Here is a 72,089-nt window from a genome sequence, read left to right on the forward strand (position 1 = left end):
CGTTCTCTCTCAAAGCCATAAAATGTCTCTTAGTTTTCTTTCTCACCTTACACCCACCCTTTTAACAATCGACCTACTCTCATAGTCGTCTCTCTTTCTCTACTACTCTTGCAGCTTCGACTATGAATGGTGAGGCCAATTATAAGAAATCTCCCAACCACACAATGATCGCATTGATCTCTTTCAACAATCATTTTCACCATAGATAGATCATGCTTTTTATGGCGATGGTGATATCAAGTTGCTCCCTTCGCTACTGTTTTCAATATTTAATTTCTTGATATTTTTGTGGAAGTTTCTAAAATGAACAATGTATCAATTGTTTTTAATTTTAGAAGATTTGTGTTAGTTTTTGTGATGTGATTTCTTCAATTTCTTTAATTTTTTATAATTTTACTTCTATAATTTTATTTTTTTAGTTATTTTTCAAAGCATGGGTGTGCACTGGATCTGTCGACCCGACACACCCGCCCGACCCTACCTGAGGCATAATGGATGGATACGTGCCACCTGGCGAGCGGGTGCGGGTGCGGGTGCGTTTAATCCGTCAAATCTATTGAATCACCCGACCCGCCCGCCCACCCACCCACCCACCCACCCTAATTTCCCCTCATTTTCCTCCAGTGTTGCCCCCTTTTTTTTTTCATTTCAGGTTTGTTTGTAGCCGTAGGTTTTGCTTGAGTTCGAAGAAAGAAAGTGTCTGCCTCTCTCAAAACTCCGTCTCTCTCTCTCTCACACTTGAACAGAGGCAACGAGAAGTGATCGGCATTGGCGACAGTGGTGGCTACTAGCTAGCGACGATCGGCGATCGACGACGGTGGCAGCAAGCGATCAAAGCATCAATTAGGAGGTAATCTTCTCTTCTCTTCTGTTCTTCTGTTCTATTTTTGTCTTTGATCGACGATCGGCGACTGTGTTATGTGTTTTTATTTTTTTATTTTTTCAGTAATTAGGGCTAGGGCTTCGACTTCTTCTTTTTTCTTCTCTTCTTGTCTTCTCTTCTTGTCTTTGTACAGATCTTCTTATTTTTTCAAGGCTTCGGCTGTGTTCTGAATCTGACAGGGCTTTGACTATGCTCTTAATTAATTAGGGCTTTGAGTGTGTTAAATTAATCATAAATTTGGGCTATCATTGATCAAATACTCATGTTTAATCATGTTTCTGAGTATTAATCATGTTTAATAATGTTTCTGAGTTTTCTGAGTATTTGACTGTGTTAAATTTATGACCTAGACTCCATGTTTAAGGTTGCCTTGGAGCAACTTATCCTGTCTCTCGGTTCATCACATGTTGAAATTGTTTAAAGTTCATGTTTAAAGTTAATTGATTGTTCAAAGATTGTGAGCAACCTATTCTGTTAATTAATTGTTTAAAGATTGTGAGCAACCTATTATAACCTAGACTCCATGTTTAAAGTTCCACCAGTTGAATCCTTCGCTTCTGATGTCAAATCACTATTGATCTTGTTGTGGTACAATAAATATTATCCAATCTGTAGAGACTTGGGCAAGTAAGAACTTTTTAATTTTTATTTTTTATTTTTTCAATCTGCATTATAAGATAAGATTGACCAATATTGTAACAATTAGGTCTCAAGCTTTGCCAAGAAAGCATTCCCTAGGGTCATAGATGTGAATGGATAAATATTGCATTACCTAGGGTTTCTTTTTCTTTTTTTTTCTTTTTTTTTTTGTATATTGAAAATTTGTAAAATTTCAAACCGCCAAACCGATTCGTATCCATTCGCCAATTCGCCGGATTGGTGGACGGATACGGATTGGTTTTCTCTAATCTGTCAATCTGGCGGACGGATGGCAGATTGGAGGTTCCGTGGTCGCAACCGATCCACGTCCACCCCTATTTCAAAGAGATTTTTTTTTGTGTGTGTGTGTGTTTTTTTTTTATTTAAGAAAAGATGATAGGAGTGGAAATTGGTTTTTTTTTTTTTTAGATTTGATATTGCCATTTTTGGCATGATGTTTGGCTATTGGAGTGGATTTATTAGAGAGATCTAATAATTTAGCTTTGCAACTACTATAGCATATCAATGAAGATTTTTTTTTTTTTAATCAGTAAAAAGAAACCTTTATTGATGATAAAACCATATATCAAATGAGATTATATCAAATAAAGGAGTGGATGAGCAGAAAGCATCATAACTAACTAATCCAATCTCAATTAGGTTGGCATCGAGAGTCCAATCATTTGCAAGCTCAACCACAAAGGGTTGATGAGAGACCAAACCTCGCAGGAGGGAAAACTCACAAGAAGCACTAAACCCATGTAACATTATCAAACAGAACAACATATCAATGAATATGCCTTTATAATGTCTAAATGCTATAATTTGACAATCCTATTATAATAGTTCAAATTTCATATCATATTTTTTTTCTATTTTCTCACGAAGTACCAAATGGAATACTATGCATGTCCACATCTAGAGAGAGAATTTTGTCAAATTATAGGAACAATATAATTTGGCAACAAAAATGACATATCATTGGAGATGGATTTTGCAAAACTCTTGCTAATCTTTGTACATAATTTATGTTTTAGCACATGATTAGATGATCTTACAATGCAAATGTAAGTTTAGTTGTAAAGAAAGTGTAATCAATCACAAGATTATGCAAGTTTAGTTGTAAAGAAAGTGTAATCAAACACTAGATTGGCACCTTTGCTTACCCTAACATTATAATTACTATGCAACCATGTACCCCTATTAAATACCTAATTGTGGGGACATATTTTTTGAATACCAACACGTGGCATGGTGACGCCGACGTGTCAGCCGAGGTGCCACGTGTCCTGGTAGTTAAGCCGAGGTAATCGCGGAGAGGCCGAGGTCATCTCCTAAGATGTCGGAATCCGAAGATAAGGGACAAGAGTCCTGGAGCAAAAAGGGGACTTAATTAAGATAAGGATAAATCTCTTAGGGAGTTTATCTCTATCTCCTAAAGAGTCCAGAGTAAGCACTAAGATTGGAGTTCACAGAAGTCATACTTCTAGTTGGACTTGGATTGAGTACATTATAAAAGAAAGGCACCCCCGTGGGTCTAAGGTATGTAATTCATACTTTGAGTATTCAGTTTAATACTTGATTATCCTTGAGAATCATACTGACTTGATCGTCGGAGTGCCCCCGGGTGGAAGAACCACCGCCGGAGCTTTTCTTTTCTGTTACAGGTTGCTGGAGCCATCTATTCTGCCGGTGCTTAGCTGCTGATCACTAAACGGGCAGTGTGGTCAGATTTTTACCCACACAATTTGGCGCCGTCTGTGGGAACGAAGGAAGAATAGATGGCCAGTAACGGACAACAAGGAAACGCTGGGGACGATGCTCCTTCTGGAAGCAGCAGACCGATTAACCTTGACACCGAAGGAGACAATCGCAATACAGAAGCCCGTGACCAGGGTCACAGGGAGAACGACGATATCCAGGAAGGTGACACAACAAAAAGATCAAACCAAGGAAAATACTACAATGAAGACAACCTCCAGGTATGGAGGGACAGGTGCCTACGCAGAGACGAGGAAGTAAAGGAATTAGCAAACAAGTTGGCGGACCTCCAGTCGGTCGTCAACTTCATGATGCAGAACAATATTATGCAACCACCATACCCGCTGCAAGATACGCCAATGCCAGCAACCAACACCCAGAAGGGTGGAGGAAAAACAATCCCCGAGGTCCCTCAACATACCAGGAGCGGAAGGCATTCTCACCGGCCTTCCAGGGAAGTCGGACGAGAAAGACCGAGGCAAGAAGAGTCCCGAAGGACGCAACACATGAAGAATCCAGACCCCAAAGAACATCGACATGTTCAGGGGCAAGTACTCCACTTTGACACAACCCATGAAGAGAGACCCAAACGGACCCACCTCGAGGCCGAGAGCAGTATACCAAAAAGACTAAAATCAAAAGACAGCCGAGCTCCAGGGAGGAGCAAAGAAGACTTAAGGGACTACCTCAAGAGGAGGCAGCAAAATGCAGAGGCCGAGGTAAACTCCCCAGTAAAACCGAAGACAGCCTTCTCGGTGGAACTGGACAAATTCGAACCACCCAAGAGGTTCAGTATGCCGAGGTTCCAAATCTATGATGGTAAGTCAGATCCAAACTTTCATGTTGGGCTATACCTAAATTCAATGGCACTATATAGCGGGAACGAACCATTGCTCTGCAAGGTATTCCCCTCATCCTTTGGGGAAATTGCATCTGATTGGTTCCACAAGTTACCGAAAGGAAGTATAAAGACATGGGAAGGCCTGGCCGAGATGTTTGTGGCCAGGTTCGTGACCAACAAGCTGCAACCCCTGAGGGTTGATGCTTTGATGGCTCTAAGAATAACAAAGGAAGAAGGCCTTAGGGCCTATGCGAAGAGATACTACGAGGTGTTCAACCGAATACCTGAATGCAACCAGGAAGTAGCAGTCGTGTCTTTCAAGAACGGCCTGAAAGATGACTGCCCACTACGGAAGTCTTTGGCAAAAACATTGCCAAAGAGCATGGAAGAACTCATGGCACGAATTGAGAAATACGCCAGGGCCGAGGAAGATACGTCGGGAAACAAAGAGGTGAAGCAAGAAAAGGGAAACGGCTCGCCAAAGCGAGGCCGAGTCAACAATGGACCCACCAGACAAGAAATAGAATTAAGAAATAAACAGGCGGTAACCACGGTATTCCGGATCCCAATCCATAAAATCTTGGATCGGATTCGGAATCAACCATACTTCAGGGCTCCGGAAAGAGCACCAGGGGAATTCATGGGAAAAAACGTCGGCAGACGTTGTGCCTACCACAATGAAGGAGGGCATCCAACTCAAGGTTGCAGAGCCTTAAAAGCACACTTGGAAGACCTAGTAAGGCAAGGCCTTCTAAGGGACCTGGTCGATGAGGCCAGAACAAGGGAAGAACAGGCAAGGTTGCCTCAAGCACCAGCAGCACCCCCTCCCCCAGCACAGCTACCACAGACAAGAGAACCAAGGGTGGTCAATGTGATCCACTCAAGGGTCAACGAAAACGAGGTCAGAGGTGAAACCCAGAGGGTAAGACATTTACAGCATATCCACCAAGTTGGGGACAAGAGACATCGGCCAGAAGAATGCCAAGGGCCAACGATAGCCTTTACCGAAGCCGACCTAGAACTGGTCCAACATCCGCATAATGATGCCTTGGTAGTATCCCTCCAGGTTGGGGAATGCCAAGTAAAACGCATCCTAATAGACCAAGGCAGCTCCTGTGATATCATGTACGTCAGATGTTACAGAGAGCTAGGCCTTCACCCCGATGACCTAGAGCAATCCAGCGGCCCGATGGTCGGCTTTAATGGGACGCCAACATGGCCACTGGGCGCAACAAGCTTGGAGGTACAAGCCGGAACTAAAAAGATCAGGACAGAATTCCTGGTTATTGACACACCCTCACCATACAACATCATCCTTGGAAGACCGTGGTTGCATACAATGGGGGCAGTTCCCTCGACGTTGCACCAACTACTCCGATTCCCAACAGAGAATGGGATTGAAGAAGTCAGAGGGGATCAACTACAAGCCAAAAATTGCTCAATGGCAGCGATAAAGTCCACCTGTAGTATACAGGAGCCAAAGAAAGCAGAAGTTGAAGAGGGAGACATGGAAGTCCTGGAAGACGTCGGGAAAGAACCGACCGAAAAAAGCGAAGAAGCGCTAAAGAAAATCCTCGTCCAGGAGGGCGACGAAGAACGATTTTTTCTTCTCGGCTCTGGCTTAGCTAAAGAAGAAGAAAAGGAACTAGAAGATTTTTTAAGGGCAAACATAGAGGCATTCGCCTGGACACCCTATGAAATGCCTGGCATTGACCCCGAGGTCACTTGCCACAGTCTGAATGTCGACAGATCGGCAAAACCAGTGATTCAACGAGCCCGAAGGCCGACGTTATTACACGTCGAAGCGGTCGAGGAAGAGGTAGACAGACTCCTTGAAGCCAGGGCAATCCGAGAAGTTCAGTACCCAACGTGGCTGTCCAACACAGTAGTGGTAAAAAAGAAGAATGGTAAGTGGAGGGTTTGTGTGGATTTTACCAGCCTCAACAAAGCTTGCCCCAAGGACAGCTTCCCTCTGCCCAAAATCGACCAACTGGTAGACGCCACTTCGGGACACGAAAGAATGAGTTTTTTAGACGCATACAGAGGGTACCACCAGATTGCTATGTACCCTCCAGATGAGGAGAAGACCGCGTTCATCACCCCGAAAGGCCTGTACTGTTATAAGGTAATGCCTTTTGGGCTGAAAAACGCAGGAGCAACCTATCAGAGGTTAGTAACAAAGATGTTTAAACATCTGATCGGCAAAACAGTAGAAGTTTACATTGACGACATGGTCGTAAAGACCAAGGAGTCAAAAGGTCATCTTGCCGACCTAAAAGAGGTCTTTGACATACTCAAAAGGTATCGGCTCCGACTCAACGCCGCAAAGTGCGCCTTCGGAGTTGGGTCAGGTAAATTCCTAGGCTATCTCGTAACAAGAAAGGGCATAGAGGCCAGCCCAGACCAAATCAAAGCCATCCTGGAGCTACAGAGCCCAACATCGGCAAAGCAAGTCCAAATGCTCACCGGAAGGGCCGCAGCCCTGAACCGATTCATCAGCAGAAGCTCAGACAAGTGCAGACCCTTCTTTAACCTGGTGAAAAAAAACACTGACTTCCTATGGACAGAAGAATGTGAAGCTGCCTTAGCCGACCTAAAAAAGTACCTGACCTCAACCCCGGTCCTTTCTAACCCAGTCCCAGGAGAGGAATTATTTTTGTACTTAGCAGTCTCTGAACACGCAGTCAGTGCTGTGCTAATCCGAGAGGAAAAAGGAGAACAAAAGGCTGTCTATTATGTAAGCAAGACTTTGGCAAGTGCAGAAACAAGGTACCTACCATTGGAAAAACTAATGCTAGCCCTGGTAATGGCTTCAAAGAAATTAAGCCATTACTTTCAGGCACACAAGATCGTGGTTCTAACGGAGCACCCACTGAAGTCCTTATTGCATCAAGGAGACTTAACAGGAAGGATAGCAAGATGGGCAGTGACACTGGGTCAGTTTGACCTGGAATTTAGACCAAGAACAGCAATAAAGGGCCAAGTTTTGGCCGACTTCGTCGCAGAACTCACACCTGAAGCCATCACACCTCGGGCCCCGTCGAGCCAAGATGAGGACCATCCCAATAAGCAGAAAGAATCCCAGTCAAAAACCAAAAACCAAGAGAAAGAAAAACTCAGACCATGCAGCATCTACATCGGCGATTCGTTCAGACTATTTGTCGATGGAAGTTCAAACCGCCAGGGAGCAGGAGCAGGAGTACTGCTGATATCTCCAGATGGAGAGATTGTAGAACAGTCCATCCGACTGGGGTTCAAAGCCTCCAATAATGAAGCAGAATATGAGGCGTTAATTGCAGGACTAAAGCTAGCAGCAGCAGCAGAGGCAGACGAGGTAATTGTTTTTTGTGATTCGCAATTAATTGTTAACCAGTCGACAGGAGAATTTGCAGCCAGAGACGAAAGAATGTCGGCATATGCAAAGGAAGTCATCCGACTGGCGGCCCTATTCCACAACTGCAGATTACTCCAAGTCAGCCGAGATGACAACACCCACGCCGACGCGTTAGCCAACCTGGCCAGCTCAATTCAAACTAGAAAAACAAGGACAATTATGATCGACTACATGTCGGCCCCGAGTATAGATAAACAGAGCACCGAACATGAAACAATGTGCGTGGGCCTTGGACCAAGCTGGATGGATGCAATCATTGCATTCCTAAAAGAGGGGAAGCTGCCAGAAGACCACAAAGAAGCACATAAAATTAGACTGAAATCGGCCAGATTCAGCCTAACAGCGGAAGGCCATCTCTACAGGAGGTCCTTCACTGGACCACTTTTAAGGTGCGTACACCCCCTGCAGGTTGAAGATTTTCTTTATGAGATTCATGAAGGCATTTGTGGAAGCCATGCTGGGGGCAGATCGTTAGCCCATAGGGCCATTACCCAAGGGTATTGGTGGCCCTACATGCAAAAGGATGCCGAAGCCTATGTAAAGAGGTGTGAGCAATGTCAAAGGTTTGCACCTTTGATACATCAGCCAGCTGCTGACCTAAACCCAGTATCCAGCCCTTGGCCGTTTGCCCAATGGGGCATGGATCTGATTGGACAACTCCCCCAGGCAACTGGGCAAAGAAAATATTTACTGGTAGCAACGGACTACTTCACAAAATGGATAGAGGCAGAACCTCTTGCCAAAATCCGAGATGTGGAAGTCAAGAATTTTATTTGGAGAAACATAATCACCAGATTTGGGATTCCAAGAGCAATAGTTGCCGACAACGGAACACAGTTCGACAGCAAACTTATCAAAAACTTCTGTGCGAAATTCAAGATCAAAAACTATTTCTCAACTCCAAGTTTTCCTCAAAGTAATGGGCAAGCAGAGGCATCCAACAAAGTAATCCTGGATGGAATAAAGAAGAGGCTCCAAGCAGCAAAGGAAAAGTGGGTGGACGAGCTGCCCAACGTACTTTGGGCATACCAAACCACGCCGAGAAGATCAACGGGAGAATCCCCTTTTGCCATGGCCTATGGCACAGAAGCAGTCATCCCATTGGAGATCGGCATCCCAGGGATCAGAACCCAGGGAGTAGAGAATGGCACCAACGACATACTCTTAGCCCGAGACCTAGATTTACTGGAAGAACGAAGAGAGAAGGCTGCAATTCAGCTTGCAGTATACCAGCAACAACTTGCCAGAGCTTACAACAAGAAGGTTAATCCAAGGGATTTTCAAGTCGGCGACTTAGTCCTAAGAAAAGTCGTCGGAAACAAAAAGGATCCCAGGGAGGGCAAGCTTGGCCCAAACTGGGAAGGACCCTACAGAATTACTTCAGTACTAGGCAATGGAGCATATCGGCTTGAAGACAATGAGGGCAAAGCATTGCCCAGACCTTGGAATACTTGTAACTTGAAATTCTTCTATCATTAGATAAACATCATTGTTTGGCCGATATTATCAATAAAGTCTTTTCAGAATTCTTTCAACGTGTATGATTAATGGTTTATTGAAGACATATCAAACTCAGGCAAGATAAGCCGATGTTTTTCCTTGATCCACTTGTTGAAATTTGTAGCAATTTACAAGTTGGAATCAAGCTGATTCCTTATCTTCACTTGTTGAAATTTGCAGCAATTTACAAGTCGAAGTTAAGCCGATGTTTTTCCTTGATCCACTTGTTGAAATTTGTAGCAATTTACAAGTTGGAATCAAGCTGATTCCTTATCTTCACTTGTTGAAATTTGTAGCAATTTACAAGTTGAAGTTAAGCCGATGTTTTTCCTTGATCCACTTGTTGAAATTTGTAGCAATTTACAAGTTGGAATCAAGCTGATTCCTTATCTTCACTTGTTGAAATTTGCAGCAATTTACAAGCCGAAGTTAAGCCGATGTTTTTCCTTGATCCACTTGTTGAAATTTGTAGCAATTTACAAGTTGGAATCAAGCTGATTCCTTATCTTCACTTGTTGAAATTTGTAGCAATTTACAAGCTGAAGTTAAGCCGATGTTATTCCTTGATCCACTTGTTGAAATTTGTAGCAATTTACAAGTTGGAATCAAGCTGATTCCCTATCTTCACTTGTTGAAATTTGTAACAATTTACAAGTCGAAGATAGGCCGAGGTTATTGCTTAAGTTCTCATAGCAATATCTGGGTTGTATAAACCCAAGAAAAGATGCTTAACACTTGTTGAAATTTGCAGCAATTTACAAGGTTATGTTAAACCGACGTATGATCACCCGCTGAGGTATACAGAAAATTAACGGGTCGAAGCAAAGGTTAAGTATATTGTTTAAACACTTGTTGAAATTTGTAGCAATTTACAAGTAGGTTAGAACGAAATCATTGTTTAAATACTTATTGAAAACTTTAAAAAAAAAAAAAGATGGCAAAAGTATACATTGAGTAGTATATGTTTAGTTCTTGACAAAATTTATACAAGGTTTGCAGGTCAGTATCTTGCCGAAGTAAAAGCCTTGCAGTTATACCCAGGGTAGGTAACCCCGAGAAGATTGCACAAAGAAAGCATGCAAAAATTTATAAGTATAGAACTATGCAGAAGCAAGCAACAGAACATCACAAGATCAAAAATATCCATTACAAGAACAGTTGCAATTACATACTGAAAAAGGCACATCGGCCATAAGAAGGAATGTACATTGTTCAGGAATTAAAAGAAAGAACAAAGTCCAAAATCCAGAAAAGAAAGAAGGGAAAATCAAGACTCTTGAACATCAGCAGCAGCAGAAACTGGAACCTCGGATGATTCAGCTGGAATATCCTCGGCCACCTTCTCCGCTAGTATTTCGGCATCTATCTCTGCTAAAGTTGTGTCAAGACTTCTGTCAGTCAGAAGAAGGTCAGATGATGGACACCCCTGAACAGGTTCCCTGGGCACTTCCTCAGCCTCATCACCCACTTCATCTTGAGTTAAGTCTAAAATTTGCTCAGCTGGAAGAAAGGACTTGGCCTCAGTAGCGCCCTTGGGTTTTCTCACCAAGGCTTCACCTTCATCTTTCTCTTCGTCTTCACCCTCAACTTCTACCTCGGTCTCTGATTCATCCTCAGCTTGACTTGGAGGAAGAAATGGTAGAAGATTAGCATCAACTTGGCGCAATGGCGAGTCAGCAGGGAGATCAAGCTTCTTTATCAGAGACATCCAACCAAGGGAAAATCCCCTGTTGCATGCCTGCCTGACTTGAAGTTTGTATTCTTCTGCAACGTCGGCCATGCCTTGAGCATAGGCCTTTTCATCGGCCTCCTTGACTTCGGCCTCCTTGGTGGCCAGAGCTTGTTGAAGTTCTTTTTGCGCTTGGACCTTCTGAGCCTCGGCCTCCCTTTTCTCGGCTTCAGCTACTTTTTTAACGGCCTCAGCAGCTTCGGCCTTCTCAAGAGCTAAGGTTTGGTTCTTCGTCGCAGCCTCGGCTTGATCCTCTAGTTTCTTCATTTTTACTTCAAGAGCCCTTAATTCTCTCTTCATTGAGGTCGCTTCCCTCTTCATATCAACCAATCTTTGACGATTCTCAAAGGATTGCATTGAAAATGAGTGGGCATGTTGGATAGCCTGAATGCAAACAGAAGTATCAGAAAATTTTCTCAGAAAGAAAAAGAAGGAAGAAACATAAATACAAATAGAAATACTTACTTGAGCAGAGTGTTGGAGCATCAGAGCGTAATTTTCATACTCACTGAACTTGGCATTTCGCTCCAAGTCATTCGGTAGAAGAAGAGCGGTGCTAAGGGCAACAGCAACGTTGATATCATCAGCACTTTCACTAGCCATGATAGGCCTGTCCTCCAGAGAAAGATCAGGGGCCCATGGGACGTCGGGCTTCTTTGAAGCCGAGGTCGTCGCAGACGATGACCTTGGCCTCTTTGTTTGTGTAGATCCTGAGGGTTGGCCCTCAGCAGACCTTTTGGTTGAAGTAGAGGTTGATTTTTTGCTTTCAGCTAGCTTCGAAATCGGCAGAGCATCCTCAGCCTCGGCGTCTGTAGCCTTGGCCTTAGGCTGAGCCTTTTTTACTCTCTTTTGTTTGGGAGGGAGCGTTGATTGCGCCGGTGCGGCTTCGGCATCAGTTGGAATATCGGCGAGAAGGTCTTGGACGACAGGCCTCGGACGAACCATCTCGGCAGTCTTTACTAGCCTTCGTCGGCGTTTACGTTCAGGAATTGGTATTAAGAAGGGGGCCGAAGTTGATGGAAGATCGGCTGGGTCAGATGTGGACTCTTGATCTGTCCGAGATGTAGAAGCAGTTAAGGTTGTTGCTGTTGGTGGAGAGAGACTCTTCTTCCTTTTTCGAGGGACGTCGGGTAAAATGGATTTGTGTGTGGGGACAAAGTTTAATAATACTGGGGCTTTTCGTTTAAGGATTGGAAGACCAAGAAGTGTTCTCAGATCTGGTCCTGGGAAGAAGGATTGACGAAAATTTTTCGGTGGTTGATGAAGATCTGCAAAGAATCAGACGTCAGAAACAACAAAAGTATTTAAGTGTTGAATGAAAACAACTAAGTGTTGACTCAGGGCTCTTACTCTTGCCCTCTGTAAGTGTTCGAGGAAGAGGGTAAAGGTGGACATCTTCATCTGGGCCAAATTCCCAATTTCCAGAGGCAATAAGATAGTCATCTCCAGCCCCCTTGTTGGAGTCTGGAAGGTCGGCTATAATCTTGTACTGAGTGGATCTCGGCTTAAGGTAATATACAAAACCCCTATCCTTCAGATCAAGAGGGCACATGGTATAACAATATTGAAGGTCGGCGAGGGTGATTCTGAGGTTTTCTTGCCTAGCTAAGGCTATAATACCATTAATTATCCTATAGGAATTGATAGTAAGTTGCATGGGGTTTAGCTTATAGAAATAGAGAACTTGACGAAAAAGGGGATCAAGTGGAAGCCGAAGTCCACATTCGATAAAAGCAACTACTGGAAAAGGCATTGTGTGGTCTGTAGGCACGATAGTGTCATTATCCCCAGCCAGCTTAAGATGAACGTCGGCTGGGATAGAGAATTCTTGCCTAAAGTATTCAAGACTTGTTGGGGTATTTACCCTGTGCCTCCACATACCCATTGTGTCGGCCTAAATTAAGAGGAATATGTTTCAGAAGACGGGCGTTTTTCAGGTTTCCCTAAAGATTAAGGGTTCTACAGACAAATCCCAAATCTACGAACTATTAAGCTAAAGATCGAAGGCACAGATCTGGGGCAGATACAAAAAAGAGAAAACAAAAACGAGGTTTCAGATTCAAGAACAGAGGTATAATTTTCAGAAACAATAGAGGTACAGGAAAAAATCAAGAACAGCGGCGAAAAGAATGATGGAAAAGCATAGAGGTTCAAAATATAGCCACAAAATTCAAAATACAAATAAATCCCAGACCTCGAGTAAGATCAGTAATGGCAACAGACTGACAATAGCGCATAAAGAGAATGAAAGAAATTAAAGGAAGGGGACTTACCAGGAGAAGTGAAGCCAAGGCAATACTCGTCGAACCCAGAAACCAGTTGCGACAGCAAAAAAGGCTTTGCAAGAAATACGGGACTAAGAACAGTTCCAGAGAAGAAATTGAAGCAATGGTAGATTTGAAGAGGAAGAACGAGCTTTCGGAAGAGAAAGAGTAAAGAAGATGGAAAAAAAAAAGTGAAGAAAAGATAGAGGCAAAAGAAGTTTTGTCAAAAATTTGAAACGGCGGCAAAAATAGGGCAATTATTGCGCCTAGGGTAACGCACGCGTCAGACGGCGCAGACGAACGAACAGACAGCTTCCAGGCGCGTCACTAACACGCTCCAATAAAGACGAAACACGTGGAAGGAACAGTTAGACATGAATGACAGCTCATGTGCATAGGGGAGTACGACCGAAGCCACGTTCTCCGAAGAGAATACGTCGGCTGAAAAAAGATAATCTTGGCAAAGCAGTCTTCTTGAGCCATTATTCAGAAAGGAAGTAACAAAAAATTCGGAATAGGTTCCATCACCTCAGAATGCCGAGGTAATAGAACCTAGGGGGCAGTTGTGGGGACATATTTTTTGAATACCAACACGTGGCATGGTGACGCCGACGTGTCAGCCGAGGTGCCACGTGTCCTGGTAGTTAAGCCGAGGTAATCGCGGAGAGGCCGAGGTCATCTCCTAAGATGTCGGAATCCGAAGATAAGGGACAAGAGTCCTGGAGCAAAAAGGGGACTTAATTAAGATAAGGATAAATCTCTTAGGGAGTTTATCTCTATCTCCTAAAGAGTCCAGAGTAAGCACTAAGATTGGAGTTCACAGAAGTCATACTTCTAGTTGGACTTGGATTGAGTACATTATAAAAGAAAGGCACCCCCGTGGGTCTAAGGTATGTAATTCATACTTTGAGTATTCAGTTTAATACTTGATTATCCTTGAGAATCATACTGACTTGATCGTCGGAGTGCCCCCGGGTGGAAGAACCACCGCCGGAGCTTTTCTTTTCTGTTACAGGTTGCTGGAGCCATCTATTCTGCCGGTGCTTAGCTGCTGATCACTAAACGGGCAGTGTGGTCAGATTTTTACCCACACACTAATAATGTAACAACCAACAAAAAAAAAGAATAAGTATATCATACGTAGTGATTCCAAAGACACGTCCAACATGAAAATATATACTACTCCTAGACTTTAAAAATAAAAAATAAAAATATAATAATACGTTGCTTTAATACTAATAATAAGCAACCAAAAAAGTGAGTTTGCATTGTTAAAGGTGAGAAAGCAGATTGGCAGAAAAACCGGCGGGAGTGTGTTTGCATTTAATTTATCTTTCTTTTTATTTCTTTATCTTTACAATACGAAAAGGTAATTATTTAAAGTAAGACACACATAAATAATTATTACGTGTATATATAATTGATTGCCATATAGTAATAAATAAAGCAAATTTGTCTGTCTTTCTTAATTGAAAGGCCTCATTTTTTTGTCAACAGTCAAACTATGTTTAAAGTAATGGTGTTTCTGGTCAGAGAACGAATCATTCCTCACGCTTGGCACTTCATTTTTTATTATTACTCCATGATCACTTCTCACATGGATTTCAATATTGTAGACATAGATATATACATAGAGAGAAAGCTTATTTTCAATTTTTAATTGGTAATTTTTATTCATCCTAAGCAATTAAATAAAAAATCATATTAATAATTATCTTTAGGGTTAAGCACCATACCAAGTTGAAAAAATTATAATCTCAATATATTTTTCACATATTTCAAAATATTTTTAGACATTTCAATATACTTTTTACCTATTTTTTCAATACAAACAACAACCCTTGAAGCTGATTTTAGTATTTTTCTTAAATAAATGTAAATTTATAATTCATTTATACAGAAAATTCCAATTTTGCCCTTAATAAAATGGGTTAGCCACTTGTTCCCTCCCCTTTCCTTTTTTTACATTCTCTCTATCTCCTAGGTCTTCTCTATCTCCTCTTTCTCTTTCTTTCATCTCTATTTTGTAGCCGCATTATACCCACCGATCTCCATCTCCATTGAAAACATACTATCTTTTAAATATATATATAAAAATAAATAAATAAAAAGGAATCAAATCACACCATCTAAAAGATAAATACCTCTTTTTCTCTTGAAGTTGTCAAAGTTATGCATAATAAGCTACGTCCCTCTTTCATCTCTCATTTCTCCAAACACCGTGACCACTACTAGTTACCCACTTCTATTTTGTTATCTATTTTTCAAATTTTGCAAGGGTGGTGGTGCTATAGAGGGGAACAAATGGTATAGGCAAGGCAATGTTGAGCGGTGGTAGAGAGGAAAGAGACGATCGTAGTATGCAATGCTTAGGTGGCACAAGAGTGGTGGTAAGCAAGTAATGGTAAGAATAAAAAGAGAGTAAGGGTAGTTAAGTAATTTATTATATAAAATGAAGGTTGAAAAACAAAAGAAGTGAGTTTCCATCGAAATTGACTCCATAATTAATCTTTGTAATTAGAGAAATGTCATTTATCACTGGATAAATCGGTGATAAATCACACAATCAAATTATATATATTATAATAAATAAACAATTTATTCTTAAATATATATATATATATATATAATTTACATAAAAATTAATTGATGACATGACAATTACAATTAGTATTAAATCAATTTAATTTTTTAGATGAATAGTTTTTACAATCGGATGTTATATGGAGAGAGATAGAGAAAGAGTTCAAGAATTTTGAAAGTTGTCTAAGTGGTTGGTGGATATACTTTATACATAATTATTTAGGGTTCGGGTTACTAGAAAGAAAAAAAAAATTAAAATTTTCTAGTCCCAATATAGATGACCTGCCTTTAACTAGATCAAGAAAAGAATTAACTGAGGTGTCTGTAAGCTGACGTGGATATCTCTTATTGTTGAATAAAAAAATAATAAATAAATGTCAAGATTTAACGCTGGGTGCACGTGCCATTCATTTGGTTCTTGTGTGTGTCTAATACATGTCGGGTGGGTTGAGGAGTCCCATGGGAGGTGACTATGCTACACATCACGTGACCTCGCTTTACTCTTCTGTTTCAGTTTACACGTGTTACCTACCGTTGCACATGTTCATGCAGCTTGCTTATTTTCTACTGTTACTATTTATTATTATTGTGTTTGGCGTTTAGTGTTAGTGATTATTATTAGATTAACTTAACACCCACAACATAATTAAACAAGTGTATAAAATTCATTCGTTATAAGGTTTAACCAAAAATAATGATACGATTTTTCATATTTTTTTTTATCACATTTTACTTATCATATTATGTGTTAATACTGCATTGACACAATCAGTCTTGTTATTTCTAATCATTCAATAAACAATAATATTACAATGAACACATTTATACACTTTAACATATTTCATAATTGAGAACGCACAAAATTGTTTATACCATTAATTATAAATATTTAGGTTTAATTCAGGGGCACCTTTTTAATTATTATTAAATATTACTTTACTCCTCTCAATTTCAAAATTGTACATTTAGACTTCTTTAAAATAAAATTAGATTCCTTTCACTCCCCTAAATTAAAAATAAAAAATTGTGCATTTCTTCTAGTACATTTTTGCACCTTAACAATAAGGTGAGAAAGCCAAATACATGCCAACTCAACTATAAGGCAAGGAAGGCGGTTGCTTTCAAGCCTCTGTAAAACTATTAACCCATAAGAATTAAGGCGAAAAAACAAACCAAAAAAAAAAAAAAAAAAAGAAGAAGAAAACAATCATATGATAACTATATTTTAGTACCAGTTAATGTGACATTTTACATGACATTATTCGTATAATGAATTTCACCTTTTATTTTAAAACTATTAATATTGAGGGAAATTGATTGAAAAGTCATATTAGTAAGATAAGTGCACCAATAAGTCCTCTTAACTTTTGGTGTATCAAAAATTCTTGTTCACTTTTAATTAACACAAAATTCTATTTTTTTTTATATTCTTAGTGGCGTTTTCATAGAAAGTATCATTTTTAGGGACAGTTTGAAAAAATCGTCATAAAAAGTCATTAATTATTATTTTTTAGTGTCAGATTTTAAAAATAAAATTAAAAAATTACTAATTATCAATTATTAGCAACAGATTCATAAAATCGTCGCAAAACTATTAGGAATTTTTTATCTGTACGTGAACTTAATGATGCACAAATCTTTATAATATGACCTGTGAGTAATTAATTCTAATATTAGTATTATGTGAGACCCATCAAATGATGTGATTAATGTCATATAAAGTATATATCAAATGAGATATTGAATATTAAAATAAATAAATAAATACTCAAAGGAAAGCCCATAATAAAATAACTCAAGTTACAATAAATTTTTATTGACAAAAATAACTTAAGATTCACAATTCACTTTTCAAGTTTTATTGATTTGTTAAATTTTTAAGCAGTTTAGACACAAGGATCACAATTTTCTTAAAAAGCAAAATAATTATGAAAAAATATAAAATATAAAAATAATAAAATAAAATGAAAACCTCCTATTGAGATTTTTCCTTAACCCTCATCATCAAGGGTTGGGCCTGCCCTTATCCAAACATACCATGCACATCACGTCCTATATATATATATATATATATCTTATAGGCCAAGCAATACTCATTATATGATTGTTTTATTATATTATCGTAACCATCTCATTTAATTGCTTAAGCATATGTCTATTAACATATAATGTAAACATGATCGCCTCATACTAGAAGTAAACAAAAGATTCTGAACATCTACATATTTAATATATGACAGAAAAATGGAAAGATCTAAAAGCATAATCTAATTAGAACTTCAAAGAGCTATTTTCAAGTCTGGTTTCACTATGTAGATGTGCAAGATATTATTAACCATTGCCAGTGGACTTGAAGTGATATTCATCAATTGTCGAGTAAACCAGCCCTTCCTCTTCCAGAGCCTTGATCGATATTCTGTCAAATTCCCAAAGAAATTAGTGGGTTGGGGGAACAAATGAAAACATAAAAACTGCATTCAAATAAACATTTGCATATATGACAGAGAGAGAGAGAGAGAGAGAGAGATACGTGATTTTGTCCACCGGCATGTTTAATTGTTGGGAAATTTCAGTCACGTGCACCCCCTTTTCCCGTGTACTGAAACAGTGGAAGATTTCAAGGGTTAACAGCAACAATCTAACTCCATGATAGAAATAGTAAAGAATGAATCATCAACACAAGATTGAGAAACAGATGAATCATTGAGGAACATAACATAAAGACCACGTGTTGACTACAACAAACAGAATACAGAATGATTCATGCACATATATTGTATTCCTTTTTTTACACGAAATGAAGCCCTAATCAAGTAGACCAGTTCACTGAATCATATGGATAAACCCAAAATCCATCTTTTGAAAGAGAATTCCTATTGCCACAATCACTTTGGCTACTACTACTGCCACCTCAAAAGCCTATCCTCCATTTATAAGGCTGTGTATGAGGCTGTACGTAGCTAAATTGGCTGTGGATATAGGTTCCAAAATTCTAAAATTGAATATAAAATAAAATGGAGAAGCAATCAGTAAATATGCTGGAATGCTTTGAGCTGAAGGAGCTTTTATGGTGGTCAGAAGTGTTTTATTGTGTATTTGGATACCACTTTAAATTGGTTTGACCTTTTAGTGATTTATTACCCAAGTGCGCTTATCAGCGAAACAACAATAGAGGTGTTTTAACAGGAAAGAGGAACTGAGATTCTTTAGCCTTGGCCAAAAACAGGAAGTAAAAGTTTTTCCCATGCCACAATCTCCAAACAATACCAAACCTCTTTACAACCTCTTCTCTACAAAACTCTTAATTAAAAAGCACTTTATTAAAAGCTACTACACCAAACATGGCCTAGGTATCAGGAACCAATTAGATGCTTCCATCAAGAACCTCGCCTCCCACATCTCCTCAAATGTGTTAGCCTCACCCATGGTCTGTATGGTAGGAGGGAAGGGGGAAAAAGAAAGGGGTGGAATGGATAGTCTCCATTCTAGAAGAAAGGAGTGGAGCAAGAAAAGGAAGAAAGGAGAGAAGCACTATCCCTCCAAGCCAAACGAAATCCTTTCCTCCCAAAAGTGAGCCAAAAGTATTAGAGAAAGGGCTTTCTTCTCTTTCGAAACTTTTTTCCTTCCAAATATATGATTTCTTTTTTCTATAATGACACATAGAACCCCAACTCTTCATCCTTTCCTTCATCCTCAAGCGAACGAAAGGAGATTTAGGTACTATCCTTAGGGAAACTTTGTCTTCATATATTAGCCTTATTGTTGGTATGTTTGGTAGGAGAGAAGAATAGGAGCAATAGAAGGGGAAAAGGGCAAAGGGCATAAAAGATATCTCCATGTTTTAGGAAAAAGGAAAAGGGCAGGAAAGGGAAGAAAGAGGAGCACTATCACTCTATGTCAACCAAATTCTTTCTGCCCAAAAGTGGGCTGAAAGAATTTTTGGGCAGAAAGAATGAGAGAAAGCGCTTTCCTTTGTTTTTGATGTTTTACTTACTTCGTGTTATGTAAAACAAATTACTGGTCAAGTTTAACAAAATCCATTAAATCTTTTCTTCCTTTTCAACCACAATAGCAGAAAATGGACTTTCTTTTCTTCGGTTCACATTATCTATCCCTTCTACCTTCCCTTTTTACATCAATCATATCATACCAAACAGATCATAAAGGATGATGTAGCCAATCTAGGCAGTCGATTGAACTTGAACTATATTTGGCAACATAATAAGTTACCTCTACATATTGTGTAATGATCTATCTCAAGAAGGGAGGAGCATTTATGCCACACAAGGACAATTACCTTAATAAAAATTGTAGCATAAGATGGTAATGTGAAACAACGAGATCAATCCACAAAAGTCACCTCAGATTCCGCACACTAGCAAAGTGTTAAAATGTGAATGCTCAACACAAGGTAAAAAAATTCTAAAATTAAATCTAAAGGTGTAAAGACTTTCCACTGAAAACGTCAAACATTTCATTGAAGAGAAGGAAGCTTGCCCTCATCGAATGTGAAACCAACATTCTAAACTTCAGTTACAAAAGAGGGTTTTTTTATTTATTTTTTTAAAACCATGTATTAGACTAAGTTTAATAACTCAAGACAAGCTCTCTACATGCATACTCATATGCTTATGAGCAAAGGCATACAAGGCACACTTGAAGCATGCACCTTAGATTGTGCTGTGCAAACTGTAAGAGTGTTGCCTAAAAATCAAAAACTTGATGCATTAACAACACATTTTACTTTGCATACCAGAAAACTCGCCCTTCTAGAACACTTCACAAAGCATTCACATTAACTGTTTTTCTTCATTGTATGTCTGCTTGAATGATATGCACAACAATTATTTACAAGCGAAGGACAAAGACTAGCTGTACGGGAAAAGGATAGTAACTCACAGGCATGCAGGTTGCTGCAGATAGTCCATGACTACTTGATCAATGCCCTTGAGTCCATCTATGCCATAATTGCCAACATACTGAAAAGCATAAAATATATAGGAACAGTATAAATATCAACTACAAGTTCACAGAATATTGGATTCCCAATATTGATTAGCTTACTTGATTCGGCGGGGCAGCTTGATATCCCTTTGAAGGGGTGCTAACTGCTGAACTTGTCATATTGACAGTAGAGGCACCACCGTGTTGTTTCTATCAAGATAAATACAAAATCCATCATGAATACAAAGTAGACCATATATAAAATAATTCACATCAATGCATAACAGCATTTCAAATTTGAGTTGGCAAATTTGAAACAGTTAGATCCATACCTGTAATTTGGTGTTGTACGAATGGACATACATACACTCAACAAAGTGGTATGGAATCTCATTATAGTCAGTCAGAGGCCTGAAAAGCACAGCCAAGATAAAGATTTAATATCTTGACACAGAAGAAGAATGTGCACATAAAAACATAATCCATTATCCTTTTCTATTTGTAAGAATATGGCAGTGTCAAAGCCTCCATTGCAGACAAACTTGCAACAATGGAATATACCACTTCAATAACTCTACTAAGAAAACCAATGACTAAAGATAAATAAATTAATTAATTAATTACGTAATTATTATTTAAAAAAAAAAAAAAAAAACTTTAAGAGTGAGGTTAAATATACAACACATCACATACACCTAAATTCCTGTCCAATTTCGTTATTTATGAATCCATATCATCAAGCTACGTAGAAAGTAACTCTAATCCGTATGGTATGAAAATTAAGTTATTGTTAGTTGCACTAGGTTACTGAAGTCAAATAAAGGTAAAGCGAAAGAGAAGAAATTAGTAATATCTTTGTTAGTTAGTTACACAAACACAATCATCAGAAGGGGGGAAAAAAAGTGAAAATCGAATTCTAAATAGTTCAAAATAAATTCACCCATAAATTAGCATCAATCATGAACCCTAAGATTCTGACAAATAAACTCCGAAAATCCTCATAAGAATTGATGACAAAAAAAATTATTGCTTGAACCTAAAAGCATCATCTAAAAGTTCAACTAAAAGTTCTACAAGATAAATCTCACTATACAAAAAGTAGTTGAACCTGTAAATGGCATCTGTTATTGTCATAACCTAGAAATCACTTTACACTGCATTTATGTTATTCTTGCATTTGAGTGCATTTGTTCAACCAAGCCATATTCTTTACTTGATAAGATTATATGATACTACTTTGAAGTCTTGAATTTTAGCATGAAATTGTCTAACTAGCGTAATTGTTGTAGTGATCTACTTGAAATTGCCTTAACTTTGCCCTACCCTATGAAGCATGGGTACTTCGAAAAATATGTCGTACCCGTACCGAGTACTTACTGGCGTACCTATTAAAACCTATCACCTACTTCACCCACTTAAACCTACTCCACTAAACCTAACCCACTACACCACTACCACCTCACCTACTCCACTAAACCTAACCCACTACACCACTACCACCTCCACTTCACCTACTCCTTACCTACTACACACTCACCCTCTTCTATATATAGGAATCATGAATCATTGTAATAAATAGACAACAATACATCAATCAATAATACATTTCTCTATTTCTCTTTATACATTGAATTTTTTACATGGTATCAGAGCAGGTTTAGAACCTAGTATTTTCGCTTCCCCGGCGGGCGGCAACCTCACCTTAGCCGCCCGCCGGACCTCAATCTAATCCGCTAAGAATTTTCTACACATACCTTGAAATTTGTTCGAGTCCACCACCACTGTTGACCTTAACCCGTCGCTGCAGTTTAGGTTGAAGTGCCTTGAGTGGTCCTTTGGGCTTCTCTCCACCTTGCTTCCCCAGAGCCCAATCAGCAGAGTCAAAGTAAGCACGTTCATGGTCCTTAGAAATAAGTGGTGGTTTCTTGGGCATTATTCCTCCATACTTGCTCTTAACAAGCTTCCTCCTCTTGTTGGGGTGATGGCATGGCCTTTTCAGAGTCCTCTGGGACATCTTCATCCACACCTTCATGCTCTCTGACATCTTCCTCCTTGCCTGACATAGTGTTCTTGCAGCAATCCAATGTACAGCCGCGGTTAAAAAAAAAAAAAAAAAAAAAAAGGCTCTCGAGTTCGCGATTCTTCTAGCTTCGATCGAAATGAAACCAGAACCTTGAAGCTGGTTCAACCTTCCTTCCTACACCTGCATAAGGGAAGGTCCAGACCACGCGCCGCGCTTCAAGGCCATCGTCAATTTCAACGGCGAGTCCTCCACCCCTCGGTGCTACCACCAACGGCTGCAATTCCACTGGACCTCCTTTTAATCCATGAACCCAGAAGGGCAAATCATCATAGTACATTTCAAAGTAGTAGTCCTTTGAGACAGCATTTCGGAACTGAGCAACTTCTTCCTTCGACAGAAAGGGAGATCAAAATAGTGGTCTGTTTCACTTGGATTGTGAAAGGGACCGACCGTGTTGGCGTAAAGAGGAACCAGACCTCCAAGTTTGTACCTGTGATCAGATCCATCCGATCTCACTTGCGATACACAGCAAGTTAAGAGCAAAGCGACGATGGCCACGACGACGATCTCCATATCTATCTAGAGAGAGCACAGATCTGGATTGCGCTGAGAGAAGGTAGTGGTAGTGCAAGGTCTCTCTCTCTACCTCACTTCCCGTGGTCTCCCACATGCATTTTATAATCAAAACTTTTTCCTATCCGCCAGATCCCCTTTAATCATATCCACCACTATTCTTTTTTTTTTTATCACCTATCTTTATATTATTATTATTATTATTATTATTATTATTCTTAAAATAAAAAAATTAAAAAAATAAAAAAAAAACATTCCAAACACCATTACTGTTTTTTCACAAATCCGTGTGATAAAGATTTGCACACCAAACCTTACCTTCTTTTATTCATCTCAGGGATCAACCCCGATCACACTTAAAAAAAAAAAAAAAAAAAAAAAAAAAAAAAAAAAAGAGCAAAGACCACCATCACAACAACCAAAGGATTTTTTTTTCTTATTTCTTCTCTACTTTGCCGCCGGTCTCTTTTTTTTGCCTCCGTCCTGGACGGCCCTTGACGGTGTTGCCTCCGTGTTTCCCACTACTCCGGGCACGATCACTACTCCCTGCTCCTCCACAGCAGCATATGGCGGCCCTCCAAATCGGAACATCACGGTGGCCTTCCGCTTCAGCTCCTTGTTTTCCGCCTTTAGCACACTTATCTCTGCTCGCGCATCCTTATACATGCGCTGGAGCAGAGCCAGTTGGGCGTTTAACTGCTGCACTCATTTGTCCTACTCTGCAGCCAGTGCGACAGGTTTGTGACCGCAGTCATGGTTTCCACACATGACTTCAGAGTATACTGATTGGCCTCAATATCAGTTTGCACCGCCATTTTTTGCTCCACCGACCGCATCGGAAAGTTCAACGGAGCAAAACCAGAGGTGTTTGGTTGAGATTCACTAGCCACCGCACCAGTTATTTCTCTTGTGGACTCGTTCAATTCTGGAAAGAGCGTGAGCAGACCACGGGAAGAGGAGGCCATGTTCTGGGTAGCTGGACGGGAAGAAGAGGCCATGTTTCAGAGACGGGTTGGTTACAGAGTATTCCAGAGTTTCTCTCTCAGCAAAGGAAGAGTTTTTTCAGAGGATTTTCAGAAGTTTTTTGTCTGCCTCAGCCTCAGCATCAACCTTGGTTAAATAGCCGAGGCAGCCACGCGTATCGCGCGCCACTTGACGCCAGACGACAAACGGGCGCGCCAGCCAAGGCACTCACGTGCCTCGCCATCATGTCCGGCACACCTTTTTATGACTTGGGCTCGCCTTTTGATGGCACGCCTTTTTATGGATTGGGCACGCCTTTTGATGGCACGCCTTTTGATAGATTGGGCACACCTTTTGAGGGTACGGCTTTTTAGGGGTCCGACAAGACTCTGTAAACTGTCCCGACATTGATTTCGGTTAGTTTCTACAAGGGTCCGACAAGACTCTGTAAACTGTCCCGACATTGATTCCGGTTAGTTTCTACACGGGTCCGACAAGACTCTGTAAACTGTCCCGACATTGATTCCGGTTAGCTCCTTTATGGATCCGACAAGACTCTGTAAACTGTCCCGACATTGATTCCGGTTAGTTTCTACAAGGGTCCAGCAAGACTCTGTAAACTGTCACAACATTGTCTGCTACAACGGTCCGACATGACCCCATAAACTGTCTTCTACATCAGTCTGACACCGCCATCCAGTGTCCTCTACACCGTTATGACACCACCATACAGTGTCCTCTACAACGTTATGACACCACCATCCAGTGTCTTCACCAATGGTCTGACACGACCATACAGTGTCTCCTATCCTCTTTTATTTTTATGTCTTTTCTTGTTTTGTTACTCTCTCCAAACTCAAGTTGGCTAGTTCCTATCCCCCTTGAGTTTGCGGGGGGCTATTAAAACCTATCACCTACTTCACCCACTTAAACCTACTCCACTAAACCTAACCCACTACACCACTACCACCTCACCTACTCCACTAAACCTAACCCACTACACCACTACCACCTCCACTTCACCTACTCCTTACCTACTACACACTCACCCTCTTCTATATATAGGAATCATGAATCATTGTAATAAATAGACAACAATACATCAATCAATAATACATTTCTCTATTTCTCTTTATACATTGAATTTTTTACAGTACCGTACCTCGTATGGTACTTCTGCATACGTACCAGGTACACGAAACACGTACCCAAGTTTTTTCTTCTTAATTTTTAACGTACCCAGACGTACCTAGTATATATCCAAGCCGTACCGTACCTCAGTTGAAACAATATTTTCCTTCTACTACAGAGATAAAACTCATTTCACTAGATTTCTTTTTCAGTTTTTGTTTTATACTTAGCATGATTTTAAAATTAAACTATGGTTTGTAAGTTATTTAATATATTGATATTTAATTTTGATTTATACTTTTCCTTTTGACATTAAATGTTAATTATAGGTTGGACCTTAACAAATTAAACCATTTAATTATTTTTTGCATTACTCTAAATTAAAAATAAATATTTTTTTACAAGCGTACCAAGCCCAAGCCGTACCCATACCCTATTTTTTTTTAATTTTACCATATCGTACCAGTACCAGTACTCGTACCCGTACCTGTGCTTCATAGGCCCTACCCAATTACTTTTGGATGAATGTTGTTTGAAACTTAAATTGAGCTTGGGTTAACTAGGAATATGTCATAATTCTTAAATGAAATATGTTCATGGTATGGAAATACCTCATGCTATTAGATGCAAATAACTTAGAATGTCTTCTACTTTTATGACTTATACTGGTGCATCATCCGTTATGTTGAAATAAGTTATGAGTGTGAGTATGAAAATGTGGTCTGAGACTATGTCACTTGTGTACTTAAGTAGATACATTTAGCTAGGGATACTTAATGATGCTTGCTTAAATGGCTAATCAAGATAATTATTGCTTAATCGACTTGGATTAATGACTATTGTATTCTCAAACCTTATGTGGAAACTAATCATGATTGGTCAAGGTTTAGTGTGATTAATTAAGGTAAACACAATCAAATAGCCAGGTAAGACTGATTAGTCAAACCTAACCATGATTAATTAAATATAATTAATTAAGCTAATGATCTAGATTAATTAAAGAAGATAGTCAATGGTGGATTGAGGAGGAAGACACGTGGTTAATTCTATACGAAGTGTGTGTGCTTGCCATATGGCTCAATATATTCTTGTTTCGTATTATGTATATTCACGAAAAATACAAATAAACAAAAAGGAGAAAAAGGATGCGCTTGTGCTGGAATTCTTGTTTTTCTAGAGAATAAGTGAGAAAAGAAAAGGAAGAAAGAAGAAATCGAGGGAAGACTAGTTTGAGCTTGAAATTCATGGCAATAATCAGTATCTAATACTTGATTTCTTCACTTCAATTGGAAAAGAACCCTATTAACATGAATTGTAAGAGAAGAATTGACGGGAAGAAAAAGAAAAAAGAAAAAAGATTTGGGCTGTGTTTGGTAAGGCTCGCGAACTATATTTCCACCCTCCTATTTGTACTAGACGTTTAGATACAGATTTGAAAATACAATTCTACCACAGAGTTCAAAATGATATTCGAATTCCCGTTTGGCACATTTCTCCCTCTGTTCAATCTCCACTGTAAAAAGCTTCCAAACGCACATATTCTCTCTCTTCAGTCTTCGCCATTTCTGAAAAGCTTCACGTGCAAAGAAAATAAAAACTGAAGATCAAAGCTCAAGATTCTTCACGGGTCTCGTCTTCTCTCTTTGAACTGAACTGTGAGCTTCAAATCGTTACCATGCCTGTGAACCCCCTTCCTATCCATAAATTCATTTGGAAATTATGTATGGGTTATATATATATATATATATATATCATTGATTTGCACCTTCATCCCTAAATTCATCCCCAAATTAATTTTTCTCAGGCTAAATACGGTTCAATCTCCTTCCATTGTTGTTGTTGTTGGCATGGTGGCCTCGAATTAGAGGTTTCACCATGTTCAGATCTCGCTCTTTTTATTCTAGGCATGATTACAGTGTGAATGGTGGGTTTTGGAGGTAGGAAATTTCTAATGTGAGAAGTAAGGAAATGGAGTGAAAATGAAAGCAATAGGGAAACGGAATGGAAGAAGCTTCAACTGAGGCTTGAACTGAACTGAAACTGGTTGACCGGCCGGATAACTCACCGATTGACCTACCAGTTGACCGATGGCAGTGGGGTTCTGTGAGTGATTTGTTTGGCTGATCTATGATGGCTCTGTTGGCTTCTCCTCGCCAACCTTCAAATGTGAAAGCCTTGTAATTTACAACTCACTGAATTTTTAAACGATTTTTCCTCTGTGTTTGTCTTCAAAATGGCTTTGGTATAGGCTTTCTTATAGACTCAATTTCAGTTGAAGAAATTCTTGACAGTAGGTGTAGGTGGTGGACGGTTGTAAGATTCATCTATCAATAATGGAGGTGGTTGAACATGTGCATGGGTTTGGTTGTTTTGCATAATGGTAATGAATGTTGATCAGCTCACTTCGTAAAGCTTCACCAAGCCTCGGACTCATCTTCATCAATGAAGATGAGTTTCATCAATGGCGGGCACTGTGCAAAAATTAATAAATCAAATAAAATTGAATTGTGTGAGATAAATTGAGTAAATGTTACAAAAATGATATTTGAATTTTTTTTTCACTCCTATATCATTTGTGTTAAAACCTATCACCTACTTTACCCACTAAACCTAACCCACTACACCACTACCACCTCACCTACTCCACTAAACCTAACCCACTACACCACTACCACCTCCACTTCACCTACTCCACCTACCACCTCCACTTTACCTACTCCATCTACCACCTACTACCACCTACTCTTCTATATATAGGAATCATTGTAACATTCAATAAATACATCAATCAATAATACAATTCTTTATTTCTCTATACATCAATTTCAACATGGTATCAGAGCAGGTTTAGAACCTAATATTTTCGCTTCACCGGCGGGCGGCAACCTCACCTTAGCCGTCCGCCGGACCTCAACCTAGTCTGCTAAAATTTTCTACACGTACCTTGAAATTTCCTTTCTTCAACCTGCTGAGTGCACAAACCACAGACAGCACACTGTATTTTGCTTTTTCTGACTTGGTTGGGTTCAGCATTTGGTACCTGGTTGAGGAGGGAGGTTGCGCCGCCGTCAATTGAAGGGGGCGATGGCATCCTGTCAGTGTCGCTGTGTGTGTCTAATAGTAATACCAGCTGCAGCTACAAATACGCCTCCGATATTTCCATTGTCGTCGATTCTCGATCTGAGAGGAAGTACAGGAAGAAGAAGGAGATTTTCGGGCATTTCTTCCACAAGCCCTAGCTTTAGCTTCAGGGGAAGACAAAGACAATGCCTCCTCTTCAACAGAAATTCTGAGTCCACTTGTACTACTAGTGGTCCCTTTCATCGATGCAACACTCAACTGGGCGGAGACCTTGCCCCTGCTACCTCTGCAGCCTACGAAGTGCTTCTCCTTGTTGGTGGTTTTTTTGCCTATACAAGAACAGGAAGCAAAGGATCGCTTCTAGGAGGCCTTACTGGTGGATCTCTAATGGCTGCAGCTTACTTTCTTATGCAAGCATCAGAGATGAAGGAAATAGGGGATGCCCTTGCGTTTGGATCCACCTTCCTCTTTGCGTCTGTATTTGGTATAAGATTGGCAGCTACTCGCAAAATAATGCCCGCATGGCCTTTGTTAGGTCTTTCCATCTGTGCGTTGGATGTGTCTCTTAAGGAGCATAAAGAAGAAAAGAGAAAACCAAACAGGGGGGCTCTCTCTATCGTTCTGATTTTTGGTGAGACCAAACCCACGGTCTCTCTCTCTCAAACAACAAAGTCACACGCTGTTCTTTCTTTTCTTTTCTTTATTTTCCACTTTCACACCCATAATCTTTTTTTTTAATCAACCCACTCAACTTTCTTTTATTTTAATATATATCTATATATATATATATATGTTTCTTATAATATATTGCACAGACTCCGTCTACTTTTGCACAAACCCATTTTCTTTTCTTCTTTTCTTTCTTTATTTATTTCTTTCTTTTCATTCCTTTATTACATCTATACCCATATCCATCATCACACTCTTTCTTTATTATCACCTTTTGCACCTCCCTCACCGACTCCCTCACCACAAAATAGAATTTTTTATTTATTTATCTTATCTTTTTTTTTATGTTCCATTTTTCACAAAAAAAAAATAAAAATAAAAATAAAAATAATAATATAACTTTGCACACCAAACCATATTTTTATTCATCTCAGGGATCAACCCCGATCACAATTTTACACAAAAAAAAAAAAAAAAAAAACCCAAACACAACACCCAAAGATTTGTTTTCTTTTCTGCCGACGGCCACCCACCGACCTCACTTTTTCGCCTATTTCGCCGGTCTTTTCTTCTTGCCTCTGTCCTGGGCGGCCCTTGACGGTGTTGCCTCCGTGTTTCCCACTCCACTGGGCACGATCACTATTCCCTGCTCCTCCACTGCAGCATATGGCGGACCTCCGAATCGGAACATCACGGTGGCCTTCCGCTTCAGCTCCTTGTTTTCTGCCTTTAGCACACTTATCTCTGCTCGCGCATCCTTATACATGCGTTGGAGCAGAGCCAGCTGGGAGTTTAACTGTTGCACCTCATTTGTCCTGCTCTGCAGCCGGTGCGACAAGTTTGTGACCGCAGTCATGGTTTCCACACATGACTTCAGAGTATACTGATTGGCCTCAATATCAGTTTGCACCGCCATTTTTTGCTCCACCGACCGCATCGGAAAGTTCAACGGAGCAAACACAGAGGTGTTTGGTTGAGGTTCACTGGCCACCGCACCAGTTCTCTCTCTTGTTGACTCATTGAGGTCGGGAAAGAGAGTGAGCAGCCCACGGGAAGACGAAGCCATTTTCTGGGCAACAGAGTGTTACAGCGTATTACAGAGTTTCTCTCTCAGCAAAGGAAGAATTTTTCAGAGGTTTCTCTCAGTTTTTTTGTCTCAGCTTCTGCCTCAGCCTCAGCCTCAGCCTCCGTCTTGGTTAAATAGCCGAGGCAGCCACGCGTATCGCGGGCCACTTGACGCCAGACGACAAACAGGCGCGCCAGCCAAGGCACTCACGTGCCTCGCCATCATATCTGGCACGCCTTTTTATGGATTGGGCACGCCTTTTGATGGCACGCCTTTTGATAGATTGGGCACACCTTTTGAGGGTGCGACTTTTTAAGGGTCCGACAAGACTCTGTAAACTGTCCCGACATTGATTCCGGTTAGCTCCTTTATGGGTCCGACAAGACTCTGTAAACTGTCCCGACATTGATTCCGGTTAGTTTCTACAAGGGTCCAGCAAGACTCTGTAAACTGTCACAACAACTGTCACAACATTGTCTGCTACAACGGTCCGACATGACCCCATAAACTGTCTTCTACATCGGTCTGACACCGCCATCCAGTGTCCTCTACACCGTTATGACACCACCATACAGTGTCCTCTACAACGTTATGACACCCCCATACAGTGTCCTCTACAACGTTATGACACCACCATCCAGTGTCTTCACCAATGGTCTGACACGACCATACAGTGTCTCCTATCCTCTTTTAGTTTTATGTATTTTCTTGTTTTGTTACTCTCTCCAAACTCAAGTTGGTTAGTTCCTATCCCCCTTGAGTTTGCGGGGGGCTGTTAAAACCTATCACCTACTTTACCCACTAAACCTAACCCACTACACCACTACCACCTCACCTATTCCACTAAACATAACCCACTACACCACTACCACCTCCACTTCACCTACTCCACCTACCACCTCCACTTTACCTACTCCATCTACCACCTACTACCACCTACTCTTCTATATATAGGAATCATTGTAACATTCAATAAATACATCAATCAATAATACAATTCTCTATTTCTCTATACATCAATTTCAACAATTTGTTAATATTTTTTGGCCATTTATTTGAACATAACAAAACAATAAACAACAAATTATTTGTGCCAATAATTATTAAAAATAAAAAAGTATTTTATCTGAAAAATATGAAAAGAAAAATAATTCAAACCAAATACCCAAATCAAAATTTGTTTGACATCAGTAATTGAATATTTATTTCAATTATAAAAATAATAATTTCCTTTGTAATTTTTTCAATTAAAAAAAATGATTAATGTAATTTTTTTTTAATAATTAACTTTTTCATTGAATTTTAAAAAGAGTTTGCTTATGAGTTTTTATCAGAATTTTCAATAGAGTATTGAGTAGTATGTTTGGTTATGAGTTATAACAATTTGAAATAAGTTTTGAAAACTATTTCCAAAACCCATAACCAAACAAATTTTCTTATTTCACATATCACATCAAACATTCAAAACTCAATTCTACAGTCAACTCAAAACTCAATTCAAAACTCTTTTCAAAACTCATAATCAAACAAATTTTTCATACTCAAATTATAATTCCAAAACTCACAAACTCAAAATACAATTCAATTCTCAAATCATATTTAGAAAACTCTACCAAACACTACCTTGAGTTGTGTCTTTTTTGTATGAGGAAGAATATGTGATGTTTGGTTTTGTAAGAAAGTATTAATTTGGGTAGTTGTTGAGAATTGAGGAGGGATAAGGCCTTGCCCACTGTTCCTCAAAGTAGATTTGAAGGCTTCATGAGGGAACAAGTGCTAGATCAAGCAATAAATTTAGGGATCAAGCACTGAATTCAGGAATCAAGTGCTGAACACTACTCAAAGTTTCACTTCTTTTTCGATTGTAAACTTGAGAGTTCTAAGTAGGACCCTAATGGAAATATTTAGACATTATAAGTACAATTTGACTATAAGGAAGACCTAATGACCATATTGTGGACTAATATTACTCTATGGACAAGAGATAGATATGTAGAGAGCATAGTTGTCAAATCGGGATTCAAATCGTGAATCAAAATGGTATTGTGCCAAATCGTGAATCGAATCGAATCGTGAATAGTAAAGATTCGGTCACCTTTTTTTAATTACATAGAAAATATATCTACACACTTAAATATTAAATATATGTAATAATTATGAAATATTTAGATTTAAATCAATAAAAATATTGTTTTAAATGATGATCATGTGATCTGTATAAGAAGTTAACATTGATTCCCATGTTTAGCACTTCACATTTTCCCTTTTAGATACTATTTCTTATCAACCGTTCTTAATAAAGAAAGAAAACAAAGACAAACTTTCAATTTCCAAATAACAATAACTCAATAATAATATTTTTAACTTTTTACAAGGTTAAATACCAAAATCTTCAAACTTTTTCAAAAATCTCACTTCATAACCAAACCAAACGAAGCCTTAAGTCCCATCAAATGGGGTCGGCTACATGAATCCTTCTTCTCCACGCGGCCCTATCAAAGGTCATTTCATTAGTCAAATTAAGTAGATTCATATCTCTATTTATAACGCTAGTCAACGTTAATCTAGGCCTACCCCGTCCCCTAACACTTCTATCTACCGTTACAGCATCGCATCTCTTCACTACTGCCTCTGTTGGTCTCCGTTGAATATGACCAAACCATCTCAAACGATTCTCTCTCAACTTATCTTCTATCGGTGCTACTCCTACCCATTCCCGAATACACTCATTCCTAATCCTGTCCTGTCTAGTCTTACCACACATCCACCTTAGCATCCTCATCTCAGCCACACTCATCTTATCTACATGTTGTTTCTTAGTTGCCCAACACTCCGTCCCATACAACATAGCTGGTCTAATAGCCGTTCTATAAAACTTACCTTTTAGTCTAGTGGGTATTCGTTTATCGCACAATACCCCAGACGCACTTCTCCACTTACACCATCCCGCCTTAATCCTATGGGCCACATCTGCATCAATCTCTCCCGCTGTTGTGATAATCGACCCTAAATAACGAAAATGTTCACTCTTAGGCAGTTCTTGGTTCTCAATCTTCACTTCTCCTCTGCTTTCATTGTTACTGTTACTAAATTTACACTCCATGTACTCTGTCTTAGTTCTGCTTATTCGAAACCCTTTAGATTCAAGAGCTTTTCTCCAGATCTCCAACTTTGTGTTAACTCCTTCTCTAGTCTCATCCACTAACACAATATCGTCTGCAAAAAGCATACACCATGGCACGTCATCCTGAATATTTATCGTCAACTCGTCCATAACTAAAGCAAAAAGATAAGGACTTAAGGTAGATCCTTGGTGTAACCCTACAGTGATAGGAAATTCATTTGTTTCTCCAGCTGGCGATCTAATAGTGGTCACCACCCCTTCATACATGTCCCTAATCACGTCAATGTAGCCTTTTGTCACCCCTTTCTTCTCTAACGCCCACCATATTATATCTCGGGGCACTCTGTCATATGCTTTCTCAAGGTCGATAAACACCATATGAATGTCTCTTTTCTTTTCTTTATACTTTTCTATTACTCTCCTCAAAAGATAGATCGCTTCCATTGTTGACCTACCAGGCATAAACCCAAATTGATTCTCTGACACCTCTGTTATGTCTCGCAATCGATGTTCCATCACCCTCTCCCACACTTTCATTATATGACACATTAGCTTAATTCCTCTATAGTTGTTACAATTCTGGACATCACCTTTATTCTTATAGATTGGTACTAAAATACTCTTCCTCCACTCATCTGGCATGTTCCTAGTCAACAAAATTTTGCTAAACAACCTAGTCAACCAAGCAACTCCCTTTTTACCCAAACACTTCCAAGCTTCAATAGGGATATCATCAGGTCCTAAAGCCTTATTTGATTTCATCTTCTTAAGTGCAATCTCCACTTCAAAATTTCTAATCCTGCGATAGAACCTATAGTCTTGGTTTATCGTATTACTGATTATTTCTTCCCCTATTGTCGTACTTCCATGTTCCTCATTTAACAGTTTCTCAAAATAATTCTTCCATCTTTCCTTAATCTCATCGTCCTTCACCAATACCTTAGAATCCTCACTCTTGATGCACTTTACTTGATTAAAATCTCTTGTTTTCCTCTCCCGTATCTTAGCAAGTTGGTATACCCTCTTCTCTCCCTCCTTACTATCTAGTCTAGTGTATAGGTCATCATAAACTTTCAACTTAATCTCTCTCACTACTTTCTTGACCTCCTTATTAGCCAATCTATAGCTCTTAAGGTTTTCCTCAGTTCTATCCTTCTGCCACTTTTTAAAGCACTCTTTTTTTGCCTTAACTACCGCTTGGACCTCTTCCCTCCACCACCAAGTTTCCCTAGAGCTGGGTCCCGTTCCTTTCGACTCTCCAAGCACTTCCCTTGAGATTCTCCTCATACAATTGGCCATCGAATTCCACATAGTGTTAGCATCACCTTCTAAATCCCAAGTACCTTCCTTATCCATTCGATTCTTAAATATTTCTAGTTTATCCCCTTTTAAGTCCCACCATCTCGTCCTACGACGCCCACCATCCTTCCTAGCTTGGTATTGCCCTCTAAAACATAAATCTAGTATCAAAATCCTATGTTGAGAGACCAGACTCTCTCCAGGAATCACCTTACAATCATTGCATTTTAGGCAGTCTACTTTTCTCACTAAGAAATAATCTATTTGGCTCTTAACTAATCCACTCTTAAAGGTTATCAAATGCTCCTCCCTCTTCTTATACATAGTATTGGCCACCACCAGGTTAGAAGCCAACGCAAAATCTAAGATTCTCTCTCCAGCCTCATTTTTGTCACCAAAACCGTATCCACCATGCACCATTTCATAACCTACTTTATCTATGCCCACATGGCCATTAAAATCTCCACCTATAACCAGGTTCTCTCCTATGGGTATCTCCTGTAAGATCTCATCCATGTGCTCCCAAAAATCCCTCTTAGTCTGATCATCTAACCCTACTTGAGGGGCATAAGCGCTAATAATGTTCACTATATTCCCTCCAATAACTAATTTAACTAGCATAATCCTATCTCCTTTCCTAATGACCGCCACCACACTTTCCACAAGACCCTTGGCAATTATGATTCCTACCCCATTCCTGCGTCTATCCTTACCACTATAATAAAGTTTAAAACCAGTATCCTCAATTTCCCTAGCTTTCTCTCCCGTCCACTTAGTTTCTTGTATGCAAGCTATACTAACTCTCCTCCTAATCATAACATCTACCAATTCCATCGTCTTACCAGTTAAGGTTCCTATGTTCCAAGTGGCTATCCTAAACCTATAGTCTTGGACTAGCTTCTTTACCCGCGCTCGTCCAGATAAACGCGGAAACCTTTGCCCATTTTTCACCGCACCCAGGCGTCGATGCGGCGCCCCTTGCTCACTTTTCGAAACACCCGGAGGCAGGCGCAACGCGTCACTTGAGGGGAACGACCTAGCATTTAAACGATTCAAAGTAGGATTCATTTTCATAAGGGATCCGAGCGGCTTTTTTTTACGTGTTGGCTGTCGGCTACCTAACACACAACCCTCCTCCTTAACCCGGGCTTGGGACCGGCGGAGTTGTTAACAACCCCGGCGGAGTTAAAATCTCACTTCATACCTTTAAAAAATTCATTTTGTAAATGCAAGTACTTAGATAAATTTGAATATGTAAACCTAGAATATTATAGAGAGAGTTCATTTTTTTTTTTTACTAAGGTTTGAGTATTTGAGAGTAAATAGGGAGGGAGAAAGTCAAAAGATGGCATATAATAATCCTTAAAAAAGTTGTGTGAACCCTTTTCCAACAATAAATAATAAATAAAAAAAACATTGATTTTAGCAAATCAAATCGATTCACGATTCATCGATTCAGTTCACTGATTCACCTACAATTCATAGCTATTTGCAATTCACACAACCTATTCGAATCGATTACCTACTAAATCGAATCGAATCGTACAATTCGAATAACAAAGGTAGAGAGAATAATAACAAATTAAATTGTGTAGTTGTCTTATGACAAATTCATGTGTTATCTTAATGTAGAATCATTTTATCAAATTTTGATTGGCATTAGGGTGTCTGGATCAAAACTCGACTAATCCCCAAGGGTGCACAAGCCTTCGGCAAGAAGTTTTCTCCAAGTGCACCACAGTTAATTCAAGAGTTTTCCTCAACTCCGATAACTCCAAGGAATTGTTAGCACCTAAAAGGTTTCGATCCCTGAACCTTTGAGGGAGCACACCCCCAAAACCCAAGGCCTTGCCATCAGGCCAACCCCTTGGGGTTATCATTTTATCAAGTTTTGAATCCATATACATGCCATTCATGGATTAGTCCCAGCTACCAGGGCAGAGAATAAGCAAGCTAGTAGCCCAATAACCAAGACGTCTATATGTGCCACTAATGTGGCTTAAATGTACAGGTGCCAGATATTGTCCCAGTTGTTCTATATGTATAGTTCCATTTGGATGGGCATTACATGATACTTTTTATATGGTACTCTCCGTACAATGTAATATAATTCCAAAGCATTGACAAGCTTATTGTTAAACACTCAATTTTGATACAAGTATATGGTTTGGTTCAAATCTATGATGCACGGACACGGACACGACACCGACACGAGAAAACGTAAATTTTCAAAAAATAGGGGACACGACACGATAGGGACACGTTCAATATATATAATTTTATTTAGTTATTATAAGTAAAATTAAAAAATATAAATATTATTTATTTATTTTAATATCAAATATTATTCACAAATTAAAATTTTCTTATAAATAAAAATAATTTATTTAAACAAATGATAATATCTAAAAAATAGAAAAAAGGTAAAGAAAAAAAAAAGAAAAAAAAGATGTTTGAATATATATCCAGTATATAATATATATACTATTATTATTAGTATATAAATATATATATATATATATATATGCATATATTATTAGTATATAATGTATACAGCGATCGATGGTCAAACCAGGGCACCGAAACACCATAGCGAGAGAGAGAGAGAGAGAGAGAGAGCAGAGAGGGAGACGACACAGACGAGGAAGACGATAAAGACGACACAGACGAGGAAGACGATAAAGACGACACAGACGAGGAAGACGACACAGACGACGCAGACGAAATGAAGAAAGAAGAAGAAAAATGAAGAAAAACAAAAGAAAAGAAGAAGATCGAAGAAGAGATTTGAAGAATCGAAGAACATACCTGATCTAGGGCTCCATTTCAACAGGTTCTTCACCCTCTCTCTCTCTCTCTCTCTCTCTGTGCAACAGGTTAGGGTTTCTCTCCCTCTCTGTCCATAACGTGTCCATAGCATGTCCAACAGTGTCCAAACGAGTGTCCGGTTGCAAAAATTCAAAAAAAAAAGGGACACGTTGGGTAGAGTGTCGGACACGTGTCCACCGCGTGTCCGACGTGTGTCCGTGTCCGACACGTGTCCATGTCCGACACGTGTCCGACACCCAAACGTTGCCTTAGGAGACGTGTCCGTGCTACATAGGTTCAAATCTTTTGATAACCCTGTATGTTGAGATATTTCATGACAAATGAATGGCTTTGGTATTGACTGGTCTTGTTAGTTCATCCCTATTCCATTACATGATTTCAGGTGATACGGCTTAGAAGGTGATCAAGTGTTCTGTATCTGTTAATGTGCACATGGCTAAGAAGACTTTTCTATGAACCTAGGGAGACTTATGAATTAGGTGTACTTTTATGAAAAGTTTGGTCATGTTAGTTCATCCCTATTCCATTACATGATTTCTGGTGATAAGGCTTAGAAGGTGCTCAAGTGTTCTGTATGTGTTTACGTGCACATGGCTAAGAAGAATTTTTAATGAACCTGGAAGGCTCTTATGCGTTAGTTGTACTTTTATGAGACATTTGGTCCTGTTGGAGACTTTTATGAGATTATGCACATGTAAAGCTTTTTATACAATGACCAAACTTGTGCTACAAATACAAATATTTTGTATGTAAACTATAAAAATTCCAATTTAAGAACTTGCACTGATGAGTTTACTATATTACAAGGATTTTGTTACAATATGCTTCCACTAAACAATAAAGAATTTCTTAATTTTAGAAGTGCATTTCCCATTTAGTGCAGGTAGACCTTTCATAGCTTGTTGCTATCGGCCTGCCATTCCCGGCTAATCCACTTAGTGTGGGTTTGGGGCCGTAACAGTTATAGTAATACAAGCAGCCACACTTGGTACCAGATACTTAGCAGTACTATTAGTGTGGTATTTCTTGACATTCTTTTTCTGTTTTTCCATCTTCCTGCCATCATTTTTTGGTTTCACTGTCTACTAGAGCAATTTAAGTGTACAGTATTATTAAATAACAAGTTGCCAACAGCAATTTACTTTTCCAGATAACCTTCCAGATAACCTATGAAGCACGGGTATACGTACGAGTACTGATATGCTACAAGTACGTCGATATCGTAAAATCAAAAAATGTAGAGTGCAGGTATGGCTTGGTACATTTGTAAAAAAAATATTTATTTTTAATTTAGAATAATACAAAAATTGATATGGTTTAATTTATTAAAATCCAACCTGCAATTAATATTTAATACCCAAAGTAAAGATATAAACAAAAATTAAACGTCATATATTAAATAACATACAAACCATAGCTTAATTTTAAAATCATGCTAGGCATAAAAGTAAAAATAAAAAAGAAGTTCAGTGAAAGGAATTGAGGTATAGTACGGCTCAGGTATATACTAGGTATGTTTATGTACGTCAAAAATTAAAAAGAATATATATTGGTACGTATTTCGTGTACCCGGTACGTATGTAAAAATATCATATGAAGTACAACACGTCGGTAAGTACCCGGTACGGGTATGCCATGTTTGTCAAAGTATCCATACTTCATAGCAGATAATTAAAGGAGCTAAATTTTTCTGATCAACCTCTAAACTTGACAAACAATTCTTTGCAATTGAGGGCCCAAATCAAGATTGTTTAGGAAACCTAGACAGCACCCAATTGAGCCCACGAGAAAAGCAACAAAACATGGAAGGTTTTCCCAATAACTTGTACACACTTAAACATAATACTAGAAAATTGCTACTAATACACGATCCATTGCCAAAAAGATTTATTCTTTAAAGCTGTAACCAGAGACACCATGGAAGTTAAACTCCTTCCAATAATGGGGAGACAGAAAATAGCAAGTGTGTTTTTTTTTTGGCTTGAGATGAATCCCTCCCAAGAGCAGATTACATGACACTATCTGCTTCTGCCTACATTTACAATCCCAATAGGATTTAAAGAAAGGTGAGTAATACAGCCAGACGTTATTATGATTTCATGAATGAACAATAAAGAATTGGAAATTCATGGAAAATGAATTTCCTAACACGCTTTAATGAATAAATTGGCCCCAAACTCTCTAAACTACAACTACTCATCAATGAAAAGAATAATGATACACATCCAATGCCCGATGGAGAAGGGTATATTTTACCCAAAGAAATTTTACCTAATTAAATTATATTGCAATTATCAAAATGATTAAGCATGTAGAAAACTTTACCTGATAGAGAAGGCCACTAAATGTCTTTTGCCCTGAAAGCCTTTCAAGTGTCCATGAACCCGAACATACATTCCATCCCTAAATATCAAATTAAAAGATAAAGTAAAATGTAAAATAAGGTATAAATATCAAAATTTTAAAATTAAGGTGAGAAAAATATTAAGGACCAGCTTGAATGTTATTGTGCTTTTTCAAAGTTCATCCTCAAGAACAAGTTTGGGTTTGAAACGGGAGCAATGTGCCTAACTAAGCTCAACCCCAATCCAAGCAATTTTGCAGCTGACACTATTTCTCCCTCCAGGATTTGTAATTTATTCTATGATCTCTGTTTGATTTTGAATAATATTCCTAGTAGTAGCAACAGAATTGCAAGGAGATTTGGGTTCCCTTGGGCTATGTTTGGAGGATGGATTTGGACAGTGATTTGGAAAAAGAAAACGAAAGTGTAAGTGAAATGTTAATGAAATATAACTACATTTTACCTACATTTCATGCAACTTTTCTCTTTCTGTTTCCAAATCCCTATCTAAATTCATACTCCAAACACAGCCTTAGTGATGAGGTATCCTTTTAATTTTGATTAATCTCTTCCTTAATTCAAGGAGAGGATTTCTATTTATGTTAAGAATAAATGAGTCAAGGCAAGCAGTTTATTTCCCCCCAAAAAAAAAAACAGTTCTCATTCACCCACCATTACTGTACATTTCCAACTTTCAATATATCTTCAGTAAGAATCATTTCACCATCTTAATTATAGACATTACAAATGAAGACCTTTCAAATTCAAGGGGTGTCCACACAGGCCCTAAAGCTATATGCAACAACAATAGTAAACTCACGATATTCCCTCTACTTCTTTCGTGTCCACAGCTTCATTTACCCTGAAAATACACAGATATGTCACTTTAGCACGCAAAATTAACAAAATATTTGCAAATTGGGCATGCAATTTCAGCTTGAATCCGGTAAAAATTGACACAGTATACGCAAATAGTATCTCAATTAAGAGTGAGAGAGCTCACCATCTATTGCAATCAATGCGTCCTGTGCCATCGTCTAACACAAAGAAAATATCAGTAACCCTTTCCGTTTTGTTGAAAACCATCCCCACCAATTTAACCTAAACACAATTGAAACTCAAAATTTGAGTATAAATTTATTTTAGAAAGAAAAAGAAGAAGAAGACTCAAACTTTACATTGTTCACATCGACACCATCAATTAGGAAATTCGATTTGTCATCGCTGGACTGAAAAGCTTCGCTTATTTGCTTCACCGTTAAAGGAAGCAATGGCTGGGAATCTCGATTCTGCAAAACCAATACAAGACCAAAACCCTAATTATATGTTGTACCTGAGAATCATACGAAAAATGAACGAGACTATAATATTTGAACCCTAGGATTTAGAAAAGCGAAGCAAAAGTAACAGTAACAGAAACTTGTAAAAAGAAATTTCTTTTATTTTCTCTGTTTCCCTCCGATTTTCTCGGCAACCAAACAAGTAAGATTGGGTATTACTTTGGAGGTAGAGAAGAAAGGATCGGCGGTCTGAGTGGCCTGAGAGGGCATGAAACCGCCGCCGGAGAAGGCGGCGCTGCCTTCGAACTGGTTCGCATACATCTCTCTTCAAACTGGGGTTCAAAATCCGAATTGGGGTTTCGATTTTGGGGATCGGTTTATATATGTCTCTAAAGTGAGGGCTTCCCGCCAATTTTTTTTTTTTTTTTCTTTTCCTTCTTTGAAGGATTACAATTCAATGATTTTTTAAATATTATTTGTTTGAAATTATCAACGTAAGTCAAATTTTTAATTTTTATGATAAAATATATAAAAAAATGAAGAGGTGATATTACTTAAAAAAATAAAATGATAAAAAGTATACTTATATAACACATCTCAAATATAGATGAAGTTTTAATTATTAATATTTCTAAAATTTATTATTGATGTGTAATTTTTTTATAAATTATTCTGCGTTTTCTCTTTATAAAATATAGGAAGAAGAATAAAGAATTAATATATAAAGGCTCCGTTTGGTGTAGCTATTAAAACAGCTTATAGATTATACCTTAACAGATTATAGATTATGACTTTAATCAGAAGTTGTTAGTCTGTTTGGTGTAGCTGTTGGATTATAGATTTAAGTTGCTGAATAGTGTTTGTTAAATAAGCTGTGAAATAACTTTTTCAATTAATTTTTATTTTTTGTTTGTCTACATTTCTCATAAAAAATAATAATAATAATTTATAGTCCGTTTGAGTCTTTTTCTATTTTTAAAAAAATAAAAAATAAAAAAATTTAAGAGTATAACCATAAATTAACATGTCCACAGTAAAAGTTGATAATCAGAAGCAATGGGTGAGCAGCTTCTCAGAATCAACTTTTTTGAGTTAAAATAAGCTGTTAGAATTAGAAACTGTTTGAAATAAGTTTAACCAAACAGTCCAAAATAACTTTTTCAAAGCTAAAAGCCATAAGTTGGCTCTAAAAAACTGAAACAAACACCCCCAAAGCAAAACGTGAGACTCAAAATAAAGACTTTTGGTCTGGTGGACAAAACACTGGTGCGGTTTGGTACATTTGTTAAAATAGATTATAAATTATGAGTCTAATAAAAGGTTGTTAATCTATTTGGTGCAATTGTTGGATTATATATTTAAATTACTAAGTAGTATTTGATAAATAAATTGTAAAATAACTTTTTAATTTATAAACATCTTTTTTATCCTTGTTAACAGTAAATTTAATTAACCTTTCTTAGTTAAAAATTAAATTAATTTTTATTTTTTGTTATTAATTACTAGTCCACATTTTCCGTTAAAAAAAATCTAGTCTACAATCTATACTTTGGTCTTTTTCTATTTTCAAGAAAAAAAATAATAATAACAAATCAATTTCTAGGGATATAGTCACAAATTAACATACCTACCGCAGATGTTGATAATCAAGAGGTGGACAACTTCTCAAAATCAATTTTTTTTAGTTAAAAAAAGTTGTTATATTCAAATATGATTTAGACTAAATTTAACCAAACAATCAAAAATCACTTTTTTAAAGTTAAAATCTATAAATTAGCCAAATTAACCCACACCAAACACCCAAACTTATTACTTGAACGATACACTTTATGTTACCACTTGAACGTCACATTATATATATGCTTTTAAATTAAAATTAAAATTTATATTTTTCAAATTTTAATAGCATACCCATTGGGTAGACAGACACTACTAAGCCTCCATTTGGCAAGTTAGGTTATGGGCTTTTTTTGGCTATTTTAGCCACAAAAGACAAAATAGACTATTTTAACCACAACAAACAAAACATCACATCCAATCCGTAATCATTAGACTCTTCTCTCACAAAAAAAAGTCAAAAAAGTCAAAAAGTCAAAAAGTCCTTCCCAAACTAAGCTTTTTAGCCCAGGCTAAAATAGCCAAAAAAACCAAAAAGCCAATCCACTTCCCAAACCAACCCTAATATATATATTAACTTATATTATTGTGTGTGTTCATTTGATAGCATAAATTTGTGAGAAATTCAAAACTTAGATGTTCAATATCAAGCAAAGTAATGAGAAAAAAAATTCACTTGAATATAACTAACGAATTATTGATAAAAAACATTAAATATTAAGTGAATTAAAATTTAAAAAAATCAAAATTGTAGAATTTGTTAAAAAATTTTCCAACTTTACGGGAGGTTAGTGTAATTTATCCAATTTATTTTTACATGATTTTTTTTTTTCGAAAATTTGAAAAAAAAATTAAAAGTGCTTTCATAAAAAAATATAGTGTTATGAGAAACTTTTCTAAAAAGATAAGGAATTAAAATTGATCATTGGTGTAACCCTACCAAAATTGAAAATTCAATCATCTCTCTAGTAGGCGATTTAATAATGGTCACTATACCTTCATATATATCACTAATCACGTCAATTTAACATTTTGTTACCCCTTTCTTTTTTAACGCCCACTAGATTATATCCCAAGACATTCTATCATATACTTTCTCAAGATTGATAAAAATCATATGAATGTCTCTTTTATTTTCTATTACTCTCCTCAAATGATAGATCGCTTTCATTGTTGATCTACCAAGCATAAACCCAAATTGATTCTCTAACACCTCTGTTATATCTCGCAATCGACATTCCATCACTCTTTCCCACACTTTCATTATGTGGCACATTAACTTGACACCTCTATAGTTGTTACAATTCTGAACATCTCTTTTATTTTTATATATTAGCACTAAAATACTCTTCCTCCACTCCTCTAGCATTTTCCTAGTCAGTAAAATCTTACTAAATAACCTAGTCAACCAAACAACCTCCTTCTTACCCAAACATTTCCACGCTTCAATCGGTATATCATCGGGTCCTAAAATCTTATTCAGTTTCATCTTTTTAAGTGCAAACTCTTAACCTGTAGTCCTAATTTTCCTTGTTACTACCTACATCCTCTCTTTTTGACCTACCTCTATGTTCCTCATTTAACAATTTCTCAAAATAGTTCTTCACCTCTCTTTAATCTCTTCATCCTTCACCAACACCTTGGAGTCCTATCCTTACCCTTGATGCAGTTAACCTAATTAAAATCTCTTGTTTCTCTCTTATCTTAACAAGTTTGTATATCATCTTCTCTTCCTCCTTACTATCTAATCTAGTGTATAGGTCATCATAGGCTTTCAACTTCGTCTCCCTCACTACTTTTTTAATCTCCTTATTGGCCAATCTGTAGCGCTTAAGGTTTTCCTTAATTATATCATTTTGTCACTTTTTAAAGCTCTCTTTTTTCGTTTTTATTATTACTTGGACCTTCTCCCTCCACCACCAAGTTTCCATAAAGTTAGGTCCATTTCCTTTCGACTCTCCAAGAACTTTCCTTGAAATTCTCCTCATACAATTGGCCATTGAGTTTTACATAGTGTTAGCATTATCTTCCAAGCCCCAAGTACCTTTTTTATCCATTCTATTCTTAAATGTGTCTAGTTTATCCCCTTTTAGGTCCCATTATCTAGTTCTACAACGCCCACTATCTTCCCGAGTTTGGTATTGCCCTTTACAGTATAAATGTAGTACCAAAATCCTATGTTGAGACGTCAAGCTCTCTCTAGAAATCACCTTACAGTTGCTAAATTTTAGACGGTCCCCTTTTCTTACTAGAAAGTAATCTATTTGGCTCCTAATTGACCCACTTGTAAAGGTTATCAAATGCTACTTTATCTTCTTATACATAGTATTGGTCACCACTAGGTCAGAAGCCAACCCAAAATTTAAAATATTCTCCCTAACCTCATTTCTATCACCAAAACCATACCCACCATGCACCATGTCATACCCTAGTTTATCTATTCCTACATAGCAATTGAAATCACCCCTTATTATTAGGTTATCTCCTACGAGTATCTCTTGTAATACCTCATCCATTTGGTCCCAAAAAACTCTCTTAGTCTGATTATCTAATCCTACTTAGAGGGCATATACACTAATAACGTTCACTATATTATCTCCAATAACCACTTTTCCTAATGACCGCAACTACATTTTCTACAAGACTCTTAACAACTATTATTCCTACCCCATTCATGTGTCTATCCTTGCCACTATAATATTGGTTAAGACCGGTATCCTCTATTTCCTATGCTTTCTCACCTGTCCACTTAGTTTCTTGTACGCAAGTTATACTAACTATTTTCCTAATCATGACATCTACCAATTACATATTCTTACCAATTAAAGTTCCTATATTCTATGTGACTACCCTAAACCTATAATCTTAGACTAGCTTCTTTATCCGCGTTCGTCTAGAAAATGTAGAAACCTTTGCCCATTTTTCACTGCATCCAAGCGTCGATGTAGCGCCCCTTGCTCACTTTTCGAAACACCCGAAGACAGGCACAACACATCTGTAGACACCCCATTTTGATCGCCCCTAAGACTTGGGTGCTTCAATTCGAACACTCGATGATGAACGTTACTTTATGCAAATTGTTCAAATATTTAGCAAAAGAATTCTGTTTCGAGCTTCAAACCCAAGCCTTCCCTTCCATTTGGACGAAACCCTATTTTTAGCCTGACCACTCAGTGAGCAGCAGGGCCAAAATAATTGGCTAGTCTGCCAATTAATGAGCATGTCGTACAATTAATTGGTCGACCGACCATGTTTGCCGATAGAAGATATTCTGCAACAGCCAGTTGTTCCCATGTGCATGCTTTGCACCAGCTGTCTCTTTACAGATATTTCTGACGTAAGAACCTGTATTTCTATAAATACATGCCCCCCTTCATGGTTTGGGGTTAGAAAATTTTGGCCAAGAGCTATAACTTGTCCAGCACACTTCCCTCCTCTCTTGCAATAGACATACATTATATATACACCTTCAAAGCTTAAACTTGAAGCTTTTACTGAGATTTTTGAATATAATTCTAGCCCCTTGAGAGTGCTTAGCTTGTGGTTTGTTAACTAGGAAGCTCTTCCTCTCTTTAAAGGGGTAATCTTTGAACTCTTTTACCATCTTTTCGCTCTCTTTTTCTCGCATTTTCATACTAATTTCAGAGTCATTTTACGTTTAAAAATGTGATTTAAAGTCACAACAAGAGGTGGGGTTAGCCACCCTTCCTTAGGCCTTGTTCCATAGCTTGTTGCTTTGCCTTTTTCTATTTTGTTTCTTTTGGTTTTAGCTACTATTTTTTAGAGTTTAGGGGATGTTTAATGTATTTGTTTAAATTATGCTTTGAATATTACATTTGTGTTGTTATAAGTCTTCATTGATTTGGTGTATAGGCCATAGCTTCCAATCCATTTGAGTTGATAGTCTTTTATTTCATTTTTATATCTTCACGTACATATTCACACCATTGTAGCCATTCACTTGTTCATTCATACTATGCAATCTCCCTCCTTTCTTTATTTCTTTTGATTAAGAGTTGTATCAAACAAAAGATTGCCGCTCAAGGCATAAGAAATAGACCTCTCATGCTAAATGGTTTAATCTCCTCGGAGGTTCATTACGAGGGCATTACATCTCTCTTATGCTAAGCACAATCTCTTGTTTGATACCTTCCTTTATCACCAGTGCATTTATTTCTAAGGGACTAATTTTCCATTTAGACCCTTTGAAATCATAAAAAAAAAGAAGTCATTATAGCTTATTATTGAGTTTTCAAGTTTGACTCCGAATTCATTTTCGCTTGTAAATAAGTTTGATTCTTCCTTTATAATTTCTCTCGTAGAAAAGGGCTTAAAGCGTTCATTTCTTGGGTCAAGTTATGCTTGCTATTCTTTATTACTTTGGACTTAGTGGACGTATTCATCACCTCTGGACAAAAAGGAAGAAAAGATAAGAAAATGGAAAGGTAAAGTAAAAAGGCTAACAAAATCGAAGTAAAAGAGGCAAAAAGATAATAAAATTCTGTTAGGTTCAGTCGGACATTATACTGAACCTATTGCATTTTGAATCATCACATACTATTTCAATGATGTTTGATGATTTATGAAGCAAGGCTATCCCCTCCCTTGAGGAAACTCCATAATAGGGAGGATGTATTGTTTATCTTTTGTTTCATTTATTAAGCTCTTGTCCTACCATTTGTAAGATCATCACACAACAAATTTACGATAATTGATGATTAAAGAATTGAATCTACTGCTCCCTTGATCATCTTTACGATAGGGAAGGGCAAAAAGGATAAACATCTCCTGGAAACACTCTGTTTTTACACTGTTTCAGCTCTATTGTAGCAGGGTATTTCTCAGAAACAGTGGCCGGCTGGCCATCATTCTGTACGGCCGACCACTTTCTCAGGTTGGCTGGCCACTTATTTTGTACAGGTAGTGGCACTTTTACAGCAAAACAGAGTAGAATCTTAGGCCAAAACAGAATAATTTTTCGACTACAAACAGAGCAGATTCTGGCAGCAAACAAAGAGGTTTCTGGAGGATATTCTCGGTTGTGTGCATGCGGTTCCTCATCTCCCATTCGAATCCATTAGATTAATAGCTTTTAGATTCATATGTTGTGATTAACTAGTTGTTTTACTTCCATTAATTAGTTTATTTGTATTTGTAATAATGTAGTTAATTCATTTGTGTTATAATAATTAGTTTAATTAAGACATTCATTCGGACCCCCTTGTGCGAGGGGGCAAACTTGTAATACTTGTATGTCTTCCAACCTCATTTCTTTCTCCTTTTTATTTACATGCTTACTGTGGTTACATATAGTATCATGTTTTTGTTTCATATCATTGCCATGCTTTGCATCTATTTTTGCATGCATTGGGTTCGATTCATCATTCTAATATCATTGTTATTTTCCCACTTACTTGAATATGTGCGTTATCACATGCTTTGAGTTGATCCATATGACATGATAAATAAGCCGAACCTAGTAGTTGCATTTGTATATGTTGCATTAGTCGTTTTGCATATTAGAAGCATGCATTTTTTCTAATTGTTTTCTTTTTCTTTGGCTTGCCTCAGTTGAGTACTAGGTGAGCATTTTTGCTTTAGCATATTGCATGTGTGTTTGTATTATCATATCAAGCATACTACCATGAGGGTAAGTGCTTATTTGAAATATCTTCTTGAATACCTGTGGATAAAGGCTATTTTCGCTTAAGTTAGGCTGACTTTGATAAATGTACATACGAACTTACTTTTTAAGTAGTACGTATTCAAAACTCTTTTCAAACATACATAAAATCAAAGCATTCCAAAGTGGGTGACGTAGTCTATACTTGTGTGCCTCACATAGTAAAGTTACTATTAATAATCAAAACAAGAGCATATAATGTACATAAAAATCACATCATGATTAATAAAGGCTGATCTTTGATTGGGTGAGTGGGGTGCTCAATCCATGATCTTTCTCTCTCATACCTAAGTTTCCAAGCCAAGACACTTTGGTTATGACAGACAAGTGGCCTTTGGCACGAGTTACGGGTTTCCTAAATTTTTCAAAAATATTTAGGTGGCGACTCTGAAATCTGGCAATGCAGTCAATTTTTGGTAGCTTTAATGATTAATGGATTTTCTAAAGATTTGCCAGATTTGGACTCTCATTTGTGTTTTTCTGTTTCACATTGCACTTGTGAAACCAAATTCAGAACCATGGGAGTTCGAACTGTAGGGTTATCGTATCCGAAGAGACTAAACCCCTCTGAGGATCACGAAAAACTAGCTATAGTGTCACTTAAGGGGAATGGCCTAATATTTAATCAATTTAGAGTATTAGGTTTCATGTAATAAAGGATCCGAGTGGCTTTTTTACGTGTTGGATGTCGGCTAGTTAACACACAACCCTCCTCATTTCACTACAAGAAATTAAGGTTTTAGAGACAAATTTTTAGGGACAAAAATAATTTGTTGGCAAAAATTATACTTTTACAGACAAAATGAAGAAATTTAAAATATATATATTTAATTATGTTACTACATTTTTTAGACAAGTCTATTTGGTTGTAAAATGGTTAATGATTTTTTCCTACAATTTTAGTTGATCCCCAATAAACTCAACTCATACATTATTTTCATTTATTGAACTTCAATAGCTGGGATTCATTCTTTGAAGAATGGCTCTCTCTTCTCTCGATTGATCGATCAATCGAATCCCTAATTTCTTTCTTCATAAAATCTTTGGTTTGTTGATTTCAATCCCTAATCTGATCTCAGAGACTCCTGATCTGCACTTCTAATTGATGGTTTATTGATTTCGTGTGACAACCCTCACCTCTGATTAGTGCTAATCTGTGATTAAGCATGATAAGTAACTTATTAGAATGAAATCTTGAATTGATTGTAGGAGTGTATTGTTTTAAATGCATTTCTATCTGTTTGATTTCTGAATGAATCTGTCCACGTTTTAATTTCGAACTGCAAATTGAAGGCCTTATCGGCGGCCGAATCAGAAACTGATTGGTGTTATGTGTTAATTAGAATTTATGTGATTTTATGATAGATTTAATTGAAATTTGATTTGGAATGATTAAATTAGATTAAATAATGTTAAATCACATTAGTTCAAGTAAATTACCTTATTGCCACTTAGTGAACAATTCTAGGCCATTGTTTATTCTCCTTGTTATATGTTGGCATCATTTTCATCCATCTTCTTAGGCCAAAACCGAAAAAAGAGAGAGAGAGATAAGAGAAAACTTGAGTTCATCAAAATTGGCTTGGAAAATTAGAAGGAATTGAAAGGAATTTGCATATTTGAGCTTTCACCCTTGGAATTCTAGGCATAAGGTAGAGAATTTATCCTTTTATTTATGAAATTAAGTTGCATCTTGCATGGTTCATGGAAATATTGAAGATTAGAGTTAAGTTTTAGCTCAAAGTGTTGAATTATGAGGCATTGTGTGCATGCATGTCCATATCATAGTGTTTTAAAGCCATTTTCATGAAATTCCCACATGCATGTTTCTATTTTGGTTTTGATCCATGAATTGATCATATTCTTGAGCTCAATCTTGCATTTTATCATGCTTTAGAGCATTAGAGTTCATGGGAACTCATGCATGTATGATTTTGAATTGTTCTTCATATTTACATTTGAATTTGTGTTCAAATTGGCTTACCTTTGGGCTTGATTTTACAAATTGATCTTCAAAGACATGTTATACTATGAGTTTTCAAGTGTTTTCCAGAAAATTGGCCCAAAAGGTTGAGTTTTGAAGTGTTGAATGCTTGGTTTGAGCTTGGGAGGCAAATCTGGAAATTCCAGATTTTGGCTTCCACGCTCGAGCAAAGGATTCCACGCTCGAGCGACCATCTTTTGTTCAGAGCTCCGCTCGAGTGAAGGAATGATGGCTGGAGCGTAGATTGCAAGCTCTTAGATTTTTGGTGCACGTAGACACACGCTCGAGCGACGAGACCTACGCTCGAGCGAGGACTGTGTCTCATGCTCGAGTGAGCGTCGAGCGGAGATTTTCAACATCCAGCACTTTTTGCATTTTTACAGACTGCTCGAGCGAAAAAGTCCACGCTCGAGCGACCCTTCTGTTTTGGAAAGCTTGCTCGAGCGTAGAAAGCCACGCTCGAGCGAGACCCCTGTTTTCTGAAAATTTTTGAAAAGTGTTTTAAAGTGCATTTTTGCATCCTCATTCCATCCTAGGCATTCCTAGGCCTAGTTTAAGGCATCTTAATGAGGATAATGTTATAGAACCACACCAAGTATAATTAGGGGCTAAGTTATTAATCCCGAGTGTGTGTTCATTCTGCAACTGTAGGGTTGGCATCCGAGGACGCTCGTTAGCTTGTCTATAGCCCAGTGCTCTGTGAGTAACAATGTTGTAAAAATATGTTTAATTATGATTATTTTCTGAATGATCAACTGTTCTGCTTACTAAAACGTTATTGTTTAATGAATGAATGTTTGTCCTATTTGTAAACTGTATTTGTGGCATCCATAGCAATTTACTGTTGCTGTACTGTTACTGCTACTGATACAGAGATCTCTGTCGGTTCCCATGTTTGAAACCACTACTATTATTGTTATGATGGCCATCGACTGACTGTTCGGTCTGTTAAGACCTACTGTACTGTTTTGCTATGGGATGCACCACATATGACTGATATGACTGTTTAATTACTGAAAGGACATTTATCTTTAACCTCTTTACATAACTGTTATTCACTAGGCTTTAGCTCACTATTTATATATATGTAGGTGTCCAAGCAACGGACCGGAGCTAGGAGCGTCGGATTAGCTCTTGTTTTGTTAAGCCAACCACCATGCCTCACCTTGAGGTTCCAAGTCCGTTCAAGCTACGGCTGTTTTGGGGTGTTTGGATTCACCCTTCTGTTTCTATTTTGTAATAGATGTTATAGACTCCTACTGTACAGTTATAGTTAGGGATTTGATCCCTGACATGGATGTTTGTGTATATGTTGCATATATATATATATATATATATATGTTTTGGTTGTCAATGTGGCATGTTTATAAAAAGTCTTTTTGCATTCAGACTGTCACAGCTCATTGGACATCTTTTATTTACTGTTTTGGTTTCCGCTAGCCCCTCTACTCTGTATTACTGGCATTACTGTTAAGCAGGCCTTCGGTAATCACGGATTACTGGCCGGTTACGGTGCTAAACCCATAGGGGCGGGTTTGGATCGTGACATTTCGTCCCCAAGAAGTCTCATAGTGTCTCTCTGGACAGTGATTTCGGTATCTAGGTTTAATCGATTGATCGATTTTAGTCTCATTGATTTGGTTTTCGATCTGTTGTTTGTGTTTGTTCTTCGAAAATGCTTGTTTATCAATGTAATGTTTGTGTTGATTATGTAGTATCAACAACGGCCTCTTCAACATTGACTCTATTTTCGAGGAACAACACCAATTGTAACAAGAACAAGAATTTTGTAGCATCATCTACATCTCTTCATCAGAAAACCATAAGTCCGATCTCGGAACAAAAGGAATTGGCCTCTTCGCTCTTGGACTCTGCCAAGCGCCATCTTGATCGCTTGCATTAGGAGATCTTCAATGACCTCGAGGCCTCTCTCTCTCTCTCTGAAATTTGATTGTGATGTGCTCTAATTGCTTGACCAAAATTTCACCATAGAAAACTACAAGTTGAGTTTTGATTGTTATGTGTCTGTCTCTGTGTGAGCACGCATGAGTGTGTGCTCCTCTACATTGTTTTATTATTATTTTTAATCTCGAGTTCATTTCTAGAAAGAAAAAATAATTGCAGAATGAGATGTTGAAATGTTAGGTTCATTATATGTAATGATGTGATAGTCCAGATTTGATGTACTATGACTAGTTTAGATTAAATTTTATGAGATGACCATAATTGTCATTGAAATTATGAGATTGCTGTCTATTATAATGATATAAGATTTTATATTATCGTAGTTAATAGGTTTTGGGTCAGGTGACCTCTCTTAGGGAGTGCATTTGCAATTTAACAACCAAAAAAAAAAAAGAAAAAAGAAAGAAATGGAACACTTGGTATGCAGCAAGTCCAAACAGAGTGACTGAAAAAGAGAGCAACAGAGAGCATAATAAGCAGCCACCAAATCAACCAACAAGTGAATCCAATGCCTGAGCTGTATTGAATCAACTACCTACCTACCTCAATGAGTCAAAAGACAAATCAACTAATTTTTAACTCTTAAGCCATAAATAATTAGATTTTTATCCTATCATATCATATCCCCATTTGCTTTTGTATTGAAGCATGCACCTGTATAAGATTAGAGTGCCTTCATTAGTAGCTAAAGCATTGAGAAAGAGAGGAAAAAGGAATAGCCTACTCTTCCTCTTGGCCTAGTTTCTTTTTGTTGGTTTCACTCTTACTTGGCTTCTCACTTGCAAATTGGGTTAACAATATTTGTAGCAAGTCCCAAAATGCTTGTTTTTGCACCGCAACTTTGAGGCCTGACCAAAATGCTTGGTTAACGATATTAGAACCTTTAAATTTTATGCAGTTAAATAGTCTACTAGGATCCTTTTAATTTTTGTGCAATTAAATCCACTTTGATCCAGGTCTGTGGTACATAATGTTAAATCCACACATTTTAAATCCACACCTATTCAAACGGATCCTAAGAATTTCAACTCTTTCTATCTCTCTGCAATTTTTGTAATTTCTGAGCTGGATGGCTATTTGACACAAAATAATGAATAAATAAATAAAATTTATTCATGTATGATATAACTACTACTTCTTGTGACAATTTGGGATAAAGTTGCTAAGCATTGATAATGCATCTTAGTATTAGATGTTTTTTGGTGACATCTCAATCAACTTGATTAATGTGAATTGTGTAATAAACCAAAGTGACCATGACTCAAGGAAGAGATAGAAAAATTGGCGATGATGTAGATCAGTTAAAGATTGATCATGGAAGAGATTGTATTACCTTGCCATAATGTGGTGTGCTTCTTGTCATCCACTGTGTTTGATTGCAGTTGCATGTATAGTTTTTCTAATGAATTCTCTCTCAAATTTTGTCCACTGATTGAGTTTTTTATATCTCGCCTTATCCTCACCATTATAGGAAAAGTGGTGAAATGTATGCAATGAAGGAGATTACATTATTCTCGGATGACGCAAAGTCAAAGGAAAGTGCAAAGCAGTTGGGACAAGTAAGTTTGGTAGTCATAAATTTAATTGAGGTTCTTTACAGGATAAGGCTTCTTGGTTTTCATCAGAAATTAGTTCTTTTTTCGCTTGTTTTGGTCTAATTTCTATTAACTGTTGGATGGAAGTTCTTATGTTGAGTGTTTTTTATAGGAAATTGCTTTATTGAGTCGGTTAAGGCATCCTAATATTGTGCCATATTATGGGTTTGAATCAGTAAGCTTTATGCCTTCTATTTATTTTTGTTGATTTTAAAAATGGGTAATGCTTTTGTTTTTTGTTATAACACGTATTTTGATGAATTTGTCATTATTTCCAAACGTTATTTTGATGTTCTGAAATAGAAAACTCATTAAGTGATGCTAACTACTAAAAAAGATTCTAATATAGTTTCCAGTGGATCGTAATTTTAAGCATTTATGGAAATTGTTTAGTTGATAGGTTGTACTACACATTTGATATTACATCTTATAGAGAAGTATATTTTTATTGGTCACCTCCAGAAACCTTTTGATCTAATACTATCTCTAAATGTATAGTTTATGCTATATTTTGTGTGCAAGGATATTAAAGGGGCAAATATCCTTGTGGACCCGAACGGCCGTATCGAATTGGCTGATTTTGGAATGGCAAAGCAAGTAAGTTTAGGCAGCAATATGTATGGACAGAACTAGGAAAAGACTATGGGAAGCCATGGCCCCCTCGTTTCTACGAACATTATTGTTTGCCATAGAACTTTAAATAAATATATATACATATATATATATATGTATGTATCATTTTATATATAAAATGGCCCCAGTATAAAAAAATATATGTCATTCTCCTTTCATCTTGAATTCTCTTTCTATTTACATAAAAAAAAACTTATACATCCTATTAGAAATTGTTTCTATGGTATTTAAATTTTTATGTATATATAATTTATATATCATATATACATACATGTGTGTTCTGTGTATATAGTGAAAAAAAAAATTTGGCCCCTTCGGTAATGAAATCCTGGTTCTATCCCTAACAATATGTAATGAAATGCAATCAAACCAATTGAGTATTAGTCATTTTTGAGTTAAGTACTAAATTGTATGTGTGTGTGTGAATATTATCATTCATTGAGTTTACACAAGCAGAGATTTTTTTTTTTAATTTTTAAAATGGTCACGGTATGCTTTGCCATTTACTATTATAGCTTGTCATATACTTTGAAGTAAATTAAGTATCTCTGGCTGCTAGATACTTCATAGCAAGCGTCAACCAATGCTTGGCATTAAACCATGAGATCGCCTACTGAAATCCATCCTCCTAGAAAATATAATGGCATCCTTTAAATTTGTAGATCGCTGGGCAGTCATGTCCATTATCATTTAAGAGAACGCCTTACTGGATGGCACCCGAGGTCAGAATATATTTATGTAGCCTTAATTTTTTTGGTTATGACACGGTTTGGATACAAATATTTGTAATTCGTGCTTTTCTTTAGACATTTATTTATCAAAAATCCGCAAAGTAGAGTTTTGTATGTACATTTGAAGTGTACATCTTAATCAAAATTCTTACATTCATACTTATCAAAAATAAAATGAAATCAGAATTCCTACATTCCAATTTCAATAGAAAGTATAATGTATCCTATGGGTGTTGTTTTTTGACCACACAATCAAATGGGGAACTAAACTGGAGAGCATCGGCAGAATAGATTAAGCCCAACAACCTGTAACAAGATATTGAGAATACTGCGGTGGTTCGTCCACTTGGGGCAATCCGACGATCAAGTCAATCAAACTTTATATCTCACAAATAGCAAACAGTACTTAAACTCACAAAAAGGAACTTACCTTAGACCCACGATGGTGCTTTGCTTTTATAACCAGCAGTGACCTGATCCCTAGAAACCTCACTTGCTTGGACTCAGGCTTAATGCTCATCTTGGACTCTTAGCTAGATAGGGATAAACTCTCCATAAGTGTTATCCTTATCCAAACTGAGATCCTTTCCCGTTCTAGGACTCTTGTCCCTTATCCGGATACCTCGGGATTCTGGCATTACCGCAAAACATCTCAGGAATGCTGTGATCACCTCGGCAACATGACTCATCCACATGGCACCTTAGCCGATATCTCGGGCTATCTTGGCCACGTGGTGTCATTCACAAAATACTTCCCCACAATTGACCTCTAGGTTCTATTACCTCGGCAACCTGAGGTGATAGAACCTATTTCGTTTGATCTTCTAAAATGTCGATTAAACACGCATATACTGCTCCGACCGAGATCATAACTCATCAGCTTCAAGTAACTAGGACTCAATTGCCTACTTTATCAAGAATCAAGAATCAAGAACCAAAAACCAAGTTCTTTTAGGAATTTCAACTGAGCTCAATCCTTTAGCCGAGGTTACTGCCTCATTAGTTCAAGAATTACAAGAGTTTCAACTACGCATGAGCTGTCATGCACAGTCAATTCAATCGTTTCTTCCACGTATCCCATTCTTATGGGCTCATACCAAGCATGCGCTACCAAATCACGTCATTTCTACCAACGCCGCCTGACAGACACGTCGTCCAAGGCACTTCATTATATTTTGTCGCTTTTCGTATTTTTGACAAAACTCCTTCCCTTCTCTCTCCGTGTCTTCACTCCTACAATCGCAATCCCTCTTTTCGTCTCAGACTTTCTCTCTCTAAAATTTCTCTCTCAAACCACCATTTTCAAACCTTTTGAAGCGCTGTAATTGTGCTCCATTCACCAACTCTGTCGAAGCATTCACTATTCTGCTCCATTCATTGCCGCTGTTTAACTCCGGCGACCTCGATTCCAGCGTTATCGTCTTTGGTTTCACTTTGTAAGTCTTCAACTTCTTTCTTCTCAATTTCTACCTCTCAATGTTTCATGAATAATTTCATTTCTGAACTGTTGTACTCATTCTGATAAACATAAAATTTTCATCCATGGCTAAGAAGTCCTCTTTGATGATATTTGCCGCTTTTCATGTTCTAGATCATATCTTGTTCATGTCACACACACCACTACCCACTGGGATGGTATTTTGGTTGTCATTCATATTTCTGTTCACATTTTCTGCACATTCATCGCTACATTTGATCGTATTTGTGTTCTTGAATATCTGGCATTGTTCTTGATTTCGTTTTCTTGTGCCCTGTTTTTCTTCATGTTTCCTGTACACTGCTTTGTACTCAATTGTTAGACGTTGTAAATTGATGCTCACAAATTTACCAATGCTTCTGATTACATTTCTTGACTTTGAATCATGTTTTTCCTGTTTTCTTGGTTTGTTTTCCAGATTCTTACCTTTGCATTTTGTTTATCTTCTTAGTTTTAAGCTTGGGATTTGCCTAGAAACCATTCCTTTAGGAAAATTGAAACAAGAACTCCCCTGATTCTCCTAGATTTCTTGCCGTAGTACTCATTAAGGTCTTGCCGAGGTCTCTAAACTCACATTAAACCCTTTTCCATTGTAAATCATACCCAAATCATTCTAGTCGAGATCATGGGCATGTTTAAGTGGAGAGTAGATTCGCCACTTGAGTACTTTTGCCAAGAGTTCTCTATTCCAGCCAATGTTCATCTCAGGTTGGCTGGCAAAGAGGACTCCATGATGCCAGGAGAGGCCTTCTACCAATTTTCAGTAGTCTCCATTATCAAGGGTGGAATTAGATTCCCCCTTGACATCTTCTTTAGAGAAGTTCTTCATTCCTATAAACTCAACCCCATTCAGCTAGCAGTCCATACCTTTAGGGTCATCAACGATGTTGCCGAGTTGGCACGTTGAGAAAAAACTAGGATAACCTTGTCTGACCTCTAGTATTGATATACCATGTGTAGTCTCAAATCCAAAAGTGGCTACACCTATTACTTAAAGCCTAGATCTACCAAGTACAAGCTCATAGTTGACCTTCCCGACTCTAATAAAGGCACTGAAGATGATTATTTGATTGTCTTAGGAAACTGGGAGTTCGCGTCGGACGACGATCTTCATCTCTTCCCACTGCGTCGAGGAATTTTTAGAGAAGATGAGGGTAATGACTTTAGTCATCCCATAGTTTTATTTCTGTTAACACTTAGTAATTTATTTCTCTTAAATGTACTAATGTTTTTTCATTGTTTCTATAGCTCTTCCCCAACCATCAAAGAATTTCCACCAGGAATATATCCCAAGTCGAGATCTCACCCGGCTTGTGGGTCTACCAATCAAAAAATGCAAGGCCCATGTTCTGCTAAACTATGTGCCGATGTACCCATCTCCGCCCCCCTCCCCCGACGTTCTTAGAAGAAGCTAGAGTCCTCCATCCACCTTAACTTCACCAGCTGCCTCTTCTCCACCAGCTACCTCTTCTCCAAGGCTAGACCAGGTATCTAGTTCAGATCCTATTAAGCAGCTTTTATCCTCTGCTGTTGCACAACTCATTCCACCATCCCAACACCAACGTCAATGCCGTATTTCAAACCCTTCTGCCAGCTGAACATGAAACCACAAACGTCGAGGTTCTGACTCGTCGGCCTATGGTTCGGTGAATCCTCCAATCGCCTTACCGTAATTAATTTTGGTACCAGAGTTACCATAGCTGCGACCACCGAGGAAATAGGTCAAAAACACGTTGTTGCCGAGGATCTTATTGTCGACATTCCTGGAGTTGTGACGTTTCAGTCCCTTCTATCTCAATCTTAGAAAAAGCTTAAACATAAAAGGGTAAAAAAGACTAAGGCAAAAACTACTGTCACTAAGATCCCTTCTGATTCTGAGAACGATCCGGAAGACTCAGTCCCAATATCCAAATTGGTCGAAGCCAAGAAGAGGCTAGCCGAGGCCGTATTGTCCGATGCCCTACCACTGAAGAAGTCAAGGTTGGACTGCCCAGAGAGTGGAAGCACTTTCCCCTGTGATCAGACCTGGGCCCCTGAGATCAATGTTAGAGACCGACCTATAAAGGCTGGTGATAGCGCGATTGATAGCGTGGAGGTCAGCCCACTCTCTCTACTGTCATTCTGCTCCCAGTTGACATGAACTGTATGGTTGAACTGAAAAAGTATGAGAATTTTGCCTTAATGATGCAACACTCTGTCTTGGTAAGACTTCAATGCTAATATTTTCCCCTTTAACTTTCATTCTAGTTGCTTATACTTAGCATAACTTTCTAACGTGTCTCCTTCTTTACAGGCCATTCAGCACGCGCATTCCCACGAGGTCAGGTCAAGGTAGTGAAGAAGGATCTCATCAAAAAGACTCATGGAGCTACGAAATACCTTTCTTCACTTAATAAGGCCGAGGCTCGCATTTACAATTTGATGGACAAGACCAAAGCCGCTCAGACTGCCTAAACCCAAGCCAAGGAGAAAGTCGGGTTTGTGGAGGCTATGGCCGAAGTTGCAAAAGTTGAAGCCAAGGAAGTCGAGGCTAAGGCAGCCAAAGCTGAGGCAGATTTGAAGGAAGCCTTGGATACAAAAGAAGCCAAGATCAATGCAACAAACGAAAAGGGGTATGCTGAAAGTCAAGCCGATGTGCGAGATGACTATAAAGCATAAGTCAACCTGGCCTGCAACAAAGGCTATTACCTCGGCTGGACAGCATCTCTTAATAAGTTGTTTGTCTCCAAGGACTCGCCTCTTTGAGACATCAACCAACTTAAGGTACCTATCCCTTCCTCTCCCAATCAATCTGAGGATGAGACTGAGGAAGTAGAAGAGGCCGACGACGAGGAGGCCGATGACAAGGAACAGGCCGAGGCTGAGGTTTCAAACCTACTCTAAATGATCAAATCCTAGATCTGACTGAGGAGGATAGGGTTGAGGTTTCCAAAAGCACCTCGCCGAGGAAGACCATGTCACCTGAAGCTGAGGTCCTTGTTGTGGAGAAGAGCCTGGACGAGACTCTTCAAGAGATTGATGCTAAAATTGCTGCCAAGGCTGAAACAACGAAAACAGCCGAGGTTGCACAGTCCGAGATCAATGCTCAAGATCATAACACTTAGAATATTTTCTTTTCCTTTATACTTTTGCAACTTTGTTGTTTAGAATGAGTCTTTTGAACAATTTTCTCTTATGTCGAGCCGATGTGCCTGTTTTGTATCCGAACAAATTTTCTTTACGAATGCCAATCTTCTCTTTTCTTCTAAGTGTTGAATGCTTTCTGTCTTTTCTTTGTGCCTTGTATATTTTTCCATACTTCAAATTTTCTTGTCTTTCCAAGTCTGGCACCTTGGTTCCTCACCTCGGACATAAGTATCTCAGATACATCCACACCTCGGAGTTTGAACAAACAAATCATCTCGGATAACAACTATTGCTATTTATCTTGGCCAAACAACACTTAAAAATATTTCATCAAATTTTTACAAGTACTGTTTCTTCACTTGTACTTGCTTTCTTCTGGCAAGGCTTCATGCTTTTTAAGTCTAACAACTTGACTGGGTATCTCGGATAATTACATTTCGGGTACAGTGCAATACTCTCATCTCGGATTGACTCATCTCGAATAGTATATCTTGTCACTGATCTTGGATAATTTCAACTTGCAAAAATTTTTCAACAAAGTGTTATGCTCATTCCTACTTCCTGTCTCCTAATGTGAACCTAAGTAAAGACACATCACATGGTTATCATTGAAGTCTCTGCTAGACATTCTTCACTGAGGTTATCATGTTTGGCTCGTCCAAATGAAGCACCTAAGGCTTAACCTTAGTGCACCGAGAGTACCATACTCCTCGGCTTTCCAAACTGACCAAGTCATGCGAGTTTCGTCATGTTTCATGCCAAAAACATTGCAAACTTAGTTCAACTCTACTAACATGGAAAGTCTAAGTTATTCGTCGGGTTTCATACCGAAACATCGCAAACTTAGTTCAGCTCTACCATCCTGGCAAGTCTAAGTTATTCGTTATGTTTCATAGCGAAACATCGTAAACTTAGTTCAACTCTACCATCATGGCAAGTCTAAGTTATTCATCATGTTTATCGTGGGAACATCATCATAAGACTGTTTGGTCATATCGCACAAGTTTCCACAATATTTCATAAAACAAAATCAAGCTAGTATTTTATTAATACCTCGACTAATAAAATCTTTACATAAATCTCAAAAAATAGAAATTAATGGTAGAAAAACTTCAAATTGCTGGTGTTTCAAGGTCTTAGCAACTCTTTGCCATTAGTGTCTTCAAGCCGGTACGCACCATTGCCGGCGACCGAGATGATTCGATATGGTCTTTCTGAGTTTGGGCCAAGCTTGTCCTCTATGGGATCCTTCTTATTACTGACAACCTTTCTAAGGATGAGGTTCCCAATCTGAAACTCTTTGGGATTAACCTTTTGTTATATGCCTTAGCAAGTTGCTGCTAGTATGCCCCCAGGCGAATTACTGCTCTCTCTCTTCTTTCTTCTATTAGATCAAGATCTCGGGCAAGGAATGCCTCGTTTATTTCATTCTCCACTTCCTGAATTTTGATTCTAGGAATGCTGATCTCTAGTGGGATGACTGCTTCAGTGCCGTATGCCATGACAAAAGGGGATTCTCTAGTAAACCTTCTCAACGTAGTTCGATATGCTCATAGGACATTGGGCAATTCCTCCACCCACTTGCCCTTGGCAGCTTCTAGCCTTTTCTTGATTCCATCTAAGATTGTTTTGTTGGATGTTTCTACTTGTCCATTGCTCTGGGGGAAGTTAGGAGTGGAATAATAGTTCTTGATCTTATATTTCGCATAAAAGTTTTTAATTAATTTGCTGTCGAAGTATGCCATTATCTGCTAATATGGCTCTTGAGATTCCAAATCTGGTGATTATGTTTTTCCATATGAAATTTTTCACGTCCACTTCTCGAATTTTGGCTAAGGGTTCAGCCTCTACCTACTTCATGAAGTAATCAATTGCTACTAATAGGAACTTCCTTTGTCTAGTTGCCTGGGGCAATTGCCCAACAAGATCCATGCCCTATTGGGCAAATGGCTAGGGACTGGATACTGGATTCAGATTTATAGCTGGTTGGTTTATCAAAGGTGCAAACCTTTGACACTTCTCGCATTTCCTTACATAGGCTTCAGCATCCTTTTGCATGTAGAACCACCAGTATCCTTGAGATATAGGCCTGTGAGAAAGTGATTTGCCCCTAGTATGGCTCTCACATACTTCCTCATGGATCTCGTATAGGAAGTCCTTAACGTGGAATAGATGTACACATCTTAAAAAGGGTACAGTAAAGGACCTTCTGTACAGATGGCCTTCTGTAGACAGGCAGAACCTAGCCGACTTCAACCTGGTCTTGTGCACTTCTTTTCTGTCTGCTGGCAGCCTGTCATCTCTAAGGAACACAACTATGGCGTCTATCTAACTTGGACCCATCTCCACACACATTACTTCATACTCTGTTATTAGGGGCTCTATTATTGATGATCTATCATTATTGTCCTTGCTTTTCTTGACTTTATTGCGCTGACAAGGTTAGCCAGTGCATTAGCATGGCTATTATCATCTCGGCTAACCTACTGTATTCGGCAGTTTTGAAAGCTTGTTAACAACTTGACAACCTCTTTGACATAGGCTATCATCCTCTCATCCCGAACTGTGTATTCACTAATCGCTTGATTCACAATGAGCTAGGAGTCACAAAAAACTACCACTTCGTCAGTTTCCACAGTTGCGGCCAATTTCAGTCCAGCAATCAGCGGCTCATACTCTGCTTCGTTATTTGAGGCCTTGAACCTCAAATGAATGAACTGTTTTATCATTTGCCCATCTGGCGATACCAAAACCACTCCTGCTTTCACTCCTTGTCGGTTTGAGCTCTCATCGACAAAGAAGCGGAAAGAGTCGCTGATGTAAATATCGCAAGGTTTTAGTATTTCTTCTATCTTCTTTTGTTCTACTGGCGTAGGGTTCTGTGGCCCCAGTTGGTTTTCCTTTTCATCTCCTGAACATCCTAAGCCATGGTTTACCAGTGCCCGCCTTGGGATCGCGCCAAGAGAGAACTCTACCGCAAAGTCGGGCAAAACTTGGTCCTTGATTGCTATTCTCGGCTAAAATTCTAAGTCATACTGACCTAGAACTACTGCCCATTGAGCTACTCTGCTTGTCAGGTCTCCATGCTACAACAGGGACTTTAATAGATGTTCAGTTAGCACCAAAATCTTGTGGGCTTGAAAGTAGTGGTTCAACTTTTTTGAGGCCATTACCAAGGCCAATGTCAATGTAACAACCCCGACCTCTGATTTACATTAATTCATGGTTAAATAAGCCTAATAAAAAATTAAGAGAAATTCTGAATTAAATTGCATGTGTATGTTGCATTATTGTGATTATATCTGTCTATCATAGAAATATCTGTTTTCGTTTCTACTTTGTTCTGTGAATTGAAGGCCTTATCAATATCTAATCGCGAAATTGACTTGAATTACGTGTTAGTTGGAATTTTTAGAACATTATGGTAGGTTCAATTGAAATTCGATTCGGAACAAATTAAATTAGAATAAACTAATGTCCAATTGATTAGTTGATCAACAAATCAAATAAGCTATTAGCCAAGCCTATATAAGGCAATAGTAGACCCTCATTCACACTTTACACTCTCATATCTGCATCCTTGGTAACAAAAAATGTAAGAAAAGAATGAGAGGCCAAGAACTTGAGATCAACTTGAGGTAGAGAAGGACATTGCTTGAAGACTTGAAGGATTGCTTAAGATTACCTCTAAATCTTAAGGAATTGAGAAGCTAAGGTGAGAACTCAAGCCTTTAGTCTTGCTTTTGAGTTGGTAAATTCATGAATTTAAGAGAATTGAGTGGGTTAACATGAGTTTTAAGATAGAATTGAAGAAAGTTAAGTCATTTAATACATGCATGCATATTACATAGCAATTAGAAGTTGTTTTCAAAGCTTTCCTCACTTGCATGTTGTAATTCCAGCATGGTTTGAAGAATTCATAACATTTCTCACCATTAGATCTCATATGATCATGTTTTGGAAGCTATGAACTCAAATGAATACATGCATGTCATGTTTAGGCTTTGAATTCGGGTTTGGAACTTAGAAGTTCAATCTGGAAATTCTAGATTCTGCACTTCCGCTCGAGCGGCAGAATCTGTGCTCAAGCGGCCACTCTGTGATTTTACATTTCCACTTGAGCGACCTGAAGTCCCCTAGAGTGTGAAATGCATGCTCCCAAAAGTTTACATGTCTTGCAGACGGCTTGAACGGCAAAAGTTGTGCTCGAGCAAGGGCATGAGTCTCACGCTCGAGTGAGATTCGAGCAACCATCGAGCGGAGATTTCACTTGGCTAGTACTTTTGCAAGGTTTACAGAGCGCTCGAGCGTCTCCTCACATGTTTGCATGTCCACTCAAGCAAGAGAAGTTGCGCTCGAGCGGGACTTCTATTTCCAGCATTTTTTACCAAGTGTTTTCAAATGCATTTGTGTATCCTCATTGCATCATAGGCATTCCTAGGCCAAGATTAAGACACTATAATAAGGATAAAGAAGTAGAAACACACCAAGATAATAGAGAATTAAATTAATATTTCCGGGTGTGTAATTGTAGACACCCAATTTTTGATGGCCCTTACAATTTGGACGTCCTCACATGTACACCCAATGATGAGTTTGTTTGCTCGCCAAGTGCTTGAAGTCCTCAGCGGAATGCCATAAGTTTGAGCCTTTCAAAGCCTACATGCTTTTTGTCTCATTTTTGAACCATGCCTTGGTCTTTCCAGCCTGCAACCTCTGATGGCCTGCTTGCCATCCCTAGAGGCTGCCGGTTATCACTAATGTGGCTTGCTGGCCACCAATATTTTCTGCAGATATTTTATGTCAGCTATACCAGCTGTTTGCACAGATGCACCCATCTTCACCCACGTGTAGGGCTGGATCTCCTTGAGGGAATTTCATGTTTTCTATATATAGGAGATGCCTCTCTCTTGTAGCAAGGTTAGAAAATTTTGAACTCAAAAATTTTCCTCTCTCTCTCACTTTAGCATTTCTCTACACTTTAGCCTCCAATTCCTTAACCGTTGCTTATACACCCTTAACCAAATATTCTCATCTTTGAGTTGAGGTGTTCTTGAGCTTGGTTTGAGCTCTAGAAGGGGTACTTGCTTGGTTTTGTTGCTTGGAATTGCTCTTTGCTTCAAGAGGTATAATACTTGCCTTTTTAGCTTGTTTTGCGTACTTGTTTTTCTATCTTTTTCCTATTGTTTTTCCATTTTTTTGGGCTTTCAAAACTCTGTGTGTTTTTGGGCTAAAGCTTGGGTTTAAGGCCATTAAAAGTTGAGGGGTTGATAGCCCTTCTTTATACCTTGTTTTGAAGGCCTTTGCCCTTGTGTTTCCCACTCTTTTACTATCTTTTTCCAAGCTTTTAAACACTGATTTTCATAGCATTTTTAGTGGTAAAAATCATGTTTTGAAATTCAAATTTGGAGGGGTTAGCCTCCCCTCCTTTTGTCTTGTTTGCTAGCCTAGATAGCTCTATATGTTAGCATATTTTTCTAGCTTGTTTTAGGTTAATTCCAGCATGTTTTAACCTCTGATTTAGACTGTTTTAACTCTGTTTTAGGTTGGTTAAGTCATTTGAGTCTTGTTTTGCATGCTTGTAGTGTAATAGTGCTCACAAGCTTGGTGTTTTAGGCCTTTAGACACCACTTGTTTGAGTTGATTGCATTGTTTTAGTGCTTTTCACACTTAATTTCAGCAAGCATAATCTCTGCAACCTTCCTCATTTCTTCACCCTTTGTTTGCTTTGAGGGTTGTTTCAACCTTAGGATTGTTTAAGCTTGAGATTGAGGTCCATGCTTAATGGTTTAATCCTTTTTTGGGGGGTCATTACCAACGGCATGACACCTCTCTCTTGCCTTAAACTACCCCTTGTTTGACACTTCCTTCTCTTTTAGAGGACTTAACTCACCAATGGACTTAATTGGTTAAAGAATGGAATGGTAGTTAAAATGAGTAAACTCGGAACTAAAAGTGAGCAAGATAAGAATTTGGTTGTGTCTTGGTGTGTTCAATCGGACATTAACTGAACACATGGAGCTTGGACCATTTCATACTTACTAGTGATGAAATGATCCAAGTCTCCAAGGTCTCCTTTTTCCCTTGATCTTTCTTGAAAGGGAGAAGGTTTGTGTCTTGTTTTGCATTTATTGAGCTTGCACATCTTGAGTCATAAGCCATCATGCAATGAAATTGCTTGAGTTGGTGGTTTGTGGATTAATTACACCACTCCTTTGATTTGCTTATGAAAATGAGGGGTGAGTTATGCAGACAATCCTTAAAAATACCCTGTATATGCTCTGTTTGTCCTCTGTTGTAGTAGGATAAACTTATGCATCAGTGGCCGGTAAGCCACTTTCCATGGCCGGCAGGTGGCCGGCATACCACCTTCGACGGCTGGCACCCTTTACCAGTGGCCGGCTGGCCACTGATGTAAATCTCAACAGAGTATTGGTAAGGTGGAGTAAAGTTGTTCTGGAAATGTTCAAACTGTGCAAACAGAGGCATTCGGGAGCAAAACGATGGTCTTTTCGGGTGGAATCCGAGCATGCCCATGCACATCTCTCATTTCCCGAGGCAGAGTAGTTAATTGCTTAGTTTAATTGTGTTGTTGTAATTCTTTAATTAGTTAAGTAGTTAACTAGTTATGATGTAATTATTTTAGTTAGTTAGACTAGCTAATTAGTTTATTTATTGTTGTAATAATTAGTTAAGTAGTTTAGGTAGTTATTCATTTTGGTTTGTAATAATTAGCTTTAGCCTTAGCTTAATTAGTTAGTTAACTTAGCTAGTTTATTCATTCGGACCCTCCTGAGCGAGGGCATCAATGTTGTAATAATGTGTATGTCTTCGAACCCCACGTCTTTCTCCTTTTTATTTATTCGCTTTTGATGGTTAGATTAGAGGCATCACGTTTCAATTAGCATATCGCATATTTGCATCAATTCATTTGTATTTGCATGCATCGGTTCATTATTCTAATTGCATTGTCGTTTATTACCTTGTTAAAGACGTGTTTAAACACATGTTATCAAATTGTTGCAAATAACATGTTAAGTAGCCAAGCCTATTTTAGTTGCATTATTGCATGCGTTGTATTAGCTATCTTTTGTAGTTAGAAATCATGCATATTTTGTAACTCTTTTTTTTTAATCTTAGCTTGGAGTACTAGGTGAGTTTTTTGTGCTTTAGCATACTTGCATGAGTGTGAGTGATTGCCATGACTAGCATGCTTACCATGAGGCTAAGTGCTTACTTGTTGAACTGTTTGAATGCATGTGGATGAAGGCTTGTTGCTTGAATTGGAATGATTCAATGAATGTATGTTTTAAGCCCACTTTGTCAAGTGGCAAATTCGCAACCTTTAAGCCCACTTTGTTAAGTGGCAAAATCAAACTTTTTTTAAAAAAAACAAATATGAAATTGAATTGTTCCAATTCGGGCAAACTAGTCTATACCTTGTGTGTGCGCATCACAAAGTAAATGCTAGCCTAAAAAAACGGAAAGAAGACCACAAAATGTACATAAGATTCATATCATGATTAGTAGAGGCCGATCTTTGATCGGGCGAGCGGGGGTGCTCAAATGTATTCATGACCTTCCCTCCCCGTACCTAAGTTCCCGAGCCGAGACAATCTTGGTGATGACGGACACGTGGCCTTTGGCACGAGTCATGGGGTTCCTAAATTTTTCCAAAATAAAATATTTAGGTGGTGATTCTGTATTTGGTAAAGCAGTCCATTTTGGCAATTTGATTCAAAATCGATTTTTCAAAAGGTTTGCCGGATTTGGACTCTTTAGTATTTATTAATTTCACATTGCACTTGTGAGATTAGATTCAAAACCGTGGGAGTCTGAACTGTAGGGCTTCTTTCGAACTTCCGAAAAGGGGCGCAAAAAAGCCGAGCTACAGTAATTCAGTATGTGTTCGTTCTGTAATTGTGTAGGTTACGTGCCACAAAACGTTTGATTTGCCCATTCTGTCTGTTTACCTTGGAGCCATCTGTTAATTGTGAGTAATAACTCTGTAAAGTTATGTTTGACTTTAATTATTTTCTGATGATATGGAATGATCATTTTTCTAAAATGCTACGCTTTGCATAAATGAATGATTGTCCATATTTTGAAAAGTATTCGTGGCAACAATTCCATGGCTCAAGGGTGTTATCTGTTACCGGTCCGGAGGTTCCTTTGTGGAACTGACAAGTTATCTGTACCCAGCCTGAGGTTCTTTAATGGAACTGACAAGTTATCAGTACCCGGTCTAGAGGTTCCTATATAGAACTGACAAGTTATCCGTACCCGGCTGGAGGTTCCTATATGGAACTGAAAAGCATGACCCTTGATGCTTTGTGTGTGATCTGTTAGTGCTAACGGATATAAGATTAAGTATGTATTTTGATTTATGTTATTGACTTGCAAAAGAATGTGAATGTAAATCTGTTTCTGAAATGAATTCTAATTTCTGACTCTATGATGGACATCATTTATTAATTTACTCCGTTATTATTCATTGGGCTCCCACTCACTATTTATTTTTACGTATGCCTAGCAAGTTTTGGTGTCAGCCAGCCATCGTGCTTCCCGTGGAGGTTCCCTTTTGAGATCTAACCAAGTTTTGAATCTTTGGGATTTTTGTACTTTCTAATGTTTATGTTTGATTTGAACATGTTTGGGAGTTCTGTATATGTGGCTCTGGTGACGTATGACTTATGCATTTTTGACGTCACATCTATATATAAATATAAGTTTGTTTCATAAATTTTGTCCCATGTATGTCTGCACAGCTCTATGGACTATATATATATATTTTGTATATTTGCTTCCTCAGCCCCTAGTTATATGTTATTCTGTTAAGAGGCCTTTGGTAATCCAAGGATTACTGGCCAGTTACGATGCTAAACCTATAGGGGTAGGTTTGGGTCGTGACAGAGTGGTATCAGAGCACGTGTCCTACTGCACACACGAGTCCATATGAGCTTAGAATGTCCTAGCAAGAAGTGGGGGCATTCCATCTGCATGTGTAGGTGTGTGTAATCTTTAAATGTGAAGACTGAATTGGATCATGACCCCATGAAATTGAAATGAATGACTTGAATATTGAAAACAAGGACTATTTGCATATATTTATGGTGCTTTGTTTACTTATAGCAAATGAAAAATACAAGAAGCGATGGAACAGCCGAGTCATTTGAGTCTCGAATAAGCCGAATAGAACAAATGCTTGCAGCTCTAACAGAGGCACTAATACAGCAACAGAGTCAACAACCTATACCCCATCCGCCTCCACCAGCACAAAATGAGCCACATAACAATGGTGTAATCAATTTGACTAAGAAATTTATGAAAATGAAGCCACCAACTTTCTTGGGTGGCATTGAACCCTTAAAAGTAGAAACCTGGTTGCTTGAAATGGAGAAATTATTTGAGGTATTTCCTTGCTCCGAAACATAAAAAGTTCTTTTGGCCACCTACATGCTAAAAGATGAAGCCCGGAAATGGTGGTTACTGATCCGAACCAATAATGGAAACATGACATAGGCTTAGTTTAATGAGATTTTCTACATCAAGTATTTTCTCCAATGCTTTAGAGATCGGAAAGTGTCAGAATTCCAAGAACTCAAGCAATGCAGGATGTCAGTGGCCAAATATAAGGCCAAGTTTACTGAGTTAGCCCGTTTTGCCCCACACATGGTGGATACCAATTACAAGAAAGCACGAAAATTTGAAGACAGTTTGGACTTGAAGTGTTTGACTGCGTTGGCGTCTTGAAATTGCCGACATATGTGGAAGTTCTTAATAGAGCATTGATGGTAGAAGCCATTTTGATAGCTAAGAGACAAGCTCCTGCTCCAACAACCGAGTGGAAGGGTAAACGGTCCGGATTCAACTTCAAGAAGGGCCGATCATTTTCAAAAAGGCAGAATACAGGATCCTCTAGTAGCTCTAGTCAGAGTAGTGGTTCTACTCCCAATTGTCCCGATTTCGGAAGGAAGCATAAAGGCCCATGTCGCCGTGCCTTCGGTGCGTGTTTTTAGTGTAGCAAGACTGGCCACATGATTCGGGATTGTCCACTGAGGTTTGAGAATGCTAACCGCCCTACCGCAAGTTCAGTTGGATCCACTCCTACAATAAGGACCAATGCAAGAACTAATGTCAGGGGTAATACCGAGACTGAAACACTAAGACAAGGGAGAGTGTTTGCATTGGTGCCTGGAGATATGCAAAACACCGAATTTGTGGTGTTAGGTATAATCACTATTTGTGCTCGGAATGCTTATGTGCTGATTGATTCTGGTTCCACGCATTAATTTGTGTCGCATGCTTTTTCTTGGATATTAACTAGACCATTAGAACCTATAAACTATTTATTATCTGCATCTACACCGTTTGGGGGTTCTATGATATGTGCTTATGTTTATCTGGCATGTGATATTATGATTGGTGAGATGACATTGTTTGTTGATTTGTTACCCTTGAGCATTAATCATTTTGACTGTATTCTGGATATGGACTGGTTGACTAAATACTGTGCCACCATTGACTATGCAAGTAAATCTGTTGTGTTTAGACCACCTGGTATGCCTGAATTTATTTTTACTGGAAATGAGGTAATTCCTCCACCGTACTTGATTTCATTTATGAAAGCTAGGAAATTGTTGAGAAAAGGTTGTTGGGGCTACTTGTGTTGTGTATTGACTGTGTCTTCGGATAATACCGGTGTGGAAACTATTCCTGTGGTTTGTGACTTTCCTGATGTGTTTCCTAATGACCTACCCGGGACTTAATTAGTAGAGAAATTAAGTTTACGATTGAAGTAGTACCTGGAATACAACCTATTTCCAAGACCCCCTATAGAATGTCAACCTCTGAACTCAAAGAGTTGAAAGTTCAACTCCAAGAACTTTTAGATAAGAAATTTACTCACCCAAGCACATCACCTTGGGGTGCTCCAGTTTTATTCGTAAAGAAGAAGGATGGGTCTTTGAGGTTATGTATAGACTATCATGAATTGAATAAAGTAATCGTGAAGAACAAATACCCACTACCCCGAATAGACGACTTGTTTGACCAACTCCAGGGAGCATGTGTTCTCCATGATAGACCTTAGATCTGGATATCACCAATTAAAGGTCAAATCGGAAGATGTTGAGAAAACGACATTTAGAACTAGATATGGGCATTATGAATTTTTAGTTATGCCATTTGGAGTAACAAATGCACCAGCAACTTTTATGGACCTAATGAGCATGGTGTTTAAATCATATCTGGATGAGTTTGTTGTTTGTGTTTATTGATAATATTTTGATTTACTCCAAAAGTAGGGAAGAACATGAGAACCATTTGCGGACTGCTTTACAGATTTTGAGAGAAAAGAAATTGTATGCAAAATTGTCCAAATGTGAATTCTGGCTTGACAATGTAGCATTTTTAGGCCATGTAATTAGCAAGGATGGTATATCTGTTGGCCCTCAGAAAATTGAAGCAATTGTGGATTGACCAAGACCAACTAATGTGTCAGAAGTTAGAAGTTTTCTAGGACTTGCAGGTTACTACAGAAGATTTGTGAAAGATTTCTCAAAACTTGCTATGCCATTGACACAGTTGACGCAAAAAAATATACCGTTTGACTGGAATGATCAATGGGAGTCAGCCTTCCAAAAATTGAAAGCTAGACTGGTAACTGCACCTATCTTGACTTTACCAAACGGTACGAATGGGTTCCAGATTTACAGTGATGCTTCCTATAAAGGCTTGGGGTGTGTCTTAATGCAAAATGGAAAGGTAATTGCTTATGCCTCTCGGCAACTCCGTCCTCATAAAAAGAATTATCTGACCTATGACCTTGAACTCGCTGCGGTGGTTTTTGCTTTGAAGATTTGGCGACATTACCTATATGGTGTGACTTGTGAAGTATACACAGACCATAAAAGTCTCAAATATTTCTTCACACAAAAAGAATTGAACATGAGACAGAGAAGATGGTTAGAGTTGATTAAAGACTATGATTTACAGATTTTGTATCATCTAGGAAAAGCTAATACTGTGGCAAATGCCTTGAGTCGAAATTCAATAGGAAGTTTGTCATGTTTGCTCACCGGTCAGAAAGAATTGCTATGTGACTTGGAAAAGAATGAGATTGAGATTGTATTGCGAGAACATGGTGGAATCTTGGCTGCTATCTCCGTCCAGCCTGCAATAATTGAAGAAATTAGAGAGAAACAACTGCAAGATGAATTCCTGAAAAAGATCTTAGATGAAATTGACTCAAAACCAAGGCCTAGGTTTGTACTTGAGAACAATGTGTTGAAATTTTAGGGTCGCCTTTGTGTGCCGAACCATGTTGATTTGAGGAAACGTGTTATGACTGAAGCCC

At 38.2% G+C, this 72,089-nt stretch overlaps 1 protein-coding gene across 2 annotated transcripts; it reads right to left on the reverse strand.

The window, feature by feature from the left end:
- Positions 1 to 17,695: 17,695 nt before the first annotated feature.
- Positions 17,696 to 41,361, reverse strand: LOC114271059 (replication protein A 32 kDa subunit A). Of its 2 annotated transcripts, none has more exons than XM_028212677.2 (10): positions 41,140 to 41,361; positions 40,819 to 40,929; positions 40,644 to 40,741; positions 40,461 to 40,502; positions 39,622 to 39,699; positions 20,871 to 20,949; positions 20,659 to 20,748; positions 20,494 to 20,573; positions 18,125 to 18,193; positions 17,696 to 18,010 (listed from the first exon to the last, which is right to left on the reverse strand). In XM_028212677.2, the coding sequence occupies exons 1-10, from the start codon at positions 41,239 to 41,241 to the stop codon at positions 17,926 to 17,928; spliced, it is 834 nt and encodes a 277-aa protein (XP_028068478.2). In that variant the 5' UTR covers positions 41,242 to 41,361; the 3' UTR covers positions 17,696 to 17,925. The 2 variants fall into 2 exon arrangements, with proteins under 2 accessions (XP_028068478.2, XP_028068477.2); XM_028212676.2 differs by having other exon boundaries at positions 18,125 to 18,232; positions 41,140 to 41,325.
- Between the last annotated feature and the right edge of the window lie 30,728 nt (positions 41,362 to 72,089).

This window comes from Camellia sinensis, chromosome 4 (assembly GCF_055761805.1).
Source record: "Camellia sinensis isolate YWXY chromosome 4, ASM5576180v1, whole genome shotgun sequence".
Classification (NCBI taxonomy): Eukaryota; Viridiplantae; Streptophyta; class Magnoliopsida; order Ericales; family Theaceae; genus Camellia; species Camellia sinensis.

What these genes read in the sequence shown, in the direction of transcription:
- LOC114271059 (XM_028212676.2), bottom strand. Translation starts at nt 41,241, where the DNA reads ATGTATGCGAACCAGTTCGAAGGCAGCGCCGCCTTCTCCGGCGGCGGT. An exon ending in ATGGTGTCGATGTGAACAAT is followed by an intron (nt 40,742 to 40,818) that starts GTAAAGTTTGAG and finishes AATTGTGTTTAG; the next exon opens with GTTAAATTGGTGGGGATGGT. An exon ending in CGCATTGATTGCAATAGATG is followed by an intron (nt 40,503 to 40,643) that starts GTGAGCTCTCTC and finishes GTGTATTTTCAG; the next exon opens with GGTAAATGAAGCTGTGGACA.